The sequence below is a fragment of the Cannabis sativa genome, chromosome 1 (assembly GCF_029168945.1).
Source record: "Cannabis sativa cultivar Pink pepper isolate KNU-18-1 chromosome 1, ASM2916894v1, whole genome shotgun sequence".
NCBI classification, from domain to species: Eukaryota; Viridiplantae; Streptophyta; class Magnoliopsida; order Rosales; family Cannabaceae; genus Cannabis; species Cannabis sativa.
Genome location: NC_083601.1, coordinates 31,475,603 through 31,547,691, shown reverse-complemented (window position 1 = coordinate 31,547,691; position 72,089 = coordinate 31,475,603). Strand labels below are relative to the sequence as shown.

The 72,089-nt window shown below is 31.0% G+C and overlaps 5 protein-coding genes across 5 annotated transcripts; 2 read left to right on the top strand and 3 right to left on the bottom strand.

The window, feature by feature from the left end:
* Positions 1 to 3,012: 3,012 nt before the first annotated feature.
* Positions 3,013 to 5,024, top strand: LOC115706031 (mitochondrial pyruvate carrier 1). The gene is made up of 5 exons (XM_030633531.2): positions 3,013 to 3,231; positions 3,971 to 4,076; positions 4,193 to 4,247; positions 4,338 to 4,473; positions 4,755 to 5,024. Exons 2-5 carry the CDS (start codon positions 3,984 to 3,986, stop codon positions 4,810 to 4,812), a joined length of 342 nt encoding a protein of 113 aa, XP_030489391.1. The 5' UTR covers positions 3,013 to 3,231; positions 3,971 to 3,983; the 3' UTR covers positions 4,813 to 5,024.
* Positions 5,025 to 6,234: 1,210 nt separating this feature from the next.
* Positions 6,235 to 10,682, bottom strand: LOC115706030 (uncharacterized). Its single transcript, XM_030633530.2, has 12 exons — positions 10,519 to 10,682; positions 10,216 to 10,331; positions 10,059 to 10,088; positions 9,802 to 9,938; positions 9,397 to 9,573; positions 9,210 to 9,273; positions 9,000 to 9,107; positions 8,599 to 8,752; positions 8,173 to 8,262; positions 7,747 to 7,802; positions 7,307 to 7,364; positions 6,235 to 6,888 (listed from the first exon to the last, which is right to left on the bottom strand). The coding sequence occupies exons 1-12, from the start codon at positions 10,598 to 10,600 to the stop codon at positions 6,470 to 6,472; spliced, it is 1,491 nt and encodes a 496-aa protein (XP_030489390.2). The 5' UTR covers positions 10,601 to 10,682; the 3' UTR covers positions 6,235 to 6,469.
* A 29,741-nt stretch (positions 10,683 to 40,423) lies between these two features.
* On the top strand, positions 40,424 to 46,106 carry LOC115706033 (uncharacterized). Its single transcript, XM_030633534.2, has 7 exons — positions 40,424 to 42,376; positions 42,721 to 42,839; positions 43,846 to 44,472; positions 44,565 to 44,877; positions 45,049 to 45,214; positions 45,464 to 45,566; positions 45,683 to 46,106. Exons 1-7 carry the CDS (start codon positions 41,219 to 41,221, stop codon positions 45,798 to 45,800), a joined length of 2,604 nt encoding a protein of 867 aa, XP_030489394.2. The 5' UTR covers positions 40,424 to 41,218; the 3' UTR covers positions 45,801 to 46,106.
* Positions 46,107 to 48,592: 2,486 nt separating this feature from the next.
* Positions 48,593 to 51,760, bottom strand: LOC115706034 (probable 2-oxoglutarate-dependent dioxygenase SLC1). Its single transcript, XM_030633535.2, has 4 exons — positions 51,131 to 51,760; positions 50,453 to 50,706; positions 50,010 to 50,355; positions 48,593 to 49,020 (listed from the first exon to the last, which is right to left on the bottom strand). Exons 1-4 carry the CDS (start codon positions 51,410 to 51,412, stop codon positions 48,772 to 48,774), a joined length of 1,131 nt encoding a protein of 376 aa, XP_030489395.2. The 5' UTR covers positions 51,413 to 51,760; the 3' UTR covers positions 48,593 to 48,771.
* An 18,159-nt stretch (positions 51,761 to 69,919) lies between these two features.
* LOC115706543 (non-symbiotic hemoglobin 2) lies at positions 69,920 to 71,550 on the bottom strand. The gene is made up of 4 exons (XM_030634222.2): positions 71,347 to 71,550; positions 71,116 to 71,230; positions 70,315 to 70,431; positions 69,920 to 70,209 (listed from the first exon to the last, which is right to left on the bottom strand). The coding sequence occupies exons 1-4, from the start codon at positions 71,439 to 71,441 to the stop codon at positions 70,078 to 70,080; spliced, it is 459 nt and encodes a 152-aa protein (XP_030490082.1). The 5' UTR covers positions 71,442 to 71,550; the 3' UTR covers positions 69,920 to 70,077.
* Between the last annotated feature and the right edge of the window lie 539 nt (positions 71,551 to 72,089).

Sequence of the window (72,089 nt, the reverse complement as noted above, 5' to 3'; positions counted from 1 at the left end):
AAAGTTATGGCCTTTTTTTAGTGATTGAAGCAGAAGTTAGTCTTATGACTAATAAATAGAAGTATAACTTTTTTATTATTAGTTTTGTAGGTGAAGAAATAAATTCCGAAATGGGGTAAGTTGAGGAATACCTCTTTTTCATATCCATTAATCAAAAAATACTTTTATATTTTATTTTATTAAAATCTACCCAGAGTGAGTTAGCACATGATTTATATTTATGTAATAAATGTAAGAGGTATAATAGGGATATCATCTATAAAAGTTGGTATATCTCAAAGAATATAGAAATGAAGGTAAAAGTTAGAGTAATTTGCGGCAAAACCCCCTTAACTGTCAATTTACTTACAAAAAACCATCCAACCTCATATTTTGGTGAGAAAACCCTCCAAAGTACTATTTCGTTTACATTTTTAAGGTGCCGTTTATTGAGCCTCATTAAGTCCTAATTTTGCCCACGTGGCAATGACAAGTCACTAAAAAATTATCCTACGTGGCCATATTTTACAAAATAAAAATTGAAATAAAAACAAAAAATTTAAGAGTAATTTGCGGCAAAACTCCCCCAACTATCAATTTACTTGCAAAAAACCATCCAACCTTAAAGTTTTTTGGATGGTTTTTTGCAAGTAAATTGATAGTTAAGGGGGTTTTGCCGCAAATTACTCTTAAAGTTTTATTTTTATTTTGTAAAATATGGCCACATAGGATAATTTTTTAGTGACTTGTCATTGCCACGTGGGCAAAATTAGGACTTAACGAGGCTGGACAGACGACACCTTAAAAATGTAAACGGAACAATACTTTGGATGGTTTTCCCACCAAAATATGAGGTTGGATGGTTCATTGCAAGTAAATTGATAGTTGGGAGGGTTTTGCCGCAAATTACTCTAAAAATTAAAACAAATAAAGTAAAATGGGTATACAATGCAATTTCCTCTTCCTCCAAAATCATGATAATCATAAAATTAGGAACGGGTTATTTCATAAATACACAAAAATAACGAAAAATTATAAAAATACGATTTTACAAAAGTTTAAACATTTTTACGATTTTTTTTTTATTTACAGAAAATACAGTCTTTTTATGTTGTACTCTTGTTAATTTATTGTTGATTTTTTTGTTATTTGTATGTTATTTTTATATTATTTAGATGTTATTTTCATATTACTTTTATGTAGTTTTTTTATTATTTTCATGTTCTTTTATAAAAAAATTGTAAAAATATAAAAAAAAAAATATTTAAATGTAAATATGTATTTTTTTTATAGAAAACTAGGCAATATAGCCGCTCTTCGCGCGGCTATTTCAATTTTATTTTAGTATAATAATTAAAAAAATTACTTATGAAAATAATAAATAATAACTTAAAAATTAATCTAATATATAATAATATTAAAATTATAAGTATCAAATAATTTATTAAAAATAAAACTTGAAAAATTTTATTTTATTTATTAAGAAGTTTAAAATTTATATAAATAATATATATAAAATTTTAAATTTCTCTATTAAAAATTATTAATGTAAAATAAAATAGTATAGAGAAAAATTAGAGTATTATTATTATTTAAGTAAAACTCTTTCCCGTAATCAATAATTTATATCTCAATTATTCAAAGTTGTTGTCAATCATTATATCTCACCCATTGCCATCACCGTATCCCACCTGTAGTCGTTGCCGTTGTTATTCTCAATAGGTTTACTCGATACATAATAATACAAATAAATAATATAATGAAGTGCTAGTAGAGATAAAAAGATTAAAAGTTAAAACAAAAAAATTAAACACTGCAATATCATATCCATAGAAGCAAGATTAATAAGAGATAGTGTTAAAATTTTATAGGGAAGAAAAGATTAAAATTGAGAAATCTATAATAAAAAAAAAGCACCTAAAATAAAGAGATCTAAATAAAAGAACAAACAAAAAACTGAGAAATATGTAGAGAGCTCACCATACAACACCAAATTCAAATGGAAGAAATATGGTAAGGAATAAAAGATTAAGAATTGATAAATTTATAGTGATATTAAAAAATCTAAAAAAAATGCAATAAAAAACCTTAGATCTAGAAAAAAACAATAAATATATGAGATATGTATCTAATCAAATGTTACAAGAATGGAAAGATTAAAAAATTAAAAAAAAAATTGTAAAGAAGTCAATCTATATATATATCTATTGAAAATATACTATAAAATTTTAAAATCTAAAAGAAAGAAAAAAAAAATAAAAAAAATATAGAATTAGAGAACATTAGAAAAAAAAAAATAAAAAGAAAAAGAAAGAAAAACGTGAGAGAGTGAGAGAGATAATGTGTATATATATAATAAATTAATAAAGATTTAAATTTAACATTAGATATTTTAGTTTTTTTAAAATGTACATATTTTAGATATTTTATTAATTAATTAATTATAATATTTTTCTTAATTATTTAATTCATTAATATTTATAAATTGAATAAAAAATTAGAAAGTGAGATAATTAAAGAGAGATCATATAAGCCTATTAAGAGTGATTATAGAGTGCCACGTCACCGCCTCATACTTTTCTTATATATATATATAGATAGTGCTTCATATAATTAATAGGCTGCAAACATCTTATTTCAGTATATTTCTTATTTGTTTAAGTTGGAGAGATTTTAAGATTTTTTTTTATTGTATACATTGTAGTTATTTAAAAATATTTACATATTTAAATTTTTTTGAATAATTTATTATGTTTAAAATAAATTTTAAATATTTTATAGGTGTGATTAATTTTTCTTATAAATGTGATAAACAATTATTTAAATTTAAACCTTATTTTTTACACTACAAACCTAAAATGATAATTAAAAACCTTTCTTAAATGCTAAAGAAAATAGGAGTGTACTAGATTGACAATTTCTTTAACAAAAGTTTGGTGGACTTACTCTGAGGCATTGTTTCTCCTGAGTGCAAGACCACATATAAATCAACTTAATTAACCTTGTTGACCCTACCATTCATTTCCACGTAGCTTATATCAAACGTGGCGTGATTTTAGTGGGCAAATAGCTATTCCTCCTGGTTCTGCAGCTCAGCTAAGTTGCTCTCTCGAATAAAAGCATATAATTATTATTAATAAGGAAAGAATATTTGATTTGAGGAGTTGGTGGGTGCTGTGTTAGCTCTGTTCAATACTTCAATCCGATCAGATCATCTACTCCGGCGACCCGACCCATTTTCTCTGAACAAAGGTACGTCTTCCAAGCAAAGCTTTGCTATTATCATTTATCTTATTTATAGACAATCTGAAACTAGTGTTAGGTTTAGGGTTCCGGGTGGGCTGCTCCCATTTATTGTAAGAAATTCCCAATTCTTTTGGAGATGTTAATATGTAAGATTTTACTCTGATCTTATTGGTTAAAAAATTTGGTATGTTTAAATCATTACTGAATTAATTCTATAAACATGTAATATGTATTGTTTATTTGTTAATTTTGAAGCGGAGTTGTTTTGTTGCAGTTGTTGTCCCCTTTTAAGTTTTCACTTGTTTCGAGCTTTTGTGATTATTTTTTCTTCCCTGCTACGTAATCCCTAGAATTTACATCAAGGATGTATTTGGGGACAATTAGCTTAAGCGTTGTTGGGTTTCATGAAGCTGAAGAGCTTCGAAGTGAGTGGGATTTGTTATCTCGATAAATTTTTCTGCGTAACTTCGTTTATAAATATTCTGGTTAAAATTTATTAGGGGATGAATGGATATCTCTTTCCCATTAGTACATTTCCTGGTAGTAGATGAATTTCTTTGTTTTGTTGAAAAAATAAATAAGACCCTTTTGCATAAGTGGGTAAAATTGGAGAAAGACAAAGTTGGATGAGGTGCCTCAGTGCTTCTTTATTGTTTAAAGGTCCATCTACTTGTATCATATTTTCTTCGAAATTAAATATGTATTGGTTTCCTGGTTGACTCGTATAGAAATTTTCCTTAATCAGGTAGTAAACGGATATGGCTTCATTCCGGGCATTCTTGAACAGTCCAGTTGGTCCCAAAACAACTCATTTTTGGGGCCCTATTGCTAATTGGGGGTTTGTTGCTGCGGTATGTTTTTCTATGATGATTGTGTATGCAATCATTGATGTCATATGAATCCATTATTTGTTAATTGCTTTATGGCATTACTCTTAGCTTGTCACCATATCTTATGGATCCATCAGGGGCTAGTGGACATGCAAAAACCACCAGAAATGATTTCTGGGAACATGACCGCAGGTTCAAAACTTAATTGCCTTAATTATTTAAATTCTTTCTTTTTGGAGTTAGATGGCCAGATTCTCATGTACTTGGAATTTTGTTTTGCAGCAATGTGTGTGTATTCAGCATTGTTCATGAGATTTGCATGGATGGTACAGCCTCGTAACTATCTGCTTTTGGCTTGCCATGCTTCAAATGAAACTGTACAGCTTTATCAATTATCCCGCTGGGCAAAGGGTCAGGGGTAGGTTTCCGAGAGCTCTGTCTATTCATGTTTCTCGCTTGTACATTATTGCATACCTTTTGGTTTAGTGAAAATAGTTGAGATATGTGTCTTCTCCAGTTCCCATTAACATCTTCATTTAACTGAGCTGTTATTGAGTTGTTGTAGTCACGTTTCCAGTAGATTTCACTTATTTTGACCTTTGTTTTCTTCTTCTTTTGTCATTCAGTCTAATCTATGAAAGTTTTCTTTAATACAATTTAGAGTAAATTGTGACTTTTCTTCTTTTTCAAATCACACAGGTACTTGTCGGAGAAGAAAGTAGAGAAAGAAGAAAAAGAAAAATCTGAGTCTCAGTAACTTGATGCTTCTTCCAGTTTTATTTTCTATGTTTTGGGTGGTGATTTTCTCTGAAATCGAAACTGGTCTCTTATGTTTTGAAATGATTGCTTTCATTTTAACTGCCTGCATAAGCAAAAGAGCATCCCATTTTTTGCTGAACCTTGATTTACATCCTTGATGCATTTGTCCCATAGTGTCTCAAAGGAAGAAATAAAATTAGTGAACAAAAAGTACTTGCATTTTTTTGGTTATAGAGGATAGGACTAGAAGAACATAAGGGGAAGTTGACATGCAAATAAGGATTTCAAAAATCGTATTGATAGATGGCTAGCCATGGATCATCATGGTGGAGGGGAGACCATACAACACTCCAAACCTATGTCTTTAATATTTTAGAATTCTATTTCTATCAATTGTATATTAATGGCATTTAGAAGTAAGGTGAAACATATCATCCAGGTGAAAGAGAGGAAACCGAGTACCCTTCCCTTGTTAGTATGAAAGGAAAAGAAGATCAAATCTTATATTATTATTTGATAGTTGGGACTTAGGAGGAGAAGTGGAAGAAATTGCGAGATTTTGTTGGAGAATGATACTCTACTACATTCTTATAAGATTTTCCATTATTTGTGCAAATACATTGAGGGGAATCGAAACCCTGAATGCTCACACACATAGGCACTCACCTACTCAGCCACTTGAGCCTTTGCAATGTAAGATCAAACATAGATTTAATTGCAGATTTGAAACCCTATAGCTTAATCTCTTCCCTTCTACCAAATTCATCGAAATTCTGTTACCTCATTTGAAGGCCCCAGATAGTGCAATTCAACCAGCCCTTGCTGAGTTAGTCTATGTGGATCACGTGCTAGATTATACGAGTACTAGGTTGTTATCTTTTGAGTTAGTCCATATTGATTAGGTGCAGCTTATCTTTGAAAAGTTGGAATGGTGTTCAATTACTGATCGATCTGTTAAAAGGGGAGTGATTGAAAGAGGAGAAAAGTAAATAAATCGTATGATACTTATGGCTTCAATTTTGGCACTAATTGCGCACAAGCAAATGCAATCAGCTCAACGCCATGGAATACAAAATAAGCAATGGGTGTTTAGGATACAGGAATAGCCTCCCAAATTCCCAATAAATAAAATCTAATTGGCTCAAAATCATTTCCTACTTCCAACAGTTCCTTGAATTGCACGTTTAATATTGAAATGAGTTTGTTAACAATCTTTACAGCTTTGTTTTCAAATTTTTAACTATGTTACCTAAATATTGAAGACAAATATAACAATAAACGTTCAGAATTTTTAGGAAAAACAAATAAAACCGAACTGCCCAAAATCAAATTAAGTTCATTTAGTAAAAAGGAATCAACTCGAGCAATAAAAGAGGCAAAATGACAACAAAATTTTGACTAGCATTTTGTACTCTTGACATTACATGAAGCTTAATTATATGATATATTAATTTCCAAAAATTAATCGAGCCAGTTGTGTCACCTACATATGATGAAAAAAAAATGGTTTTTAAGTCTTTCAGAATAAATTACAACGCTCTCCTAACAAAATTTCATTGTCCTTGCACTCTCAAAATTTCATGTTTTCACACCACTTTGATGTACGGCAGGCTTGCATTTGATAACAAGAATATTTCAATCCGTTGAGTCCCAAATTAATCATCAAGTACCTCATTCTTTAACCTTTTCTTGGACTTTAGCTTCTTGCTTCCTTCATCTTCTGTAAATATCTGATTACTTCTATTTTTCTTTTTACTTAGCTTCTTGATTCCATCATCTTCTGTAGATGTTTCATTGCTTCTCTTCTTCTTTTTACAAAGCTTTTTGCTTCCTTCATCTTCTGTTGACATTTCAATGCTTCTATTTTTCTTCTTTTTACTTACCTTTTTGCTTTCTTCATCCTCTGTAGATGTTTCATTGCTTCTATTTTTTTGTTTACTTCCCTTCTTTGCTTTATTCTCTTTTGAAGGTTTCTTCCTTTCCACATCTTGTTCACTTTGCTCATCTCCATCTTTATTATCATTGGCAGTTGGTGCTTCTTCAACTGCAGGATCTCTTCTAGAGTAGGCAACATCTGCTAAGATAAGATATTAGGTGTTATGGTGCAGAGATGGAAACTGGGAACATATAGCTTTGTTTACAAGCATAATTGGTGAACAGACTAAAATGGACTCGTTCGTTCACACTTTAAGCTACAAAGTCGGTAAATAAACCCTTTAACATTTAGATAATATGCGGGTGAAGAACATCCCACATTTCGTGAAATGAAATGTTAAGGCGGGAAGTGGATTAGAGTAGTCTCATGCTCATTAGACAAATATTGCCTAGCCAAAACTATACCTTCAACCTCTCTCCAAACAACTCTTCCTCCCTGCTAAGTACTGCCCTCATACAACTTCATAATAACATAACATTCATAAATAATCCTTTCCTTGTCATCATTGCAGGCCTGAGTGTTTAAGGGAAGAATAACACAAAGGAGGAAATTGTACCTTCTTCACTGAAATTGGAATCAATAATAACACTGACAAGATGCTGCTTCAGAAAAACCTGCATGGTTATAAGATTAGTCATAAACAATAAGCTTAATGGGGGCATGATCTAATAAATATTTATCATGAACGATACACTTCAATCATGAGGAACTCTTTAACACTAGTACACCACCATTTTTATAATAAGAAACACAGTTATTGCAATGAAAAAAAAATATATTACGAGGTAAATTTCTACTCCAATCGTTGTTTTTATAAATTTTATTAACTTTGTTGTTTTTAATATTGAGATTTACACCTAGCAAAGCTAAGGCAAAATTCCTGGACCAGCCAAGTAACTTTTTAATACCTTCTGCAGCTACTAACTAACAAAAAACATTTTCCCCCAAGATTTCATCTCTTCATAGAAAGAAAGCTATAGAAATTAAATGACATACCGCAGCAAGCAATTGCCGTGTCCTTATATCCCACAGACGTAGATAGCTATCCAATCCTGGAAAAAAAAGAGGGGTAGGGGGGTTAAAAAACTAATTGCCTGAGAAAACTTTTAATGTAGAAGTCCTAAAGCAAAACCTGAACCATTTCAGTGATGCAAAAAGTGCTAATTGGTTACCTTGTTTACAACTATTTACCATCCTTTTATCCCCTAGATAGTCAAAATTACAATGCCGCCCAGTAGCCCAGTAGTAACCAAACTTTCAACCCATTCAATTATCTAGCAGAGCAATAATTATCATTCTTTTCTCTCCTGGGAAATCAAATTACAATCCAACCCACTTTATACAAACCTTTCAATCTATTCCAACCTATTTTCAAGTAGAGTACTATAAATTTCTCAATAAGGATAATATAATACTACTCACCACATGACGCTATCACTGGAAGCTCTGGGTGCCTGGCTATCGATCTAATGCTTCCAGAACATTTGCCCAAGAAGGATCCTAACAATTTGCCTGAAGAGAACACATCATCATTAACATTATAAAGGAAGTAATTGATTTTTCAAACAAAAAATTAAAGACACAACATGGAAGAATCAAGTAGAAAATTGGATTATTCAATATCTACAGTAAGGTAAAAGTTACTGAAAAATTACTCAAACCCTGGGGTAAAAGATGTAAGAGGTCACAATTCAAAAAAGAAATTCAAACACTAAAAAATATTGCAGAAACGAACGACCAAAATATACATTCTAGACATGAAAGCAATCATGCATTCAGAATAAATCAACTCCATGACTTTCAGAACATAAGATAAACAGTTTACATATACGATGAAACTCCATTTACCAGTCCGCATGTCAACAGAGGCAAGGTCACCAGATCCATTCCCTATATATATAGTGTGACCATCTAAATCTTCAGCAACAGATTTAATAGGGGTCTCCCGGAAATCAAAGGATATAACAGGCCTTCTCTGAGCAGAAATATCATAGAGGCGAACCTGATTGCACAAACGCACAGTGAATAAAATTACCAGAAAAAATGAAGTTAAAATAAATAAAAAAAAAAGAATGAAAATCAAGAACCTTTTATGACTTCTACATGTAAATATTTAAACCACAATCTCATTCCTTTAACAGTGAGGAAGAAAGTAAGAGAAATAGAGTGCATAATGAGATGAAAATGTGTTCATTTCCACAGTATCATGAATGTAGTATTCTCGAAACAAAACTTCTGATAGAGGATACCTGATGACTGTTGGTACCAGCCACAAATTTACGATGATCATCTTTACTAAGGAAAGTAGCAGATGTGAACCAAGTTGGGGTGAAAATGCCAAGACTGTCCTTACGAGGCTACATAAATGAAAATGATTAAATCAATGTGAGGCCATACACTAGAAAACCAGAGCAGATGACACTATAATTTGAAAGTGATTGATGAGATAAAGATCTCACAGATTTTGCTGTCCAAAACTTTGAGCACTCGTTTAAATCCCATACATTCATCTCCACTCCCTTCCTGTGGTTGAGATTGAAAAAAATCTAATCAGTCTTTGAAAGCCAATGTATCAGGTATTTTTCTTAGTGAATGATGAGAAGATTCCAAGTAGTTTTTTCACAAATTAGATACAAAAGCGCTCACCCTCCGAATAATGCATAATTTTCACTTCCATCCACTTTGAAACATTGAATATTACCAGATGAGCAGACATCCCACAATCTTGAAGATCCCATCGTGGCAGAATCTGCAGATGTGATATCTTCAAAGGACCTCATTATTGCTTTCCCATTTGCCGTACAAGTAAGAAAAGTGCAAGACCTAATAGCATAAAAGAAATTTAACTGAGATCAAAGTTCTATATTCCCAAACAAAGCCACCAATGGGATTGAACAATTGGAAGCTTGGGAAAGGAAGTTTATACGATGATCTAACTATAGTACAAAAATATAGGTCCATATATAATACTATGAACTCAATGAATTAACGAGACAAGTTGTATTCCCAACTTATATTATAGAAAGATTCTGAAAAATCAATGAACATTACCTAGACTCGGATTCCAATCTATTTTTTGCAAACAAATGCAATCCAGCAATAGGATCAACTACAGGTCCACCATCAGTATCACCAACATCAGAAATTGCAAAGCGAAGATTCCCATTAAGAGGATTGAGAATCTCAATCTGTAAGACCATTAGGCAGATTTAAAATAAATAAAGGCTTCGAACAAACCCAGTGGCAAGCAACAAACAGAAACCAATATGCTGCTCCTGGAATATTCAAAGTACAATGAAGCAACTCACAGTGCCATTCTTTCTTGCAACAGCTAACAACTGCCACAATTAAACGAAAACAAAATACTTGTCAATACTTGGGTTTTATGGAGCCAAAATTGCGGCATTATCCCAAAGAAGAAAATAATAAAATTCATAATACAATAAACGTAATGAACACACATACAGGGTCGTGTTTGGCGTCCACCATTGAAGCGGTAATCACGGATTTCGAGGCGTCCGGCTCGCCCCATCTCTCTACGATCTTTGGATGCCCTCCTTGCTTACTCCGAGCTTCAATAACTATAAATCAAACAATAAATTTCTTTGAAGAGTACAGATATAAATTGCTGATGTAATATTCATATTCGTTTTCTCAGCCTTCTTCTGCCAAAAACATCATTGAGTAAAGTCGTGGTAGAAGCCATGGACGGAATCCATCATCTTGCTCATCTAGAGTCCAATAGTAAAAATTAAGAGTAAAACTGACCTTTGATGAGACCAAGTGCGTCGAAGGTGAGAGCTCTAAGCGGAGGGCAACCGGGGCATTCCAACGTCGTCGTGCGAGGCATCTCTGAAGCTCTAAAACCCTAACTCTCCTTCTTTCTCTTTCTCTCTGCAGACACGCACCAAAACATAAACCCTTGGTGTTGGAGGAATATCTATTTAGTCCTTGCAACTTTAAGTTTTGCAATTAGGTCCACAGTTATTTTTATAGTCTATACTCTATAGTATATGCCCTTTCATTATAAAAGTTAGTAATTTCATTGGTAACTAGTTTGAGTTACTTTCTTACAATTTACTTTTTTTCTTGTCATGAAACAACAATTCCTTTTTATTGTATTTAATTATGAAAATGAAAATAGAGGATGACCAATCCGAATCAGCATATTTTTTTATTTTACGTCCCGTAATTCTTCCTCAGTCGGTGATAAAAGAGAGAATATAGTCTTGACGAGCCTTACTTTTTTTTTTTCCGGAAGTATATATATTTTTATATTATAATACCTATTTACACATAGAAAGTAAATAAAAAGTGAGTTGCAAAGCCTACCATGCACAAGTACTCACACATCATATTACAAATACATACATCAACCATGCAATAAATCTCATCACATTTTAAAAGAAGAAGGCAGCCACACAAATATAACAATATCACACATACACTCCAACATCCATACAAGTCCAGAGTAACTTACATTCTTAACTCGAACGCAGTATCAATGGCTAGTGCACCCTTATATACTCTGTTCCACTTACCACATTACCATGCATGTGTGGTTACTAACCACGTCCAAGTACCTAGAACATAGTTAAACAACTATATACAATCTATCAATAAATACTATTTCACTAAAACTATCACATTCTCTAATTTCAGTACATTCAACAAGTACTCAAACTATACAAAAGAAAGTACAAGAATTAGTAATAATTACTTTTTCTTATCTCAACTCCACTTTAATAAAATTATGCAACACCTTTTAAGCCCTGTCATTAATTAGCAAACACTTAGACCAATATAATAAACTTAGGTGGCGTTTGGTTGGAGGTAATGAAATGGAATGGAATGGAAAGGAAATAATTTTCATTCCATTCCTTTGTTTGGTTGCATTTTAAAGTATTGGAATGGCATTCCAATGGAATGCTCTTTCCACCATTTTGGTGGAATGGCTATTCCATTTTAAAAAGGAAGGAATGACCATTCCAATGTAACAAGAAAAAAAAATTAATTATTTTTTTATCAATTTTTTTTTATCCATTTTAAATTTTATTCCATTCCATTCCTATTCCTATTCCCATTCCCATTCCTATTCTTATATTTTCATTCCTCCCAACCAAACGCCTTAGTGTGTTTGTTATCCTTCCTATACAGAAACTTTAATCCCAAATTTGAATTATAGAACGTCTAAATTAGAAAGATTACTATTCACAAAGTTTTTATATAATTAAAAAACCTTTCCAATGATACAAAGATTATTAAAATCAGAGTTATATTGGAAGAGATATACTATTTTACTGAAATAATTTTTTTGAAAAAAGATAAAATGAGATTTCGAGATACAGGATGAAAACTCTACTTTTAAGGCAAAAATATTTTGAATTAATGAAATATTTCTTCATAAATATTATAGACAACGTAATAATCTTTCAAACAGTATATCAATATTCAAAAACGGATGAAAAATAGAAGAGTTATTGCAAATATACTGAAGATGCTTTTACCAAGAACTGGCAAAAGACGACTTATCTACGACAGTATAATACTATAATGAAGCTACTTTTTGACATAGAATAAATCAGAATTAGCTGACTGTTTCTTCAAAGAAAATGTACATCATCAAATTATCTTTTCAGCGGTACTAAATATCACTCAAAACAAAATAAGCATAGAGAAAAATATCATATTTTTACTAGGACAATATCTAAAGGTAATTTGGAAAAAAAATAATTTCAACAACGTATCATACAAATATAAATTTTAAAAAATTTCAAACATAATTTTTAGATCATTAATTTATTTTTAAAATTGGGAGAGTTATCATAATTTTAGTATTTCTTTTGAAGATGAATAATATTCAGCGCAGCTGGTTAGCCAAAAGCCGAGAAAAATCATTTTCTTTTATGACCCTCTTATAACTCTCACCCAATTACATAGGACAATGTGGGACTAAAGTAGTTTACTAATGATGATAAATACGTCCTCTCCTGAGTATTAATAAAAAGCTATAATATATTTCTTTTTTGTATTTTTTTTAATTATAACCATTTAAAAGCAGTACTAGTTATCAGAAAACCCCTGTCTACTTCAAAAAGATAAAAAGAAAAAAAATCATTCGTAGACCAATATTCTGTTAAATTTTTATTCTCATTTTACAATAAGTTTTTTTTTTTTCTTTTTTCTAGTAAAGATAAATTTTTGTATTATTGATCTTGCTGTGAAAATGATTAAGAAGAATTCATGTTTTTGTTTAGAGATCAAATGGTAAGATTTTATTTTTAATTGAGATAGAAAAATTATAAGGCACTACAAGTTTGATCATAAATCGTAAGTAATATAATCTAGTTAGGCTGATAATAGGCTCAAGGAATACAATATGAAGATTAATATTGCACAAAATATCCCCATCTCAAATCTTATAATTCATTCATTTCCTTGTTTATTTTGTTTTTCTTATCTAATGTTGTATTTTATAAACATGATAAATTAAGTCAAATTAATTTGAAAAAGAGCCATAATAATACAATTTCTGGGTTTTTAAATTCATTCAACTACTTATATTTATTTTCAAACTCAAATGAAGTATAAAGAAAAGTGATTTGATGACTATTGACTATAGTGCTATATGCCTTTTTTTGGTCATCCTGGTAATGAGGATTGAAGCTCTTTCCCTATCAAAAATGTCACCAACCAAACTTTTCAAGATTAGGTTTGGCCCATTAACAAATAATAAGTTAATTAATTTGCTTAAGCATAAAAATCAAGATATCATTCATATATTGGACTATCTTTTTAGGCCTCACTTTGTTTGAAGTGCTATAACAATATATAGAAAGATCCCCTTGATTGGACAACACCATTAAACACTTTTTATGACTCCCCACCACCATAAACCACTTCTACCTTGTATTTATTTGACCATTAACAAGGAAAAAGCCCTTTCATAAAAAATTATAGAGCTGTTTTCAATTATTATTATTGTTTTTCTTACTTTGTTAATCATCACAGGTCCATTTCATGTGATTGTATATATAAATATAAATAATTAAATCTTCTAGTTTGAGTGTAATTTTTTTTAATAAGATTACATGGTGTAAATCTTTTCCCCACTCATTCAATTTTTTTTGACAATTTAAGAGACCACGTGCAAATTATAAGAATCTTATATCTCAACCTGCTTTAATTGAGTCATCAATAAACTACTTCAAGGATCCACATCAAACAAGATGACACCACTTACATGATTAAACTAGCCTTGAGATAAACCATGCATGATTCATTTAAAAAAAGATTGTGATGAGTTTCGAACCCTTAATCCAAATAAAAAGAATATCTATAAAAATAGTTTTTACCATCATACCACACTAACACAACGTGGTTACTTTAAGTGTAGTGTAATCTTGTGGCCATAAACTCATGAAGTGTACAAAGTTAAGTGATCTCAAAGACATGAAAATTTTGGTTGCTAACTTATGCTGCAAATAATTTGGAAACTATAAATAAAAACTTAAAAAGGTAGTAACACATAATTAATTAAGTTCTGTATGAATCATGTATATAGATGCTTTTTTTCAGCCAATTTAGGTCGATCTTATTGTCTTTGCTCTATTTTCTTTTGGCATTTACTGATGAAAAGGGAACACAAAGAGATTTATTGAGATAGCTATGGCCTACTTATTGGATCAATTAATCAAATCACTTGTTATATGTTTATCACTATACACTATTAATGTCAGTATATGTGTCATTCTGTGTGACTTTATGGGGACTAATTCATGTATTTATTTATTACTTTTTTTCTTTCTTTTAAGGTTTTTGAACTATCCTCACGTACGTACACTTTTATTTTTGGAATTTTATGTTTGGTTATATATTATATTCTCTTGTTAAGAGGTAGGATATGCTATTATTTTGAGATAACTGTGTATTACTTTATATTTAATTTTATTGGGCATTTCTTATATTTTTTTTTTACGCGTTGAATATAGTCACACATGATTATTAATGCAGCAAACTATAATCGGCGGTAAAAATCTTCTCGAATCAGGATAACTCATCATTTAATCAAAGAACATGTAATTTTACCAAACCATAAACTGCAAAACTTTTATAACTACCTCACTTTTTCTCTATTTTACATTTCACACCATACAATAGTTCTTTTTAATTAATATATCATCAAAACTTCATTTTTTTTTAAATTTTAATATATTTATTCATCTCAAGTATATAATATTAATAACACATAAATTATAAATCTAAAACAATTAAAAAAAAATATACTTAATATTTTATAAATATAGATCATGATAGTAGTTTTTTAAAAAATATATATTAAAATTCGCTGACACCCTTTTTTTCTAAAAAAAAATGAAGATAAATTTAGAATTTTTAGTTCAATTTTTTTAAATATTTTTAAGAAATTATATTTTTAGAGAATATAAGTGCTTTAACTTAAAATTTTCCAACACACCTAAAATACTATTATAGAAGTGTCCCATCTCAATATACTATTTATAGCTTTGTTATTGGTGTTCTCAAAAAAATCACATTTGAAACCAATGACCGAATTAAAATATAACTAGTAAGCTTAAGTTAGATTACCAAAATAATAAATAAGTTATTTATGTATAGAGATCAGAGATTAGAGATTGCAGATTGGGTGTGGTACGAGAGAAGAAGCTTCTACCAAAACACATGACCAGAAAGAAATAGAATCCACCAAAAAGTAATTAACTTGCTTAATTACAGCAACTCCAATGGAAACCATTTAATAAGCTTGAACATATTTTTGGTACTTTTTAAATGTTAAAAGGTTCTATTAGTGTCTAACATCTTCTTTAGAGTCATATTATTCTATTAGTGTTACTAAGTATCGGGTTTTATATAATTTAAAAAATAACTTTTAGAACATATTGTTAATTAACCCTATGACACCACCTATAAATAATGCTAAACACTTGTAGTGTCCAATAATAATACTCTTTTTTAATTTGACATCTTTTAACGATACTGACATCTTCCCTTGTTTTTCTTTTTTTTTTCTTTTTTGTTATTATTTTCTTATAATGTAAGAAAACTTAATCATTTCATATATATTAAATAATAATATAATAGTGTTTTAATAAATTTTTAGAGGTGTTTACAATTGAAATATTTTAGAACAAAAAAAGATAAAAATAATATGAAGGAGTAAAAATAATATATTTTTAAATGATGTGAATTTTTTTTTTTAACAAGTATCACCATTAGAGATACTCTTAACATGGTAAAGATAATTCCCAAAAAATTGTTAGCTCTCCATGCTTAAAGAATGCTTAAAATATTGTTACCATTGCTAGCTCATAGAGCAACTTCTAATAGGAAATACTTTAAACAATATTTGATGAGTTTGATGTATTTTTAACTTTTTTTTACAGCAGATGTTTATTTTTAGAGTGAAAATAAATGTTAATTAGTAAAAATGCCTAAAAGTGACATCTTTGCTGTTTTCTCTCTCTTTCTTTTCTTATAATTTTTTTTGTAAAGTAAGAAAATTTAATATTATTATAATAGTTTCTAGAAGTGTTTATCAATGAAATATTATTAAAATAAAGTGCCAAAAATAATATAAAAAAAAATAATGTAGAGAATTTTAACACTTTTAAAAAATATCACCATTAGAAATTTTTAACTTTATTACTATAGAAGGTGACAAGAAAGAAATTATAAAAAGTGTTTAAACTATGAAAAAATTACTTTAACAAAATGTAAGATAGAAAACTATATATATTTACATATTTACATATTTACATATTTATTATTTAATAGATATGAATATATATATTTTTGGAGAGCTAGGTTATTAATTAGTTATTAAGTGGTTATATATTAAATTAAAATATATAAAATTTCATTAATATTTAAATACAGTAAAATGTGAGTGGAGTCGTGTAAAGTATTAGAATATTTTATTTATGGAAATTATTTTCTAATTAAGGAAATGATTTTCTATTTAAGGAAATAAATAAATAATTGATTTTCTGTTAAATGAATATTTTATATTCATTGAATCTGGACAAAATCAATTATGTAATATTCTATATATGGTTAGATTTCTATATTCATTACCTGATTTGATTTCCTGAATTAATTGTCAAAATATTCTGACAATTAATGTGGCACGTATATGCGATGGAGTATCTCACCTATAAATATAGGGTATCGGTCCCCGAGCTCCTCACTCATTCGTTCATAACAAAGAAATCCATCTAAAGAGAGTTGAGAGAGCGAGGAAGCCCGATTACCCACACCAACCAGTTTCCTTTGCAGATCAAAGCTTATGTGGGTTTGAAGCTCTAGAATCAATGGCTGGAGGTATTTCGATCCTTATTCATAATATATATATGTTTGATTTAATTCCGCATTTTATACATAAACATATATATTTCAGTTTATACATATAAATGTCTAACAGTTGGTATCAGAGCGGATTATATATCTCTGCCTTGATTTATTTTGAATTTCATATATATATATATATACATGGGGTTTTCCATTTATAATATAAATTATGTTTATTTTTATATATATACCTTCATATTATATAATCCCGATTATATATATTTATACTCAATTTATTTTTATATATACATATACATATTCATATTCATGTTTATTCGTATATATATATTTATAGATGTACGGTGTATATACGTGTATATATGTTTATATATAATACTCAATTAATTCTTGATTTTATTGCATAACATTGATTAGAATATGCTATTCTATCTATTTATCATGTTTTTAAGCAATATAATCACTATATTCGAGTATATATATATGCACATTTTTTGGTTTTTCGTCCGTGACATAAAAAAAAAAAAAAAAAAAAAAAGATTTTGTTTGGTTTTGAATCCTTCATGTATTTTTCGATCTTTATGCATTACTGCATTCTTAATATTTGAAAGTAATTTGTGCATGAAGGTGATTTGAAAAACCATAAAAATCTGTGATTTTTCATTAAATTCACGTTGGGACCCGATTTGTTTTTGTAAAATAAAAGTTTCATTTTCATGGGTTTTCGATGCATAAAATCAATATGAATCTCTTAATTTTGGCTTTTTGATTCATTTAAAATCGATTTCATGCATTTTGGACGTCGGAAATAATTTTTCCGATCGGGTGGATAATCGGGTCCGGTTGACCCACGCACAGATATTCGGGTCAAATTGACCCGGTTTGTTGGAGAAGATGACGCAAAACGACTCGTCGTTTTTCCTTTGTTCTGCCGAAACGACTTGTCGTTTTAAGGAAGTGTCATTTTTTTTTTGGTAAAACGACATGTCGTTTTCTTCATATAACCAAAAACGACATGTAGTTTTTCAGGGCAGATTTTTCCAAAAAAAAAAAAGAGAAAATTAAGAAACATTTAAGAAAATTCCGAAATTTTATTATTTTGATTTATTTTTTGGAATTTTATTTTATTTCCTTATTTTTTTTGATTTAGTCAATTAAATTACATTTGTTTAAACTTTCCATTCTTATTTAACATATATCTTCATATATTATATGTTATTTAGTAATCAATTATTATGGAAAGTTTTTAATTTGGTAAATCAATTACATGCTTTATTTTTACATGTAATTACAATAATTGTGATATTTTAAGAATGTGAATATTTAATTATTCTACAATTAAGTGCGCAATTATTATATTTATTTACCAATTAAGTAATTTATTGATTAAATTAATTGATAATATGCCATTAAGTATATTTTTTAATTTTGCATTTAATTCATTTCATATAATTAATTGTACTAATTTGTATATTTACCTTATTTATACAAATTAATTATTAGTGCAAATATTTAAGATATTATATGGTCATAAATGCATAATTAATTATATATTATGGAATTAAGCATTTAATTTATTATCATACAATAATTGTATTAATTTGTATTTATTTGGCAAATTTATTTTTAATACAATTAATTTTGATTTGTATGATTTAAATGTTATACATAAATTCCTTTTATAGTGCTAGATATATTTAGAAATATTCAAACATTAAGATAGGTTGAATATTTTATATAGCACATTAAGTTTTATAAAACTTCATAAAATTATTCATAAAATATTCATAAAACTTCCTAAAATGAATAAAATATGAATAAAATGTAAGTAATTTTGTGGTTTGACATAAGAAAACATGAATTTGGGACAAATGCTCATATCTAGAACGGTTTTTAATGATCTTCGGACGACCACACTAGGAGCATTAATCTCAGTGATTGTCTACTATGTTAATAACGAAATTACTTTTAGGTAGAGCCCAATACCTAATGTCAAAGTGAAAATATAATTTTATATAATTAGGGAGTAGCCACAGCATCTTTATTTGTATAAAATTATATATTAATTAAAATTCACCTTAATGGACATAACTTGTAATTAATTATATAGGTATAATAATTTTACCCCACAGGGATTTTATTATATTTGTATAATTAATTAGGATAATATGTTAAATTAAGTTCTCTTAATTTACCCCACAGGGAGTTATGGGGATTTAATTTAATAGTGTTATCACAAATTTAATTAAAGATAGATAATAAACCTTCATTTTCCAAAACTAATTGTTTAATTAAATCTATCATAAAGTTCATCTAATTTTATTAAATTTAAAATTTAGCCCACGGGCAATTTTGGATTTAGTAAAATTTTAATCTTCAGTTTATACTTTGGTGTCTAGTGAACCACATAATTTTAAATAATTAGGGAGTAGCCACAACATCCTTAATTATATAAAATTATATATATTAAGTGGATTAAGATCACATAATGGACATGAATTATGTGAACATAATAATCTTACCCTACAGGGATTTTATTATATTCACATGATTACTATGTTAAATTAAATTCTCTTAATTTATCCCACAGGAAATTATGTGGATTTAATTTAATAATTTTATCATAAAGTATAAATTTTGAAACATTTATAAATAATTAAGTGTTTCATACCTTTCATTGAGATAGAAATATTAAACTTTAAGTTTTTCATAAATTGTGTAAATCTATCATAATCTACATCTAAATCTAATCTTATTAAATTAAAAATTTAGCCCACAGGCAATTTTTGTTTAATAAGATTTCATATTTAAGCATGTTTATTCATTGGTAAAAACATGATTCATTTAAACCTCAAAACTATATGTAATTTTATTACATCACTATTCATAAATTTCTTCCATACTAGTAGAAAATTTCTTCCATAACAGTAGAAAATTTCAAAATTTATTCTGATAACTTCATCTAGCATATACAGTTTTTACTGTATAATTAAGAAAAATAAATCACACTTTATTATCACCAATAAATTTTAATTTATTGTGTATGAATTCATTCTAATATAGTTAATGTGATTATTAACACATAGTGGATTATTTTAGATTGTTATTCCACATTCATAATTTCTTGCAAGGTTTACAAATAAACCTAAGAAAGTCAGTAACTGTGAGCAAATCTTATCCACAGACAAGATAAGTTCTCACATTTAGAAGTTTAAGGAACAAGCAATATAGTAGTGGCTTTGTTTTAAAATTGGCAAAGATCTTTATGTTCCAAGATTCTATTGAAACTTGATTTAGACACATTTAGAGGTCTTTACTACAAATGATGTCACTCATAAAGATATGCAAGTTCAATCTGACAATAAGAAATGTGTTATTAATAAGAATTCTTCTACATTATAGCACCAAAAATTATGGAACATATCTCCATAAATAGAATAAATGTTAGTAAATGGTGGGGATCTTCATTACACTTGATTTTACTAACTTTATTTAGAACTTGTGTGAATTTCATTAAGAATATGTATTCCAACAAGTCAAAATCGGTGCATACTAGAATTCTATCATATTAGAAATCATACAAGTCAATTAATTTTGAAGACATGGACTCAAATTTTGCATCTCCATTTTAACGATTACTCACATAAATAATTTTTCTACAAAAGTATAGATTTATATGTTTCAAAGACATTTAAATCTTAAGTAGAGAAATGGCGCATTTTGCATATTAAGATAGTGAGATCAAATATAAAATGGAGAATATTACATTAAAATTCATGAGTATGGATAAACTCCCAGTCTATTTGTAAAGTTTCTTTAAAAGCACGGGTTCATTGCCCGATACATATGCTTGGTACACCCAAATTATAGTGTGTAACAGATTTAAGAAACTAAGCATTTTTTGGACATGGGGTGGAGCCTACATAGCAAACTCCAATCTTTCCTAAATCTTTGTCTATTGATACTCAACAATGGGGTGTACATATCGAATCGTGTTCTAACCAAAGTTGTTTCTCAAACATATTTTGAGTTGTGATAAGGTTGAAAACCGACTTGATGACATGTACACATTTTATAAATACCCATATATAGTTAGAGTACAATTGTCAAAGAAAAGATTTGGGCCCTAAACCATAAATGAGCATATTTCATTTGAAAAGCTATAAGGTTTAAGGGTTACATATTTTATTATCCATCTCACAACACTAGAATTGTGGAATTAAGAATTGACTTGATCAGTGGGAGTGATCAATCTAGGAACCTAGTTTCCGAGAAAGATCATTCATATTTTCTCAAACTTCCACCTCAAGTGTTAGATTAATTATGATTCACAACAACCCTTAAGATTAATGGTTATTGAGAATTCATAACTAATCATTAATAATATACAAGTCATTGGTAAAATTCTAATAAGTTATGTTATTTAGTAATTGCTTACAATTTCTAAAATAACATGTTATTGAACCATTTGCTCTTTTAAGAGTTTGTTGGTCCATCCTTAAGATGACTTATTAGAACAGTAAGATCAATGTTTTCTAGTGATTACATTTTGTACAATAAGAGTTCAACTACAATATTAATTTGAGACACAAATTAAATTATAGAATGATAAAGAATTGAAGTTGTAGTACAACATGCCATGAATGAAGAAATGAATATCTTAAAGAGCAATAAAGTTTATCTTTAGTAAAGTTGCCTAATGGGGTGGAGAACATTAATTAAGCATAAGTTTTTTCACCAATAATATTCATTAGGCAACATTGAGAAACATAAAGATATAAAAGAATATTCATTGCTAAGAAGTTCATTTTGAACTAAGAATCAATAACAAAAGAGATTTACATTCTCACTTGTTTTTATAAATGATTCTATTATAGACCTTGACATTTGTTGCTCGTTTCAATTCATTAATCAGTTCCAAACAGTGAACTAGAGGAGAATATACAGATTGCCATAAAGATTTTCCTCTAATAGTGGTGAACATATGCAAGCTTAAGGTGTCTACCTATAGATTAAAACAAACATCTCACAAATTGGTATTATATCATCTTTTCCTTTAGGTTTGAAAAGAGAATTATGGAAATAATTATATACCAGAAGGTTAGTGGGAGTAATATTTATTTTATACGTAGACAATATGTTACTTGCAAATGATGATAAAAGTTTTCTATATAAGTTGAAATCATTCATATCTTAAATTATTATTTTGAGATAAGGAATATAAATAATATATATAATTTTAATTAATTAGAGAGTAGCCACAGCATCTCTGATTAAATAAAATTATGTATTATTCATTTGATATAACTTTTATCTTTAAGTGTGATAAATTCAACTCAAACCAACATCTGAAAAATGATTTGGAATGAGAATAAATTAAGAACATTCATTTGCTTCTATTTTAGAAGCCTAATGTATGCCTAAGAGTCTGAATAAGACTTTGCATTACATTTGTTTCAGGATCGTTAAGTAGTATCAGAATAACTAAAGTTAAGACCACTTTATTTTTCATATAAAGTGATGAGGTATCTTTAAGATACTAAAAAATTATATTCATACATATTTTAAGATGAATTGACCATCTGGAAATATAGTTAACCAATTAGATTCTAATATACTTCACTGGTTGTATTGATTCACATAAATCAATATTTTATTACGTCCTTAAGATTACCAGTAAGTTATATTGTAGAGAATCTTGATTGTTATTTCCACTATAGAAGTCAGATTCATTTATTGTTTTGAGGATACATCTCGTATGATGTATTATAGAGTTTCATAGTAGGCCTAGAGTTCAGAATTACAGTTTCATTAGGCCATTAAGAAAATTTTGCGATAAATTCAGCTACAATATTTATGGCTAATAACTCTAAGAGTACTGGTCGAAGCTAGCATATCGACATTAAGTATTTAGCCATAAAAAGGCGTGATAAGTGGTCATTAATCACGCAAACTGAATTGGGTGATCGCATAGATCCTTGACTAAAGGCATGCCGCAACACAAATTCAAGGATCATAAAGTAAATATGGGATTCAGTTAACCCATATGCAGTTTTTTTATTTGTACAACCAAAAATTATTTAATGAAACTCTAATTTCGATATTTTCTCATATTTATGTGCACCTTAATTTCATCTGAGAAAATTATCGTAAGAGGACCTGAATAAACATAAGGGTTAGGGTTTATTCGCTTAAGTACATTGCCACATAAAGTACATTGTTATATAATAAATATATTGTAATACATGGAAGATAATACTCGATTCATAATGAGGACATGTCGCTATGATTCGTATGTTTATTATATAATGAGGAACGTTGGGTTTGAATATTTTAGTTTAAATGCTCACCAAGTGGGAGAATATTAGAATATTTTATTTATGGAAATTATTTTCTAATTAAGGAAATGATTTTCTATTTAAGGAAATAAATAAATAATTGATTTTCTGTTAAATGAATATTTTATATTCATTGAATCTGGACAAAATCAATTATGTAATATTCTATATATGGTCAGATTTCTATATTCATTACCTGATTTGATTTCCTGAATTAATTGTCAAAATATTCTGACAATTAATGTGGCACAGATACTGATGGAGTATCTCACCTATAAATATAGGGTATCGGTCCCCGAGCTCCTCACTCATTCTGTTCATAACAGCAAAATCCATCTAAAGAGAGTTGAGAGAGCGAGGAAGCCCGATTACCCACACCAACCAGTTTCCTTTGCAGATCAAAGCTTATGTGGGTTTGAAGCTCTAGAATCAATGGCTGGAGGTATTTCGATCCTTATTCATAATATATATATGTTTGATTTAATTCCGCATTTTATACATAAACATATATATTTCAGTTTATACATATAAATGTCTAACATGAAGTATATGACCCAGACCCAAATTTTAGTAAATTATATTTTTATATAAAAATATTTAAATAATTTTAATTTTCCCCATAAAATTAGTTTTTAGTATTTTTGTCCCTAATAAAAATTATACTTTTTATTTTTGTATATTCTTACATATTTTTCATATTTATTCTCATAAAATTTATATTTTCATCTATAACCCTATAGAATTTATAATTTTTTAGTATCTTTTGTTAATATCCTTTTTAAAAAATAATAAAAGAAAAAATAATTTATGGCATAAATACTTAAATTTAATTTTTAGTTGCAAATAAATACATAAGTTTAATTTTTAACAGTAATAATATCTATAAGTTATATTTCTAGAACTCCGCAAGTACCTAACCGTTAAATATTAAGTCATTGAATGCACGTATCATTTTCTTATTAATATATTTGAAGTAATTTTTTTAAAAATAATAAAAATTTAATGATTTTGGACTAATCAATAATTGCTACATGACAATTTATTTAACCGGATACTATTATAGAAGTTTCAAAATTATAACTTAAGTAATATTACCGCTAATAAAAGAAATTGCTCTAAAGATAATGAAACACATTATTAATATCTTTGTCCCCATAAATTTAATTTTTAATATTTTTGTCCAAATTAACAAGAAGTACTAGACAAGTAGGAAAATTCTAATTAAATCCATTAATTTTTTTTTTCTCTCCCGTTTCCCCACGTCCCAAAGGCTATATATAAATCTATCAAAAACTTAGGATTCTCATTGTATTAGTAGTTATTAGTACACTACACACTACACATGATCACCACCTCATGATCATGAACATGAATCCTTGGATTTCGATATATCGAGAGCCCCCTAATGAAAAGTTGAAAACCATAGAGATATAGACACATATTACTACAATATGCATGTGACTTGTTTTGTTTTCCAATAAGAGAGCATGCACACAAATTTCACACCCCTATTATATATAATCTATGGAAGGGAATTATGGCTTTCTCTTATGGCTTCTTGGGGTTGGAATTTTGCTCAAAAAAAAAAATGAACCCTATAAATAGTATTGATCATATAATTGTGAGGTAGGGGACAAGTCGTATAAAGACATGGAAGAAACTTCGACACATTACCTAACATAATAACTTATGTACACATGTTTGGCTTTATTTATCCCAACGTCTTTGTCTATTTGCTAATGGACACATTGCTAAATAATTGGCCTTCTATTGCGGCTCTTCCGCTTAAATATTATACCCAATACCCATGTGATCATAAAATATATACATGGATATATACTACTCTCTACTCATCCTACTCTCAAGTAAAAATAATATAATGGATCCAAAATATTACTATATATAGTATATAGTTTTATCTTCGTTTGTCTAGCTTAATTTTGTCATACATATGATAGAGTATCATTAATTATTTATGTGGTGTTGTTAATTATATTATAATCAACTATAAACTAGGGCTAGCGATTATAATAATAAGTTTTTTTTTTAAAGTGAACAATTTCATTAAACAGATCAGAAGGGACGTACAAATGGAGAGACAAGTGCAATGTACAGCAATAAGTTATTTATATATTATTCATATGTTAGTTATCAATGTAGTATCCAAGTAAATTATTAGACTATTAATCAATTAAAAAGTTATCAAAATTCGTTTCAATTTCTTCTTCTTTTTTTCACTAACACAATTTTATCTGTCATTTTTCTAAGGTCGGTTAAGGGTTTTTTGGTAAGACCTTTGTTTTAATAAAGATTATAAAATTACTTTTTTCTATAAAAAGAATAAGAAAAAGATACATATAAAATTTATGACATGGAAATTAGTTAAACTAATATAAAAATTAACTATTGAGAAATTTCCTTATAATCAAGCTCTCAAGCAATGGCCTATATATCACATCCCACTTTTTTTCTTAAAATTTTTTTAAAGTTAAAATAAATTAGTATATTCACAGAAAATATTATAATAGGAAATAAATAATTTATTGGAAAAAGTTGTGCTCATGTTTTTTCGTGGTGAAAAAAGTAGAAAAATAATATTCTGTATTTTTATAAAAAAAAATTGCAAAAATATATATAAAAAAATTATTCTAAGTATTTTGTGTATTCTCTTAATATTTTTTAAGTCATACTTAATTTTAAGTCTTTCCAAAAAATAAATTAAGATTAAAGAAGTATACTTTATATATGTATAAATTTTATGAGTAGCTTCATAATTAGGAGTGAGCATAGTTACGTAAAATTAATGATCGATCACTATTCTAATCAAATAATAATAAGTATTTATATAGAAAAATTCTCCAACCTAGTGTGTTCGTACGTATAGTGGACTAGTGGTACTGGTAGTGTAATCATTTTGGGTACAATGATGAACATTAACTTTCTATGCATTTTCTTTTTACTGTTATGACCTTATTGTTATATTGACTTTGTACTATAGACTATATATTCTACTCACAAAAAAAAAAGACAGAAAAGAATTTGTACTATAGACTATCAAATCTCTCTGGACAATCCAACCTGATCTAGAAAAGCAATTTATACAGATAGCTAGATATGGAGAGGGAAAATTAATAAAGAATTTAGATGCATGGGAGAAATAGATATGCTTTTTATATTATCACTTTTTGAAATGTTAGAATTTGAGAATAAAATGAATGGAGTTTTATTTTAAAATTAATTGGTAATGGATTTTCGATAGCTCTTTTTTTCGGCTCTACTTGATTGGTTTATTTTTTTTTGTTGTTGGATAGTCGTTAGAGATTTTTTGTTTGTTTGGTTTGTTTTGCTCTAATACCATGTTAAAGTTTTGGAATAAAATGAATGAGGTTTTATCTCAAAACTAATTGGCAATGAGAGGTAGCTCATTTCTCTTATATATTCTATTATCTTTCCACACATTAACAATGTGAGACTCTCTAACATGACATTTTAAAAGTGTGAATGTTCAACCAAGTTTCAAATATGTTACAAAACTTGTTACTTTTATAAATTTTCCGTAACTTGAAATTACAAAGTTATTGAGAAATAGTCGATAAAAAACACATTTAACTATAAAATTATGAGATAAAAATATGTGATTAAATAATATCATATATATTGATGTATTAAAAGGGATGAGCTAGATTTTCAGATGAGGGGGCCAGTATTAATGAGCCCAAAATTTTTACTTTACAGGAGTATATATTTTTTTTTTGAAAAAGACTAGTCAATAGATAAATAAATTTAGACCTAACCGTCATTACAAATAATGTTCATCGGTATAGTAGAGGTCTTTACCATACTATTTAGCTTGTGAGCAAATATCCATTTAGCGACTTTGTAAGTCGTAAAATTATAAAATTTTTAATTTGAGAAATTACATATTTAATTATACCTATATTAAACAAGAATTATAATAACCTTTATTAAATTTATTTAATTTTATAAGAACTTAATTATTATAAAATTGTAACGTCCCCGCTTCAAGCCTCCATTGGGCCCTTACGCCCACGGAATGTATGACTCTTATACACGAGTACGTCACTTTGGCTGCTTCATGGATTGACGACTGACCCTACAGACCAACACGAGTGTTTCCAGCGTGCTTTGTCCTCACTCACACGCTTCCTGGGAAAACTTCCCAGGAGGTCACCCATCCTTGAAATTGCTCCCAAGCCAAGCACGCTTAACTGTGGAGTTCTTTCGTGATGGGCTACCGAAAAACAAGATGCACCTTCACGACATAGTAAGACCAATCAATCCATTTAAACCTCTTCAACCGTGTAGTCCCATACCTACAAGCCTCGAATCATCCCACTCGACCTTCCCTGTGCGATGGGATTGCACAGCCTACTCCAAGATTTCCTCTTATGGATCACGGACTACTCATCGTCACAATCACCCCCTTACGGGTCCACGTCTCGTCGACCACACTTCCTACGGCAAGGCTCGATAACATTTGTAACGTCCGCTCAGCCCTCCACGCCCTTACGCCCACGGAATGTAATTTATTTTATACACGAGACGCGACTGTGGGCGCCCATGGATTGACGACGACCCCGCGGCACAACACGAGCTGTTTCTGCCGGCAGCTATTCTCACTCACACGCTTCCGGAAAACTTCCCCAGAAAGCACCATCCTCGAAATTGCTCAAGCTGCTAATCGACCGTGGAGCTCTTTTCGTGATGGGCTACCGAAAAATAAGATGCACCTGTTGACATAGGTAGCCAATCAATCCATTTAAACCCTCTTCAATCGTGTGTTCCCATACCTACACGTCATCATCCCACTTCCACTCTCAGCGATGTGGGATTGCATACGCATTCGGTGATTTCTTACGGGATCACGGACCGTCGATCGCAATACCACCTTACGGGTTCGATTCGCCGACTACACTTCGGCCGGGTCAAGGCTCGATACCATTTCAGAACGTCCTGCTCCATCGGTTCTTCCACCCACCTTAATAATGGCTTCTATACACGAGCAGCACGCCACCCATGGACCGAGATCGCCCTGCTGCACAACACGAGCTATTCCCCCACTCACACATTTCGGAAAACTTCCCTGCGAGGTCACCCATCCTTAAATTACCCAGCTAAAGACGCTTAATCGTGGAGCTCTTTCGTGACGGCCACCGAAAATAAGATGCACCTTGTCGGACACAGTAAGTACAATCCGGTCCATTTAGTTTCCCGTGTATCCACCCCGTATTTACCAGTCTGACCACTGGCCCAAGGCGGGGACAGATAGTTTGGCTTCCATGGATCACGGATCACTACCGTAATATATCGGTGATATGAGTCCCGTGATCCGCGGAAACACCGTGTTTGCAATCCCACACCGCCTTGGGAAGTGGATGATTCCCGAGATCGCTGTAGCCGTGGACTACACAACAAGAGAGCTTAAATGGATTGATCGGGTACTACCTATGCCACAAGGTGCATCTGTTTTTCTGAGAAATTATCACGAAAGAACTCCACAGCTGTGCCGTGCTGGGCTGAAAGAATTTCAAGGATGGGTGACCTCCGGGAAGCTTTTCCTGCGAAGCTGCGAGCCGAGGACAAAGCACGCCGGAAACACTCATTGGTCGTCCGTAGTGGTCGCCGTCGATCCATGAAGAAATGCAAAGGACGACTCGTGTATAAGAAGCCATATTCCGTGGGCGTAAGTGGCCCACGAGGCTTGAAGCGGACGTTACAAATGGTATCGCAGCCCGACCCAGCCGGAAGGTGGTCGACGAGACGCTCTGACTTGAAGTGGGTGATCAGGATGGGCTCGCAGTCCGTGATCCGTAAAGGGAAACACCGGTAGCTCGTGCAATCCCACACCGCCCTGGGGAAGCGCGGGGATGATTCCGAGACCGTGTGTGGCCGGGACTACACAAATAAGAGTAGCTTAAAATGGATCGATTGGTACTACCTATGTCAACAAGGTGCATCTGTTTTTCTGCGTAGCCCATCACGAAAGAACTCCACGCTTAAGCGTGCTCGTTGGCTTCGGAAGTAATTTCAAGGATGGGTGACCTCCCGGGAAGCCCTGTGAAGCGTGCGGGCTGAGGACAAAGCACGCCGGAAACACTCGGTGTCGGGTCTCCAGTGGGTCAGTCGTCGATCCATGAAGCAGCCAAAGTGACGTACTCGTGTATAAGAGTCATACATTCCGTGGGCGTAAGGGCCCAATGGAGGCTTGAAGCGGGGACGTTACAAATATATATTTTTTTTGGCCTTTAATTATTAAATAAAATAAAATAAAACTAATTTTTTTAAGTATAAGTTTTTGTTGATCAATGGCAGCTATATAAACCCATTGTGATATAAGTGGGTGAGTCTGTTTTTGGAGGTGCTCTTTGTGTTTTTAAACTTTAGAGAGGATAAATTATAATGCTTCTATACTTGATAACTCGGTACGTGATGTCCAAAATTATCAACCCTTTACACCACCTAATCTCTACAAAAAAAAGAAAAAAAGAAAAAAAAAAGTGTTAATGAGTGGAAATAAGGTCATATAATATATAATAAATTTAAAATTATATAAATATCTTGAATTCTACCAAAATAATAATGGTAATTAAAGGAAAATTCTCAAGCTCTTTAATTTATGGTCCCCACTATACAACAATATAATCTTGTTTCACTTTAACATTATAGGCATGCTTGAGAACTTAAGTACGCCATAAGCTATATTATATTTAAGTTCATAGGAAAAAATAAAACATAGCAGTTTAATCACTTTAGGGACTTTTAATTGCAATTAATTATTACAATTTAAACTTTCTTGACTTTTAGAGAAAGCAAGTTTTGAGAATATAATCTTATTCTCCAATTAAAAATAAAAGTTACAATAATGTGCAGGCATATACATATTAATTAATTAGCTTGGTCCTATTACATTTCTTTTTTCTTCCTTTATTTTTTTTGTATATAAATAATAAAAATATGATATATATATATAATTTTTTTTAATGGTATATATAGCTTATTTAACATTTTATTCTTAGTATATAGAGATAAATAAAAAGAATATATGAATAATGATTAATCACGAGTGCGCATTTATAATTTTATTTTTTTTATAGGATCACTATTGACATTGTGTAAGAAGAAAAAAGATTGATAAAATATTAATGTTTATTAAAATTGTCTTCATATTTTCATCTTGATTTATCTGTTTATTTAAAATACATTTTTGGAATGCATATATCACCATTCATAATTAACTTATAACTCAATTTAATTAAAAAAAACTTTTAAAAATATTTTTAGGAAAAACATATGAAAACAGAAAATCCTATAATATATAATTATATATACAGATTAACAGATATTACAAAAATATTTCTAGCTGGCCAAATAAACAAATATACAGTTCAAATAAAAAAAATTACATAAATACCACTTCCACACACTTTAACCCAGAATTCATGCTTTCTAGGCAACTATCACGCAACCATCGCGCAACCAACCCAATACAACTGAAATAAAAATTCAACTAGAAAAAGAACCACCATTAATTTCGGCAACTTCACCTGAAAAGACAACCAGAATCAATCAAAACATGGACTGTTTCGAAGTCATAAAAAAAGTGTAGAAAAACTACTACGAAACTAAACTTCAACCGAAAATCCAGTTTAATTTGCATAGAACTAATGTCGTGACTTCAATTTTCAAATCCATGAAAAGCATATCTCAAAAAGTTGATATGGAGTTCCCAAACGATCCAACTCAAGTATAATCCAAAAAAAATTACATCAACACTATATAGTAAAATATTTATCCTGGTGTATTTTTGTTGTTTTCTAAATTTCTAATAGTAAATTTGTTCATATTAAATCATAAAGAGACATGTAGATAGAGTTACGTACGTGGAAACACAGTTTTGATTTTTAATGTTTCACAACAGTTGCATAAATATTTTGTTAATAGTTATTTCGTCTGATTGAAACTTCCGTCTGATGCAACCTTCGGCCAACCACCCAGAAATTTTCGTCTGATTGAAACCTTCGGCCAATCACCCTGCAACCATCGTCTGATTGAAACCTTCATCTGATGCAACCACCGCGCAACCAACCTGTAACGATTGTTTGATTGTGTAAGTGATAGTGTAAGTGGTATTTTGGTAATTAAAATCATATAAAAGGTAGAAATGTTGCCTATACCTTATAAATATATTTTTATAAATAAAATGTCAATTTATATTTTCTATGTAATAATTCTAATTTATAAACCTGCTAGATATTTGTAAATAAATTTATAAAAATTAAATATATAATTAATTATATTTACCATTCAAGTAACCGTATTCAAATGTAATTTTTTCTTTAAATATTAATTAATAGGCTCTTTGACATGTAACAAATCATATTTCCTGAATTTTTTTTAGTCGTTAATTTTTTTATTAAGATTGTTAAATTTAAGGACTTTTGTCCAATTTTATTTAATTTTACTAATTCTGTAATTATCCATATACTAAATCATACTCCCTAGACTTTGATATCTACCAAACTTTGCCCCTCGAACTTTTACATGTACCAAATCAAGCCCCTTGAACTTTCATCTATGTTAGACTTTCCTACTAAAATTGGAAAAAAAAAATCCTTAAATTCAACAATCTCAATAGTTTTTTAACGGCTAAAAAAATTTAAGGGACATGATTTGTTACATGTCAAAATTCAGAGTAAAAATTCTAATTAGCCTAATTAATAATTCTCATTGATGTAGTACATTGTTGACGCTTTATATATATCCCATATAGGAAAAAAGGAATAAATAAAGAAAAATTTAGCTTACTATGCTTAAATGTAAAACATGTTGTTTTGATATACCACCCAATTAGAAATAGTATATATATACTTTTAATATCTTTTCCTCCCAAAAATATCCTTATATTTCAAAAAAAAAAACTTCTCTCTAACTCTCTCATTTTCCGACGTTAATCCCGCGCGACTCAGCACCCCTATCGTCGAACACACAGACCCAAAACCCCAGTCTTAAGGTCTCGTCGTCATCGTCTTCTCTCACGCTCTCTCTCGTTTTTTACATTTATTTCTTCTAGTTTTCTAGTTTTTTACAATATTTAGCGATGTATTTGTGATGATAGAACAAATTTGAGGTTAGGGATGAAGTTTAGCAATGATTTGTGATATTTAGCAAAATATATTTAGCAATGTTTAGCGATGATATTAGTGATATATTTATGATATGAGACTAAAAAATGCACAACACATTGCTAATCATCGTGAAAACTTGAGTAAGATTTCGCGACATTTAGCGATGTGTTTCGCAATGTTGTGAATTAGAGACATTCAGTGATGTTTTGCGATATGTCGACATTAAGCGATGTTTTGCGACATTGTTAAAAACTAGAAAAAAAATATAGAAAACAAGTGAATCGAGAACTCTAACGATGGGTAGGGTTTCAGGAGTTTTGGGGGTTTCGGGGTGGTTGAGCTCATAGATTTAAAGGTTTGGGTTTCACGATTTCTCTGTGGTTTTGCGATATCCTCTTCGATTTTGTCCTACGTTTTGTTTTTAGAGTGGGTTTTGTCAGAGGTGGTGCGGTGGTCGTGGGTTTGGTCAGGGTCCAGTTCGGTCTGGTCGTGGTCGTGGGTATCTGTTGGGTTTGGTGAGAGTTAGAGAGAAAGGGGGAGAGGGCTGAAAGAAAGAGAAAAGGAATGAGGAGAGTATTTTGAGATTTAATTAATTTTAAAGTATTAAATTTTTATGTATTTTAATGTGGCATACTAAAAGATTATGCACAATTTTTAAGCAAATTATCAAATTTCTCTAAATAAATCACAATTATAAAATCAAGTCCAATCATAAGATGCAAATCTTCTTAAACACACACTAATGTAATGTTCATTCCATTATTTATTTTGGCTCAAACAATGTGCATATAATAATCAACATACTAAATAATGAACAAGAAGAATGAAAAAAGGAGTGCCGTACGTCATAATTATATAAATAAATAGAAAGAAAACAAATAACTAAACATATATCATGATATAGCTACATTTATAAAGTTACAGGTGTGAGGATTAAATTGGTTATTTATATTTATATTTTAATTATTTGTGCCGATAAAGAAAAAGAAATGGACCAAACAATTTGAGTAAGAAAAGGTAGATTGTTGTGTGTAACATTCATTTTTAGAGGGAGAGAGGGAGAGAGAGAGTTCAAAGTTCAACATCATAACTTATAGAAACATTGAAAAAGGCAGGCCAACATATTTGAATGAAATCCTACACACACTCAATCTCCAATAAGAGTAAGACAAGGCCCTTATTTCCCTCTCCTCCCAACTCCAAGGTAAACTACCCTTAACCAATATTTAGGAAATGTGTAGAAAAATATATTTTATTAAATTACTAGATAATTTAATATTAAAAAATAACTGAATTAAAATAACCGACCTAATTTAGTTAATATTTATACTAGCTCAAGTGGTCATAAAAGATATTGAAAGTGCGTATGGGGAAGGGAGGTGGGGATTTATGGGATCGAATTAGGAATGTAAACGGGGCGGGACGGGTACGGGGATTACTCCCCTACCTCCATACCCACTTCCTAAATTCACTTCATACCTGCTCCAATACCCGTTCAAATTACAGCGGGAACGAGGCGTGAATTACCCGACAGGGGATGATTCCCATCAAGTACCCATTACAAATATATATTTTTAAAAAATAATGTCTCAAAGAGAATTTAAAAAAAAAACAATCATGAAAACTTAGTATAAAAATAAACATAAGTGGAATAGTGTGTATAGTAAATGAAGTTAGTAAATACAAAATTGGTAATCGAAAATAAATAGTTAAGTGTCATTTTTTTAAAGCAGTTAAGTGTGATTATTAATATGCATCACCGTAGGCATTTTTATGAAAACTAAAATTTCTCATATTATAATCAATAAAAAACCTAAATCATGAAGTTATTTTAATTGTAGTATTTAAGATTTTAAAGCTTAAATATATATAGAATATATATCATATCAGAGCAAGTATCTATTCCCCCACATTGTTATTGATTCGGGTATGAATATTTAAATCTATACCCATCCCCGCTAAGTCAACCCCCACCCTTGTCCCATTAAGGGCGGGTACCTGAACGCCCGCGCATATCCTATGTAACTCAAAACAATGTATATAGAAAGATTTTTTTTGAGAGGCAATATATATAAAGACTTATTATTTTATTATAAAACATAATATTCTTGTAAATTATTTATTTATTTTTAGAGAAAAAATAAAGTTGGTAATTTATTTTTATTGTTCTAAATGATAATAGTACTAAATAAATAAGAAAAATTTACATAATAGACAAAAAAAAAAATTGAAAAAATTACAAAAATATGTCAACATGATTTTTTTTTTCATTTTGACGCATTGAATTTTTTTATTTACAAAAAACTTCTTCAGCAAAAATAATAAACTGTTTTTTTAGTTGTTTTTAATTTATTTATAGTTGTATTATAGTTGTCACGAAGTTGTATTTCTAATTCGTTTGATTGTTTTATAGTTTATTTATAATTATATCGTGAGATTGGTTTCTCGTTATTTTTAATTGTTTTCTTACTTTTTACTGAAAAAATATATTTTTGTAATTTTAAAACGTTATAAGCATATTAAAACTTTTAGGTTGTAAACTTTACTCCTTTACTACCTAAATAATTTTAAAAAACTTAAAAATATATTTTAACGTATAAAATCACTAAAATTGTAGGAAAATATATACAATAGCTATTATAGCGCTAAATTAACCATAAAATTAAACCATAGTCTTAATATTATATATAACTATTAAGTGAATATCTTTTTATTGTATGAACATATTTTAATATATCTTTTTTCTTTGAATAGTATTTTAGCCTATTCAATTTTCTTTTAACGTTTTTTAGTAAAAAAAATATATTTTAATTTAATAAAAGATTTCTATGATTTTTTTTTAACGGAAGGAGAGTTCTATTTAAAAGCAAAAAATCCAAAAATAAAAACTTACTACAAAATAGCCTAGGATTAGAGGCAATGAGGCAAACCAAGCCACCAAACTCGAGAAGAGTCAATGCATAAAGCCAAACGTGTAAGAGAATGAATCTAACATTTTGAGTCCTTTTACAATGAATAAAAGAAATAAAAGAGAAAGAAGACCAAACATGTAAAATATCATGAACAGTAATATGAAATTCAATTTGATATTTATTCTTGTTATTAATAGTTTGGACAAGACAAAGACTAATAAAACAATAATGGAGTTGTACCCCCAAACGACGACACAATAGCAATACCCATTTAAGAGAGTGTTGCCTCCGCCACATGAGGATGAAAGGAGGCTGCCATTGAATCACTCGAAGAACACAAAACCACCCTGTCACGGTCTATCACCACCGCCCCAAGACCCATACAATCGTGATCCTCATTGATACCAACATCCACAAATAGATTAAAATCACATAACCTCAAAGTCTCAGTGGAATCACTAGAGAGCCTAACCACAGTCTCCCTTGGCTTCACATGACTAGCCAGAGCCAAATTAGATTGAACATCTTGATAATGCCAAAGAAAACTCAAAACCCATTGATTAACAAACTCATCGGATAATAACTTATTGTCATGAACAAAAGTGTTGCGATAATACTAAATTCTCCAACATAACACAAGAAATTCTTCCATATCCAGCTTTGAAAGAACATCCAGACAATCCACAAGCAATTCATATAGAAACATGAAACCTCTCTCAAAGTATCCAACCCTTTAATAACTTAGCATTTTCGAATATTTTTAAGTGATTTTTTTTTGAATTAGTTTAGGTGATTTTATTATATTTTTCTATATTTTTTTTAATTATTTTTTATAAATGTTCATTAAAATTTTAAAAATTATTTGGTTGCATGTGAATGCAATATTTTGAAATTTTAGGTATTTTTGCTACTAGAAAAAATATTAGATAGTTTTACCGCAAACTACCTTAATTAAAAATAAAAAACAAAGATTTAGTGAAAACATAAACACTATAGACAATGTTTTAGTAGCTCTTCGATATCATCACAACAAAAAAAAAAATAATAACTAAATTGTGGGATGCTCATAACTAAAATTATCTTGATTAATGAAGGAACGCTCAAAACTCTCAAATAGAGTCTTCATGGTTTGATTTACATATGAGTAATGGAGAATAGTATTGAATTTTACAACAAGCAAATAATATTAAAGTTAATGTAGATGCGATTTTGTTTTAAGAAGATATGAGATATGGTTTGGGAATTATTGCCCGAGATTCACATGACTTATTAGTAGAAGGGTGTACCAAACTTTTTACGCATATATAGTGAAAGTGGGCTTAGCTAAAGCCATGTGAGTTCAAGAAGTGTTGAGTTTGCTGAAAAGTCAACAGACAAGACCCTGGTGTAGATCGATTGTTTAACAATGGTGCAGTGATATCTTTGTTTGGTATTGTAATTCAAGAATGTAAATCGATGCTTGTTGATTTGAGATATATGTCATTTTGTTTTGTAAAGTCGTGGTTGGTTGCTCATGAATTCGTTAAAGTTCCATTTTATATCATGATCATAAGTTTAATTTGGGGGATGCCCCAATTAATTTACTTCATTAGTTGGTGGCTGAATTTGGAAGTTAAATCAAGATTGATTTTCCTTTAAAATAATAATAATAATAAAGAAATTGTAGGGAAATTTCTAGTACTTTCCTTTTAAATTATCAAACAAATTTAAATATATTATATATTTATTTATTTATATCAAAAGTTGTTGTTTAATTACCTTTGGCATGTTTTTTCATGAAAACATCAGGCATAAATATATTCATAAGTTGGAGGTTTGCTTTTCAACTAGAATAATAACTACGATTTTGACACATTAATTCATTTTTTCTTTGCAAGTGTTAAATATAGAACTTCTAGGAAGTGTTTTTAATTAAATTAAAATACAATGGATTAATGTCAAAAATAGCCTCGGCAAACACAAATTAGAGATTTTGCATAATGCTTTGAAAAAACATAAAAGGTATATATTGTCATAAGTAAATATATTACCAATAAATTATAGTTTATTTTTAAAATGATTAATTAAAATATTATCTTAATTATAGCATTAATGGATTAGAAAATTTAGCTTAATTAGACGACAACATGTTTAAGTGTTTTGATACAAGATTGATCACCATGATTCTACTAGCTATAGCTGCCTAATAAGAAAGAAGTAAAAAAGTCATTTTCCATTGTGAGTTGTTAATTGTTATTTTATTATAGATGGCTTTGACTAATTAAGATACTTTCCTTAAAAAATGTTCTTTGAACAAATGACCAATCATTACTCTCAACATTCAACTCATAAGATTATATCATCTTATTTTTCACCTATTTAATCCACATTAATAAAAATAAATAATTTAATTCAAATAAATTTTTTAAACATGTATATAATATACATTCATTTTTTCCAATGTGTGAACTCTAAATTAAAACACTTTGTAACACGTGTATTTTCAATACCTAAAATTAGCTAAGACGAGTCCATTCTCAGGTCCAATCAAGTTAATAAACAAACCAACAGCAAAATTGAACTACTTTTCTGAATCCAAATGCAAGCCCAACTTATAGACACTATAAAGTCGGACCACTTTAGTCTGGAAAAAACAGTTTTTTCCCAAAAGATGAAAGATCCATCAGGGCGTATATACGGATACCCTCATGAGGTAATTTAGAAAGGATAGATGAAGAGGTGCCAAGAGACATCCAGAAAGCATCCTACGTGGCATCTCTCTGACGCATGAGCCCACCAAATCATGGACTTTGTCCCTTACGTTAGGGGTGTTCATAAAAACCGAAAAACCGAAACCGACCATCAAACCGACCAGACCGTAACCGAATTTTCGGTTCCACGTCATCACCGAATTTGGCGGTCGGTTTCGGTTTTTGCTGACACGTCGGCTTTCGGTTCTTGAAATAAAAAAATAGTTTAACCAAAAAACCGTCAAAACCGCCAAAAACCGCCCAAAACCGCCAAAAACCGCCTAAAACCGCCCAAAACCGCCCAAAACCGCCAAAAACCGCCTAAAACCGCCAAACCGAAAACCGCCAAAAACCGTACGGTCGGTTTTATACGGTTATAATTTCTAAACGGTCGGTTACGGTTTTCGTAAAATAAAAACCGTAACCGTCCGGTCGGTTATAAAATTTTAAAAACCGACCATAACCGACCGATTTTCACCCCTACCTTACGTTAGACCTGAAGAGTGCATGCACCGCCAAAGAAAACTATTTTTTTTGTTCAACTCCATATATTTTTCCAACATTTACTGTACCAACATGATGGGGAACGATACCTATTACAATCACACTGTCCCCACATGTACGAATGAGCGTTTTCTCGTAAAATAGGCCTTACCTAATCGGTAAAAAGTTAATATAAATTGTATTTCACCTCATCAGTAGGCTTAGTTGTTACCTTTAAACCCTAGCAAGTTTGAATTCACCCAACTCATACCTATAAATAAAACATTATTCCTTTATGCAAAAGGTTAGAAAAATATTTCTCAAATCAAGGGCTAAAGATTAGAGTTTTTGAAAAACTTTGGCAAGATAACTCGTGTAAAAATACTTCAAAGCTTTTCTAGGTAAACAATATTAACTTGTATTAATGTCCAACGACGTAAAAATCTTTGTTTCTTTAATTTTTAATTTATTCATCTCTAAGCTTAATCTATTTATTAATCGGTTTCCAAAAATTTCGGTAAACATTACCAAATATCAAAATATATGATTTGAAAATTATATATTATTTTCAATTTTAATTTTGAACTCAGTTAATTTTATGCTAATATATTCATGGATTATTTATTAATGTAGACTTAATTGTGTTTATGTAAACACTATAGATTCAGGGGACTGCGGATCAACCTAATTTTTACTTGAAATGTAAGCATGCCTAAGGTTTAACATAGTATGACTCATATTATTGCCACTCTTACTCATAGCTAATCTAAAATATAGTGCAACTAAAATTCCAACCATAAGATAAATTTACCAATAATAATCATCTACAACCAAAAAAAAATGAAGAATAAAAAATACATTTCTAAAGCAAAACTAACTTTTATTTTTTTTTAAAAAAATAGAAACAAGTTGTTTTGTTTGTTCCATCTAAAATATGTCATTAGAAAATATTTGTCAAACCTTATTTGTGATATGAAAAAAAAAGAACATTTCTGGGTTTTTGTTCTCATCTCTAAACACATGAAAAAAAGGGGCCAAATAATAGTTCTTATTATACCCGTTTTTTCTTATACCAATTTTCAGTTTTAAAGCAAAATAAATTTAAAGACAAGACGTTTAACAAATGTACAAATTGTTCTTAATGAAGGGAAAAAAAAAACAAATGTACAGTATATTCTTAATTATAATAAATCATTTTACATTTTTTTTTTGTCAAAATAAAATCTCACATTAGAGTGATCTATTATATATTCTTCTTCATACACTATTTTCTGTCCATACACTATCTTGTTTTGATTTTTTTCTTTATATATATAAAGATTAATTTAAATTCCAACCAATATAGTCATTAATGAATTTTCATTCAATATTTTGTAGAAAAAATCACATTACAAGGTTTACACAATTAACTATATGAAAGACCTATAAAACTCTAATATATATACCACACAAAAGAATAATGAAACAAAAATAGGAAAAAAAAGAAAAAGGTCCACAAAAAACTATAATTAAAACAAGCTTTTTGGATATTAAACAATTAGTGAAGTGAAGAACATACGTGGCATTGTTTGATTGCGTGAATAAAAAACTCAATATTTTTTTAATTTCTGAAAATAGTTAATTATACGTGGCATACCTAATAGATTGCCGCTCTCTCTCTACATCGTCTATCCAATTTATTTATTTATTTATTTTATAATTTTCTTACACAAAAGAAAAATAAAATAATAATAATAATAATAATAATAATAATAGGGTGGTCTTCTCTTTCTCTCTTCTTCTCTACGAGAATGTTAATTTATAAATTCTGAGAAAATCATTCTCTTCTCTCTGATCTTTCTTCAACCATTATTATTTTCTCTCCCTTTTCACTCACATTTGTTTAGCTTTCCAAGAAACTAGGGTTTCTATACGCAGAAATTCATATGACTGAGTCATAGACAAACGTACACACACATAAACATATATTAATTTATATGTGTATATGTATATTTTTGTGTATATACACAGATAGAGAGAGACTGTAGGGAAAAGAAAGAACAGAAGCTTCTGAGGTACGTTATTACCTTTTTGCACCAATCCGAAACCTAATTTCCGCTGTACAATTCAAGCATTTTCTATCGTTTTCGTCTCTACACATGATCTCAGGCCGATCTAATATCCATTTGAATTGCCCTTTCCGAATTATTTTTAGAATTGTCAATGTAATTGCTTTAGATGGTGTTCCTTGGAGTTTAAATGGAATTTTAATCTGAGTAGGGCTTTTAATTTTATTTTTTCCGTATTCTTCTTCTTCTTCTTCATTTTTTCTTTTTTAATTTTTTTTCTTTTTACTAGGGTTGCGTGTTTGTTGTTAAAGATTGTAAAATAGTGGTTTAGACGAATTTAGTTATTATTTTCTTAATATTATGTGGGTTGGGGATGGAGGTGTAGCTGTAACTTGGGAATTGAATTTTAGGGGTTGAAAAACTGGGTTTGGGCGTGAGGTTTTGTAGGAGTTGATTGGGTTAAAGGGAATGGCGGATTTTGAACCGCTACAACAGAAGCCGGAATCTACTGATGCCTGCTCTGACTTTGAGCGTGGATTTGAAGAATTGATGATGCGTGGGCATTTGGATGATTGTATGTCATTCGCGTCTTGTAGTTCAACTCGCAATCCTGACGATGAGGATGATGAAGGTGATCAGCTTGTGCGTAGGAGACGAAGGTCTGATTTGGAGGGTGATGATTTGGCTGAGTCATCAGCTGCACGGCGTCGCCACTCTCGGATTTTGAGCAGGTGGGCTGCTAGGCAGGCACAAGAGATGATTACAACTATTGAGAGGAGAAATCGAGAGACAGAATTGATGGCACTTGCCGGTCTGCACACAGTTTCGATGCTTGATTCTTCTTTTTTGAGTGAATCACAGTCACCAACTTCGGGGCGGCAGGGGGCTGTAGAGAGGCCAAGCACTCAGGCCTCCACAATTTTGCAAATGTGGAGGGAGTTGGAAGATGAACATGTGCTGAGCCGCCGGGCACGGGAAAGGCTGAGGCAGCAGAGGAGTGTCGAGTCTACTACTACCAATGACTCTAGCACAAACATGTCAGATATCAGGGAGAGTGTTAATCAGGGGAGTTTAGAGGACGCAAGTGAGAGTGAGAATGATTATGGCCCTTGGCCACACGAACAGATGGGTTCACAGAATCAACGTGGGGACAACAATGGGTCAAGTCGGGAGCAATCTCCTGATCTTGGTGATGTTGAGAGGGAGAGAGTGAGGCAGATTGTGCGAGGGTGGATGGAAAGTGGCATTAGTGAGCATTCTGCAAGTGTTGGTCAAAGAAACAATAGTCACAGAGCTGAGTGGCTTGGTGAAACTGAGCGTGAAAGGGTGAGAATTGTTAGGGAGTGGGTGCAAATGACAAGTCAGCAAAGAGGATCACGTGGTAGCCGGAGAGAAAATCAAGTTCAAGTCAGTGGGTCTGGTGCTCAAGTTGGTCAAGCCCGTGGCTTGGCTTCCGAACAAGATGAAGGCCAGCCTGAGCATGTTCGGAGAGACATGCTGAGGCTGCGAGGAAGACAAGCTCTGATTGATTTGCTTGTTAGGATTGAGAGGGAAAGGCAGAGGGAGCTTCAGGGTCTATTGGAGCATCGCGCTGTCTCTGATTTTGCTCATCGAAATCGAATTCAGGTCAGTATAATATTGTGCTGCCAATACCTTATAACATCTTTCTTTTTCTTCTTACTAATGACCTTATTCTTGTATTATGCTTTCATCCAAGGAGCTTGGTATAAATGCATGAAAGTGGATTCCAAGCATTTAGAAATGTTTCTGGGATTAGTTTCTGTCATTCTATATACATGGCTCATAATATAAGGATCTGAGTGTGTTATGATTTTTATTGTTTTTGTTTGTTAAGGTAGTTTCTTAAACATTGTTTCTTTGATTAGGAGTGTATACATAAACACACATATATATATATGTATATATCTTCCATAAATGATTGGTTCCTAATTCGAAACTGTTTCTTTCAGTCATTATTAAGAGGTAGATTTTTGAGAAATGAAAGACCTGTTGAAGAAGAAAGACCTCCTTCAATGGCAGCGAGTGAGTTAGTTCAATTGAGACAGCGGCACACTGTTTCTGGTTTAAGGTATGCTAGCATTTGTTTTTTCTTGACTTGCTTCAGTGATTGGTAAACTCAACAGTTTTAAATTGTGTAAATAACTGTATTTCCCACCTTTTATCGTTGTTTTCATGCATTGGAGACTACACTTTGCAATGATTAATTACTTTTGGGAAATAGTTAGTGTTCCTGGAGCAGTCTTGTAATTTCACTTGTTGGTTTGCCCATTGTTGAAGGCTCATGCAGCATCTTTCATCTTTAGGAGAATAATTTATGTAAAGTCTTTGTTTTATTTTTGGGAACAAGTGTGCTAATCTTTTTTGTTAAAGTGGTTTTGTTATTCATTTATAATTTTCTTCTATTCTCCTCTTCCTCAAGTGAAAGATGATCTTGTTGCTATGTTAGTGTCGATAAATTTATATTATGATACATGTCGTTTCTTTTACCGTGTTTATTAATAAAATTTAAATAATCGACTGTAATGAATGCTCATGTGTTAGCCATTTAGACACTAGTTTTCTTTTCATATTCCTCATAGTTAGTAAATTGAGAAAGGATGACTTAATTTTTGAATTCCTAATCGTTCCTCTTCATTTTTATGATTCTTTTTTGTTAGGGATTAGTAACCATGCACATAATTTGTTAGGAGATTTTGATGCTTGTGAAAGGAGTTTAGGTTGGCTGAGATTATAGAGATGAACTCTTTCTATTATAGAGGTTGATCACTATTGTGGAGGTCTTTACCTTGCATAAACCTGGTAGGGTGTACATTTATTTTGTCGATGTCTGTTGGAATATTATTCTAGGATTATTTGAGTTTGGACTCCTATACTACAAATTTCTATTGTTTTTCCAATGGTGGTACATAGGGTATACAATTGATGACCTTTTGCTATGTAGGTTTGATATACATTGTTTCCTGTATTTTGCTTGATATCTCTGATTCTTGACATTAGCAGAATTAAGTTAAACCGTATTTATTGAAAGAAAATTGACTCAGTTGCCCTGATGACAAATCTCTTTATCTGGCTAGGGAAGGGTTTCGTTCAAGATTAGAAACTATAGTTCGTGGACAAGCTGGCAACCAGTCTGAATCCACAGCTAATAGTGATATTGATGATTCTGGAGATGATCAAAATCAAACAAATGCTCCACAGGATGTCCAACATGAAAATCATGAACAGTTACAGTCTACGAGTCAAGAAGTTGATATCAGCCGTTTGTCTGATCGTATGGGAAATTCAGAGAGCAACACAGCTGCTGAGCGTATTAATGTGCAGGAAACTTCAAGTCAAGCAACCAATTCGCAAGCGCCAATCCCAGAAGATGGGAGAGCAAATTGGCCACAGACATCCTTTGGCCAGTTTAATGAATGGAGAGATGGAAACACGGAGGACATGGATGGGAATTGGCATGACAGTTCAGTCAATAATTGGCCTGAGGAGACTCCTAGGAATCCTGATAGAGAAGATAGCCTTGCACGGCAGCCCCAAGGGGTTTGGCAAAGGGATGGCACCCGGGATGGTGCTGGAAGCTGGTCAGTAGGGCCTTCTGGTTCTTTGAGAAATCGCCGCACTGTTCCAATTAGAAGATTTAATAGATTTCATCCACCTGATGATGACAATGTGTACAGTATGGAGCTCAGGGAACTTTTGAGCAGGTAGTTTATCTACTAAAGAAGGTTTAATTTCTATTTAATATTATACATCATTAGCATGTTTAATTCTTGTGCTCCTTAACTTCTTTTTGCAGGAGGAGCGTTTCTAATCTTCTTCGCAGTGGTTTCCGGGAAAGTCTTGACCAGTTGATACAATCATATGTGGAAAGGCAAAGTCGTTCACCCATTGACTGGGATTTGCATAGAAATTTGCCAATATCAACTCCTACTTCACCAGAACGGGATCAGGAGCAACAAAGGGATGAGCAAAATGAAGCTCAGCTTGATGCCATTAACAGACCTGCTCTTGTGTTACCTTCTCCGCCAGTACCCCCACCACAGCCACTTTGGCATCAGGACTTACATCACACTGGCTGGAATCGACATAACATGCACCGCTCAGAAATTGTGAGTAATTGTACTTGTGTGACAAACAAGGAACTAAGTCTAAATTTCAGTATGAATGAAAGGTGTTTTTCCTTCTGTATGGAGACTCCTGTCACATGTTCACTGTCCACTTTTTTTTACACAATAATTGCTTTTTTAAGTTTTGAATGAATGTTACCCTGGACCGAGCAGGAATGGGAGATGATTAATGATCTGAGAGCCGACATGGCTAGACTTCAACAAGGCATGAGCCACATGCAAAGGATGTTGGAGGCTTGCATGGATATGCAGCTGGAGTTGCAGCGTTCAGTCAGACAGGAAGTTTCCGCAGCACTGAATCGATCAGCTGGTGAAAAAGGTTTGTGTGCACACTTTTATGTGGAAAATTAGCACTGTTGTCATTGGTTTTCGAAAAATAATATACACAGGTTGTAATTATAATTAGGGGTTGTAATTATAATTAGGGTAGCATACAATTGTCACATTTGAATGGAGCTTCTCATTATGGAATTTCTTTATTTTGTTTTGTAATTATATTCATGAATTAGTCTAATCACCTTTATGAATTTCTGATAGCATAGAATTCACATTTGCAATTTCATTTCAGGGTTGGTTCCCGAGACATCAGAAGATGGCATTAGATGGGGTCATGTCAGGAAAGGAACTTGCTGTGTTTGTTGCGACAGCCAAATTGATTCTCTTTTGTATAGGTATGATTGTATTCTTTTAGTGACATTTTATTCCCCCCTTTTTATTATTATACTGTATTGATGTTTAGTGACAATTTTTTTTGGTTTTGATTATTTGTTTTCTTTACACTTTGCAGATGCGGGCACATGTGCACTTGCTCAAAATGTGCAAATGAGTTGGTTCGTGGTGGAGGAAAGTGTCCATTGTGTCGAGCGCCGATCATTGAGGTGATCCGAGCTTATTCCATACTGTAAAAATAACAGCTAAATGAAGAGAAAGGAGGAGACAAAAAGAAAAAGAAAAAGAAAGCAAATAATAAGTGAAATAGAATTGAGTGTTAACCGTTAAGAGAGCGCCAGTGCTTGTTCCTTTCATTCAAGGGAAGCCTCTGTGTGATTCTCACTTGTAGAGTGTTGAGTAGTTGCTTCTGTTTTTCTGATTATATAATATATATATGACCACATCGATGCATTGTATAATTGGAATAACAAATGGCATTGTTGATTCATCATTCTTGCGTAAATAAAATGTCTGAAAAAAGAAAATTCTTTTGTTACTTATATACTCTGGTCCAATTGATTTTTTTAGTGTTTCTATTGGGTGATAGTTTGATACTCTGTTACAAGCAACGAAACTCTTCCACAAGGAACTGGTACGAGAGTTCTATTTAGATGTGTCGGTGGATATCATAAACAATAATTATTACAGTGTAAATAATTGGTTCTCCCTATTTTCTATTACTTAATTTGTTGTGTTAGTTTTTCTCGAGTCTTGATTCTTAAGCTGTTGATGGGTAGTAATCAAATATTTTTGTTGACTATGACTAGATAGATTGTAGCCTCTTTTTCTTCATTTTCTTTTACGAGCAACTTTTTCTTCAAATATTAAACAGGAATGATTTCTTTCTTTCTTTTTTTTTTTGAGAAAGGAGGAATGGTTTCTTAATGAATCATTTTCCGATGGTGGTTATAGATTTAGGTTGTCTTTGTTCATATAAAGTATAAAATAAAATAATGATGCTGTAGTGTTCTATGGAACAAACATGACTTTCGTTGTTGGAAACATGAACTATGACCATCAAAGTATGATGGCATTTAAAGTTGGAAAACATCATGCTATTTTTGTATATTATATCTGGAATTTTCTTTTATGGCTGAAACTCTCACATTTGGATGTTTGATTTAAGCTTTTATTACAAAGTTGTCCAGACTGAGTTTATTGTTAATTTTGTGTCCTGTGGCCAAAGTTTGCTATTTATATTCATCTTTTTCGATCCATATTCTGAAACGATTTCAGTCTTCTCCCCATCCTAAAACTAAAACAAAGAAAAAGAATCTAATGATTTGAATTCTCATCATTTCCTCAACAGTTCAAAGAGACTACTTTTTCTGATTTTACTTAGGAGTAGTAGGTTCTGTTCTGCAGTTGTCTATTTGACAAATAGATGAAACCCAGTTTGTTAATATAAAAATAAAAACTTTTAGTCACTAGAGGATTAACTGCTAAATGCCAAGTTTAACCAGATATTATTATTATATTTTTAAGAAAAGGCAATAGATACGTGCAAATGTTGAATCTTATATGAGAGAATCTCTATTGCACTGCTATTGTAGTATGGCAATATGTTAGAGGAAACGACCATGCACTTTTGGGATGCAAGCAGATTAAGAGCATTTACAACGAATTTCCTTTTCTGGTCACCTAGTTCATTAGAGAATCTAAGGAATGGAAACAGTCATAGAGCTGATTTTCAAAATATAAAAAATAAACGAGAGAGAGAGAGAGAGAGAGAGAGAGAGAGAGAGAGAGAGAGAGAGAGAGAGAGAGAGAGAGAGAGAGAGATTTATGAGTTCATTTGATTTGAGTCACTTTCCAAAACTTTAAACTTGGAAGAAACAAAACATACAATTTTTTTGTGTCTTTCTGCTTGTAAGACATAAAATTTTCACATATAAAAACTTCAAATTAACTAAGAAAAAGAAAACATTGAAATAAATTTTCACGGCTTCGTTTAGTTGAAGTCACTTATTATTTTCGTGGAAAAAATAGGTGGTGTTTGATCATGATGAGGTTCCCTTAAAAGACCGCAACTAGTTAAAATCATTCGCATTCCACTATTTCAGGTCATATCAAGAAAGATGATGATGAAGACGTATTTAATCATTATTTACAATACTTTATTATCATTTTCATATAATAAATTATTACGTATAGGAGTACGTAGGAGCTAGCGCGCGCTACTGTGGTCATGTTCATATTCATAATAGATAGATAGTGTTGTCCATATATACGTGTCTCTCTCAATCTCTTTGTATTAAGAGTCCAACAAAAAATAACACGGTCGAGTTTTAAATGGCATCATAGTATTAATTAATTAATAAATACATATATATTTAGGAGAAAGTCAATAATCTTAATAAATTATTAAGACCATCCAATGAATTGAAAAGAAAAGTAATGTATATTGTATTGTTGTGTTTTTACATATATTTTAAAAACATTATTATTTTAACAGTGTTTTAAAAAGTGTGTTAAATTTAATACATGTTAAAAGTTGTACTAAATTTAGTACATAGTAAATGTTATTTTTTATTTACTATAATACCACGGGTTATTATGATAAATTAATTTTATTAAACTTTATATTTTTATTTGAAAAACTTACATAATAAATCAAAAAAATTTTAAAAATTATAAAATTACATCAACACGGAAAATTATTTATTTTTACTTTTTTATTTATAAAAATACTTTTTCTTTTAGTTATTTTATGGTTTATTTATAGTTATTATGAGTTTATATTTCTGGTTATTTTTTGTTTGTATAGTTTATTTATAATTTTATTATAGTTATCGTAAGGTTGATTACTGGTTGTTTTTTAATTGTCTTTTTTAGTTTTTGCCGAACAAAATGTATTTTTGTAATTTTATAACTTTACAAACGTATTTTTATAATTAAAAATTTTAAACAATAAAATTGTAAATAAAACATAAAAGGAGTATGTTTATTTACCATATTACTATAATTTAAATAATAAAAAATAAATAGTAATAATTTTTCATATTCTTAATAAAATTTTATTAAATAATGACTATTAATATAACCAATATTTTTTTTCTTAATTGATATTGTCTATGAGCACAATTATAAATAGTAGGGTAAATATATATAAGACAAAGGGATTGATAATGTGGTGTGTAATATTAATATTAATATTAATAATAATTAAAATAGTTTTCTAGAATCCAAAAAAGTCTTGTTGTTGTTGTGTTGACGAGAAGCTAAGTGGTGGAGGAAGGAGGAGAAGTCAGTGTCCATATAGCGTTTTGGGTTGGTTTCATCGATGAGTTTAGGTGATGCCTCAATCATGCAGTTCAAACCCACGCTGTGAAGTGAAGCAATGGACATTCTTGACTTTGAACTGTTCACAACCACTCTGTGTAACACGCTCTTGTATCTTCCATTACTCAATATCTGAACACAGAACACACACACATAAAAGTCTTATATTAATATTTGAATTGTTTCTGTTCACATAATTTCTTTATATAAAAGTCAATACATATATATATGATAGTAACCAACCAGTGCATGAAGATTCGGTTAATGGCGATGTCTCATGCTTTAAATATATATGTATTCTTTGAAATTATTATTAAAAAAAAACCCCGATTAATTTAACATCCAATACATATTTAATTATCTAGTTTTAGGGAATAATTTTATCTATTTTGGTGCATTGTTAAGGCCGATTAAATGTTGGAATGTGTTAGTTATAATTAATTAGATTCTCTCCTAATAATAAACTCTCATAAAAAACTTGGGGCCACTAGGATTTTTCTGGTCGACACCTATAGTACTATCACGATTATCAAATTTCAAAAATATACATATATATATAAAAAAATTAAATACATTATTATATAGATGATAATTTAGTGTAATCGATCGATAAACTATAGCAAAAAAACTATTTAGATAAGCATGCATGACAAACACGAATTGGCTTAACAGTAACACCTTTTGTTATGGTTCCAATCATTATATTTTGCAGGAGGGACAAGATGAGTAAGACATGATAATTATATTACCACTACTCCAAATAGATTGGATTTTGATTTTTTTTCTTTTTTAAATAAAGGGGTTTAAGTATCATTATATATGGGGTTGACACGTTAATCCATTTATTATATTAGATTAGTTTTGCCTTATAATTCAAAAATGACACTTAAAAGTGTGTATACTTTTCTATTTTAAAAGAGTCATCTTTGGTTTACATATATAAATTAGTTGAATAAGTTATAAACATATATATTCCTATCAAGTGACCTTAACCTTAGTATGATATTTAAAATCTAGGATTTCGATTAGTAAATGTGTCAGGAATTAAATTTAGTATTTACTTATAATATATTGTGATACATTTTAGTTTTGAATATATATAGTAATTAACAGCTACTAACCTCAAGATGATCACCGACGTTAACAACAAAAGAATTAGGAATGGGTTTGAGATTAAGCCATGTTCCTTGATGTTGAATCTGAAGTCCTTCAACTTGTTCATCTTGAAGAAGAAGAGTGAGCAATCCATAGTCAGAGTGAGGTGGCATTCCTAGGGTTAACTCAGGCTCAGGGCATGCTGGGTACCAGTTCATCACAACTATTTGACTCCCCTCTTCACTAATATCTTTATTAATCTCATCATTATCATCATCATCTTGGTTAATTAGCCCTAAGCTCTCAAGAATAGCCTCCATCACCATCATATACACGGATTTAATTCCCAATGAGAACTCAACAGCTGCTTCCCTATATATATAAATACATATATATGATCATAATTATGTACTCATTTTTATTACAATCTCATGCAATAATATATACATATAAGTGCTTAATTAATTACCTTAGATCAAGGGGAGAAGAAGGCCAATGGTGAGGAAAATTTTGAGACAAAGCAGGATGGCAACTAAGCTTTAAGAAATCTCTCCAACAATACACTTTATCATTATTTTGATTGAAGCTAGTTCCATAACGAACTGGGGAACACATGTCATTACTCATGTACTTGGATCTTTCACTCGAAGGCAGCTCAAAAAATCTTTTACTTGCATCTTTCATTCTATCAATAACATCTCCCTTAATACCATGGTTCACTAACTGCATCCACATACATATATAATCTTAATTTATTAGTACTTTATATATTAGTATAGAAAAATAAATAATTAGTTGCCAATTTTTTACATGCAATTAATTCTCTGATTATTTTTTTAGGAATACTCCGACATTAACTTTATTTTGTAAATTTAAAACATTAGTTAAATTTAACTATTAAATGTCAAATAAAAGGGTTTGTACACTGCTGTGACATAAAAACAAGCCATGTATATGGATGTGTAACTAATGTTTCAAATTTGCAAACAGAATTAAAATTAAAGAAATATTAATCAAAAATTAAGTGTATAAAAATTAAAACATAAAAAATTTATCCGCAAATTATACTAAAAAAAAATCATATGAAATTATATATAAGACCGTGCCTAAAAGTAATTGAGAGGGAGAGAATAACAATTAACAGCACCTGAAAAAATCCATAATCTTGGCAAGCTTTTGCAAGGGAATTGATCACTAGGGATCTATTGGAGGCTTGAAGCTGAGCAAAATCGATGACAGGTAAGTTGATGAGGTTAGTATTATTAATTTCCAAATTGTAATTTGGTCTCTCTGCCTCGCTCAGTATGTACTTGTTTGGAACTTTTTTTATATTTTCTTTCTCCATTAAGCTTCTCACTCCCATTTGGTAATACTCATCATATGCACCCACCAACGACGTCGTTTCATCACCTTCATTCGCCAAATCCATTATTGCCTTGCCTCGTCACCTGATTATATCTTGCTTTCTTATTCTGATCAAGTTTTCCAAAAAGATATAATATTAAGTCTAAACTCGACTAATTATAATATACCAATTAAAACTAAAGATGATTCGCTATAAAAAATATATAATAAAGAGAGAAAAAGGGAGCTATAGGAAACTATATAGAAACGAGAAGAAGTGAAGAAATGGTGCAACCTTGAACCTTATAAAATATAAGGATACCATCTACACTTATACATATATATATATATAAAATATCGAAATTAGAAATGAAAAATATATTTATGTATGTGTAATAAATAATGGAATTATTTCTTAAATTCACAAAAATAATAAAATAATTATAACAAGAAATATTTTGATGTTATACTCTTTTTATTATTTATTTATTATTTTTATATTGTTTGTGTAACGTCCCCGCTTCAAGCCTCCATTGGGTCCTTACACCCACGGAATGAATGGCTCTTATACACGAGTACGCCACTCCGGCTGCTTCCTGGATTGATGACTGGCCCTACAGACCAACACGAGTGTTTCCAGCGTGCTTTGTCCTCACTCGCACGCTTCCTGGGAAAACTTCCCAGGAGGTCACCCATCCTTAAATTACTCCAGGCTAAGCACGCTTAACTGTGGAGTTCTTTCGTGATGGGCTACCGAAAAACAAGATGCACCTTGTTGACATAGGTAGTACCAATCAATTCATTTAAGCCCTCTTCAACTGTGTAGTCCCATACCTACGCAGTCTCAGAATCATCCCACTTGACCTTCCCCAGGCGGTGTGGGATTGCACAGCTTACCTGGTTTTTCCCCTTACGGATCACGGGACTACTGACTGTCACAATCACCCCCCTTACGGGGTCCGACGTCCTCGTCGACCACACTTCCGGCTGGGTCAAGGCTCTGATACCATTTGTAACGAGATAACAATAGTATTTCTCTATACACAACTTATACACAGTGGGTTTTACAATAAATATGCAAAAAGGTGAATGATCATTCATATTAAAAACAAAATAAGTAGTTGAGTGCAAAAAAATAAATAAATAAATTTGTAACACCCCACTGAGCTGAGATTACTTTACTATATAAAAAAACAAAACCAAGGCTCCACCGGCGTTCTAGACCGTTTGCTCGTCCATAGCCCCTCGCAGTATACATACCAGAACTGACCCAACTCATCAAACTTACATTCAATGTTCCCTGTCTATTGCCTGTAGGGGGAAAGTAAGGGGGGTGAGCTAAAAGCCCAGTAAGGAAATGCTTAACATACAATAGCATTCAATACACTAAATATATCTTAAAATTCACAATAATACGATTCTTTATAATATTAACGTATCCAGTCTTAACAATATTATATACCTTAGCTCATAATTGTAACTTAAATAACTCCAGATATGGAAAGCTATATCATATACCATATATTTGTACTAAACGAAACCATTACATATATGTAGGGATCACAACCCTGACATCATACTCATAGCAATAACATATAGTAATTATTTCAATCATATCATGTCTTTACCATAATGTGGCGTATCATAGCCACTCCATACACAACCTGAGCTTAACTGGCCCTACAATAACATGAGCACATTTAGTCCTACCATTGCTATGGAATAAGGTATCTCTATATTCAACAGCATTGTCGCTGTATCATACCTTACCATAATAATGTCATACACAAATCGGACAAATGTAGGGTAGGGTATCTCTACATTCAACGGCCTTATCCCGTATCATACCCCACCACAATAATTTCATACACGACTCAGAAAAATGCAGGGTAGGGTATCTCTACATTCAACGGCCTTACCCCGTATCATACCCCACCATGGTCCCTCACTTTACCTGAGACGTTAGCATACAACTTGCAGCATACAACACACAATATATGAATGCAACATACAACATATACAAGTCAAAACAACCCTAATCAATATATCAATTCATAAACTCATATTGTGTCCATACCACACATTCTCAGTACCACATACATATTCATAATAACAAAGCATAAACCATATTTCAATACATAAAGAATTTAAATTTATGCAAATAAACACAAACAAAACTATCTAATTTCCTTACCTCAAATCCCGCTGCTTAAACTTGTTATCTCGTCACTACTACCTATAATAACACATGGGTCAAGGCCCTAACATTAAAATTCGCACTCTTACAGTACAGCAGAAAGAATACTATTTTTGACAAATAACTACACGAATTCAGTGGAAGTTTCCTTCATAAAAATTATAGGAAATTCAATTATCTTTCCAATGATATAAAGATCACTAAAAATGGATTAAAATTGAGAGAGTTACGATAGTTTTACTGAAACTAAATCTGAGAAGGAATATGGAGTAACGAATCACAGTAGACATCGGAAATCCAAAGTTTTGATACTGAAATATTCTAATTCAGAGAATACTCTCTTCATAAAAGTTTTAGAAAATCGAATTCCCTTTCAAATGACACTAAAATCTTTAAAATCGGAGTTATAACGTAAGAGATATAGATATTATACCGAAACAGTTTTCTAGAAATCCTGAAACAAATGGATTTTGAACTACAGCAATAAAATAATAATTTTGACTTAGAATAATCAATAATTAGTGAATGGTTTCTTCATAAAAAATTTAGAAAATTGAATTATCTTTTCAACGGTACCAAGATCGCTAGAATCAGATCATTATTCAGAGAGATATTTGAATTTTACTGAGACAACTTATATAGAAAATATAAAAAAACGATTTACAACAAACAGCGTAGAAATACTAATTTTTGACATAGATAAATTTCGATTCAGTAAAACCTTTCTTCATAAGAATTATGGGAAATTCAATAAGCTTTCTATAGGCACCAAGATTGCGAGAATCGGATGAGTATTTAAAGAGATATGACAGTTTTACTGAGACATGTTTCATTCTGAAAAATAAGAAAAGGAGACCTACGAATATTCTCCTATTGTGATCAATAAATAAGTAAATGTAGAGTTTCTTACCTCGAATACATCGAGTTGCTTGGATCGATAGACATAAGATGATGGTGATCAAATATGAGAGTGAAGATTGGTATAGATTTAGCTAAGGATGTAATGGAAAGATGATTTGAAAGTTTTAGGGTTAGTCTTGCTCAGATAGGTGGGAAGAATAGAACGATATAATTTTAGGGTTAATGAAACCTATACTATTCTGAATCTTATTAGGTTTAGTTTTATGAATAATAATAATATTAACATAATAGCAATAACAATATGATAAATTATTAAATAAACAAATATCTTACTTTTAAATTTAAATTATAACCTCTAAATCTCGTAACTTTAGGGCTTAGTTTTCACCTAAAAAAATTACGAATTATGATATGGTTATTTCTACAAAATTTATAGATCTTTGAATTATCTTTCCAACGCCACTGGAATCACCTCAATCGGAGTTATAAAACTCCAGATATGGTCATTTTCGTAAAACAGTTTCTAAACCTGCGAATTTCTCAAATTTTTCTAACATTAATCAAATAATAATATTATTTAATACCACTTATACAATTAATTAAATCTAATAAATATATTATAAAAACCTAATGGACTTTCATATCGGGCTTTAATTAAACGATTACCTACTTATGAAAATATCATAATATTTTACTTTCGTAGTTAATACAACTTTAACTTTCTTTAAAAAATGGTACAACTACTCTAAGCAATAATATCAACTCACTAACAACACAAATAAATGAATTAATTATCCTCGCACAATTAATATCCAAACGAAAAATTAAATACTATTTTAAACTGGATATTACATTCTACCCTCCTTAAAAGAAATTTCGTCCTCGAAATTTAACTTACCAACACTCGGGGTGTTGAGTCTTCATGTCTTTCACCACTTACCGCATTACCTCCTTATCTACTATATGGAGCCAACAAATATGCATTTAACCTATATCTTGTCGATCAATCCATAACACATATAATACAAATAACTTATTAATTAAGCATTATTATTTCTCTATACATTACTTAAATATCAAAACGTACTCTATCATAATAAATTACATATACATGCTTTAAATACATAAGTTTTGCAATAGCATGCTCGTAATATTATAAAAAAAAAAATCTTCTCTTATGACCATCCTTACATGACATTAAGAGTGAAACTATTTATTCTTCTATGAGCATCCTTACATGCCATTAAGAGTAAAACTATTTATTCTCTAAATGAACATCCTTACATGTCACTTGAGAACACATTATACAATACAAAATAATAAACACAAGGAGTAGGGTAGAAGACCTTATGCAAACTTCTCTTTAATCATTCCCACTCTTTAGTTAAATGTTATTACGTATAAAAATCTTACTTCTCTACTTGATTTTCTACTGTAAGGCTACAGTGTCATTCTTTCAATTTCATAGATGTTACTCACTCATCGATAGACACTTGTTCCATGACACTTGGAAATAAACATGTAAGCTCTTAAAAAAAAAAGTCTTCTATATATAAATATTTTAATGATCCATTTCGACCACCTTTTTGTCTAACATTCACTTCTTGATATCCTTTATCCATGTATTCATTGCACTTGTCACGCCTTCCCATTTTCCTAGGTAACTGCTGTTGGTTTCTTTTGTAGTCACTTTCTTGTATCACTCTATTGTATTTTCTTCGCTAATCTCTCCTATGGTGCTTGGTCCTCCATTACTCCTTTCAATCAAGTTGACTTGATTATGAGATTATCTAGTTTACCCCATTAACTTTTGTCTGCTAGGCGAACATGAGATAACAAATTCAGTCTTTCACTAAGATTTCAAATAGCTATGTCGAACTCAAGTTGATTATGTTTCGCCTCTTCCTCAGAGAAAGACGATCAAACAATTCCCAATCATAGTCCTCGCGGATCAGATCATCCATATAATATTCAAAAAGAAACTCCAGATATTTGGTATCCTTCTCTTTGAATGAGATCTCAATTCCAGCGACAGTTTCATTAGATATCGCCCATAAGCATCTAAATTTCATTTTATCATTTATTAACTAAATATTAACTAAGAGATGAACCTAATCCAGAATATGAACCATAAAAGAAAATACCAAGTAAACCGATCACCAAAACACCAGTTACAGTACCTATTATCCAAAGAGGAATCCTTCCAGTAGTATCGGCCATTTGTCCTACTTTCCTCCACATTTCATCAGGTGGTGTTACATTGCTATACTGATGAAGTCTAAATCTGCAATGCTGATAGATTTGTGTAATTGTGTTCAATGATTGTTTCTTCTATTATACTAACCTTCTGGGTATCACATCACTTTCATATTTATACTACCATATATTTTTCTAACCATATTTATATCTTACATATTGTAGACCTCTATAGTTCACAAAATAAATCCCAACTTCTTAATTGCACTGTTAAGACCTCCAAAATCTAAAACCAGCTTACATTCGAGTACAGACCATCTACTTTTAGTTAAGTAAGATCATATATGCTAAAATATCGTGAGTGCATTAGTAACCCTTTAAAACGAGTTCAACCTTAACATAGGTTAGGTAGCCCAATTATTTATTTTTCATTTACTATTTAACCATCGGTTAATCATGTAATCTCATAATATATCAATCAACCAAGTTGTCGGGGTAAGGATACTATATACATAATTGGAAAATCATGCTGAACAAATCTTACTCTGTTCATCGTTACCATACCTCCTACACCCCACTTGCATCTGATTCGCTACTAGGGACTCACTTTTTATAATTATTTAGCCAGGGCTCTTTGACTCGTACTTCCTAAACTACCTTTAAAAATAAGTCCATACCTCACTTAAGTATCTTCATTCCATATCTGAATGCAATCATGTTATCAATATATATATATCCTTTTCTCTTTCCTTATAAGTTCCTCACTTCCAATTAGATAAACTTTAGTCATTTTCCAAACAATAGCTATTGTCTTATTCCATCTTAGTATGTTCCTCTAGGATATTGCTCCATTACTAGCCCTCTGGGTCGAGAAAGTTTCAAATATTTGTCTGAATTCTTAGCTCTTGACAACTTTAACTTTTGGCAGATCTGATGTCATTCTTTCCTCTAACACTATATCGCATAGAAATGCCACCTCTCTTGACCAAAATTAACACTTTTGTAAGTTTTTTTTTCTTCTTATTTGCTTCTATTCACTTAAACATACTCATACTATTGTCCACAAAGCAAATCATGAGTGGATTGTAGTATCATTTGCATACTCTGTGCCTTTTATGTTGCTTGATCATTTTATAATCCCAATATTTCACAAAAACTCGTATGGTCCTTGTTGTTCCATGAAATTCTTCTAGATGTATCACTCATGATCTCCAAATTTTTTTTTCATCATTTACGAAGCTATATCTATGATCTCCAAGTTGTCCAATTTGAATTGTTCTGTATAGTTGTCCTCTGTGTTGCCTCTCATTCATGTTGTACCCAAATTGTTAGCCGTGTCTAAATCTTCTTTTTCTTCCTCCTTTGAAATTGTCTTTATTGAAACCATGCGCATTTTACTTTATTGTCTCCTCACAAAGTAGCTGACCTTGAGTTTGAAGCTTACAATTTCCTTCAGTAATCTAATATTTGTTGATGCTCTACTTATCTCTTGGTGTTCAAGATACCTTCATAAGTCATTACTTTTTAAAAAAAAAATTATATCAGGTTTCTTTCTAACTTCTTATTCTAGATTCTGTTCAGTACGCTACACTCCTTTCTACGTGATGGCATAGTCCTCTTTGGACTAATTTGTATAATGGACTTTTCTCTAAAGTCTTCATATACAATATTCATACTTCTTACCATCTAACTTAGGGGTGTGTATCCATAGAATATCCATCAAGACAGTACTTGCTCCTTATAGGTCTATTCTTTCATCTTTCTTAATAAGTGAGTTTCATAAAATACCCTATCTAGTCTAGTATAGCATTCACTATCTTAAATCATTCCCTACTCCCTATAGGTTGGGCTTCCTTTCATAACTAGGTGTAGAGACTTCATCTTTAACCATTTGTAGACAGGTGCAATTCTATGCATCGATACTTAGTTGGCTATTGGTACATTTCATTATGTGCTTCAAGTTCCACTACTAGTGTTGGTGATCTATTGCGCTGAGCCTGTGAAAACTCTTCAACAAATCGTCTTAGTCATGCTCACATTCCTTCCAATGCCTCTATTAGATCGTTAGCCTTAACTACTATTGGGTTCGATCTGGAACATCAACCATTTGTGGGTCAGCGGAACACACATCCTTAGCCCCCACCTCTATTGGTCGTTCCTTTCAAATTGATTCTAACTGATCTTCTACTTGCATGTGTGAGCTCTTACAAGAAATGTTGATTTAATAGAAACAAAAGAGTTCAATTATAGGGAGAGAAGATTCCATGAACATATCTAAACTTAATGTTGTCAAGCTTAACTAGTAATATTCTATTTATCAAACAAAGTCTTATGAATTCCTAATATAATTTATTCTAAATTTTCAAGAAAGGAACACTGTCCTTCCTAGTTTCAATTCAAGGCAATAAAGAAATATAAAACCTATTCATCTTCTTCGTAAAATGTGTAATCAATCATAAGAGGTAATATACTCTTAATTTCTCTAAGCACCTACTACAGATGAGACTCTAATTCTAGGAAACATATTTTAACAAAAATCTATGTATCACATATAAAACTATTAATAGCAATACTAAGCATATTAAAACTAACACTTACGTTATAGTGAGAGGGATCTTTTCAGTCTTCTGTATGTATACTGTGAGTATCCTTCGGGCTAAGGAACGATCGGCTCTGATACCATTTTGTAACGTCCCCGCTTCAAGCCTCCATTGGGCCCTTACACCCACGGAATAATGGCTCTTATACACGAGTTCATCACTCTGGCTGCTTCATGGACTAATGACTGACCCTACAAACCAACACGAGTGTTTTCAGTGTGCTTTGTCCTCACTCACACACATCCTGGGAAAACTTCCCAGGAGGTCACCCATCCTTGAAATTACTCCAGGCCAAGCACGCTTAACTATGGAGTTCTTTCGAGATGGGCTACCGAAAAACAAGATGCACCTTGTTGATATAGGTAGTACCAATCAATCCATTTAAGCCCTTTTCAACTATGTAGTCACATACCTACACAGTCTTAGAATCATCCCACTTGACCTTCCCCAGGCGGTGTGGGATTGCACAGCTTACCCGGTGTTTCCCCTTACGGATCACGGGACTACTGACTGTCACAATCACCCCCCCTTACGGGGTCCGACGTCCTCGTCGACCACACTTCCGGCTGGGTCAAGGCTCTGATACCATTTTGTAGTCCCTACCTATAAAGTAATGTATAGAGAAATAATAATACTTAATTAAGTTGTGTATATTTTATGTGTTATGGATTGACCGATAAGACATAGGTTAAATGCATGTTTATTGGGTCCATATATATATGGTAGAAAATGAGGTAATGCAGTAAGTGGTGAAAGACATGACGACTCAACACCCCGAGTGTTGGTAAGTTAAATTTCGAGGACGAAATTTCTTTTAAGGAGGGTAGAATGTAATATCCAGATTAAAATAGTATTTAATTTTTTTTTCTCTCCTTGGGATATTAATTGTGTGAGGATAATTATCTTATATATTTGTGTTGTTAGTGAGTTGAGATTGTTGCTTAGAGTAGTTGTACCAATTTTATAGAGAGAGTTAAAGTTGTATTAACTACGAAAGTAAAATATTATGGTATTTTTACAGAGTAAGTAATCGTTTAATTAAAGCCCAATATGAAGGTCCATGTTTTATAATATATTTAGTGAGTTTAATTAATTAATGTTAAAAATTCGTAGGTTTGGATAAATTCGCAGGATTAAAAACTGTTTTACTAAAATGATCATATCTGGAGTTCTAGAGCTCGGATTGAGGTGATTTCAGTGGCGTTGGAAAGATAATTCAAAGATCTATCAATTATGTAGAAATAGATTTATCGTAATTTTAACTTTATTGGGGTCAAAATTAAGGTACAAAGTGACGACCTGTTAAGTTTAGTATAGAAACCCTAAGTTTTAAAATTCAAATTTAAAACTTATATCTAACAAATATCTAACAAATAAGATTTTTATTTAATTATTCTATTTAGAGTTAAATTAGTATTAGATTACAGGGGTTATTTTATTATTTTCTTTTATGGGTTTAATTAGATTATAAAACCTAAATCTATCACATTTGATACGTAATATGCAGAGCCTCTAACCCGAGAAAAATAAAACTCAATCTCAATCTCTTTCTTTCAGCCTGAATACAATTCTTAGAGAAGACACTCATAAAATCCTATACCCTACAACTTATCCATCTCGCTATCTATCAAAGATTTATAATTTTCCTTCTTGTTTCATTCTCTTCGCTAAACAACTCATGATTTTCATCAACATAACATTGAGATCATCATCACCATTCTAATAATTTGAGATTTCAAGATCTAGCACTGATTAAGAAGAGTCATCAAGAGGTAAGAGAGTTCTTCCACTTATTGTTGTGAACTTTTAGGTTAAACTATGAAATCTCGTTTTTTATTTTTTTTCTGAAAATTATTGTCTTAGTAAAATAGTCATATCTCTCTCAATATTGATCCGTTTCCAGCGATTTTTGTATCGTTAGAAAGCTTATTCGATGATCTAAAATTTTTATGAAGAAACTATTCACCATTTCGGTGATATTCTATGTCGAAAATTATCATCTTTCTGATAATGTTGTAAATCGTTTTTTTTCATATTCCCGGAAAAAGTACTTTCACTTAAAATACCATAACTCTCTCAATTCTTGTCCATTTTTAATGATCTATATATGATTTCAAAGCTTATTCAATTTTCCATAAGTTTCATGAAGAAACATTTCGTGAATTCGGAGTTATACTATGTTGAAAAGTTAGTTTTCTTCTGTATCATGTAATTCGTTTCTTGAATCTTGTTCTTCCAAAACTGTTTTGGTAAAATTATAATATCTCTTTGAATATAATTCCAATTTCAGAGATTTTGGTATCATTGGAAAGGGAATTTAATTTCCTAAAACTTTCATGAAGATGTTATCTTCTAGTTCTGAACCTTTCAATGCAAAAAGTTTGTATTTTTGCTAAGTCGTATAATTCGTTACTCCATATTTCTTCTCAGAAATAGTTTCAGTAAAACAATCATAACTCTCTCAGTTTTAATCCATTTTTTAATGATCTTTATATCATTGGAAAGATAATGAAATTTTCTATAATTTTTATGAAGACAACTTTTACTGAATTAGTGTAGTTGTTAGTCAAAAATAGTAATCTTTCTGCTGTACTGTAAGAGTACGAATTTTAATATTAGGGCCTTGACCCATGTCTTATTATAGGTAGTAGTGACGAGATAACAACTCTTAAGCAGCGGGATTTGAGGTAAGGAAATTAGATAGTTTTGTATGTGTTTATCTGCATAAATTTAAATTCTTTATGTATTGAAATATGACTTATGATTTGTTTTTATGAATATGTATATGGTACTGAGAATGTGTGGTATGGACACAATATGACTTTGTGAATTGATACATAGATTATGGTTGTATGACTTGTATATGTTGTATGTTGTATTTGTATGTTTCAGGATGTGTGTTGTATGATGTATTTGTATGTTGCATGTTATATGTTGTATGTTGTATGCTAACGTCTCAGGTAAAGTGGGGGACCATGGTGGGGTATGATACGGGATAAGGTCGTTGAATGTAGAGATACCCTACCCTGCATTTTACTGAGTCGTGTATGAGATTGTTATGGTGGGTATGATACAGTGATGTTACTGTTGAATATAGAGATACCCTATCCTATAACAATGGTAGGGCTGCATAGGCCCATGTTATTATATGGGCAGATTAGGCCCAGGATATTGTAGGGTCAGACTAGGCCCGGGTTATGTAAGTAATGGCTATGATATGCCGATGTTGTGATAATGACATTATTATTTATAGTATTGATATGATTATGTTATGAGTATGATATTGGAGTTATGATCTCTGTATATGTGTACGGTGTGAACAAATAGTATAGACTTGTATGATAAAGGTTTCCATATGTACAGTTATTTGGTTATAGTTATAAAAGAGCATGTATGATATTGCTAAAACTTAATAAATACATTAATGGTATGTGTGATATTATGTGGTATTGTTTGATAAGCATTTCCTTACTGAGCTTTTAGCTCACCCCCCTTACTTTCCCCCTACAGGTATTAGACAGGGAAGTATGTATAGTGAGCAAGGTCGGTTCAGTACGTATACTGTGAGCGGCTACGGGCGGACAAACGATCTAGAACGCCGGTGGTGCCTTAGTTTTATTTTAAGCAGTTGATAAATCTAACACAGTGGAAATGCATTATTTAAAATTATTTACTTACTGTATCTTGTTTTACAAATGAAGGATCCTTCTCTGTTGCATTTTGATTTTTTTTAAAATCCACTGTTGTATTTAAATTATTTTTTTTATCTTTTCAAATTATGCATGAAAATAGTATTTTTGTAAAATAAGGTAAAATATCGGGGCGTTACAGTTGGTATCAGAGCCTTGACCCAGCCGGAAGTGTGGTCGACGAGGACGTCGGACCCCGTAAGGGGGGTGATTGTGACAGTCAGTAGTCCCTTGATCTGTAAGGGGAAATACTGGGTAAGCTGTGCAATCCCACATTGCCTGGGGAAGGTCAAGTGGGATTATTCTGAGACAGTGTAGGTATGGGACTATACAGTTGAAGAGAGCTTAAATGGATTGATTGGTACTACCTATGTCAACAAGGTGCATCTTGTTTTTCGGTAGCCTATCTCGAAAGAACTCCACAGTTAAGCGTGCTTGGTGTAACGTCCCCGCTTCAAGCCTCCATTGGGTCCTTACACCCACGGAATGAATGGCTCTTATACACGAGTACGCCACTCCGGCTGCTTCCTGGATTGATGACTGGCCCTACAGACCAACACGAGTGTTTCCAGCGTGCTTTGTCCTCACTCGCACGCTTCCTTAAAAAACTTCCCAGGAGGTCACCCATCCTTAAATTACTCCAGGCTAAGCACGCTTAACTGTGGAGTTCTTTCGTGATGGGCTACCGAAAAACAAGATGCACCTTGTTGACATAGGTAGTACCAATCAATCCATTTAAGCTCTCTTCAACTGTATAGTCCCATACCTACACTGTCTCAGAATAATCCCACTTGACCTTCCCCAGGCAATGTGGGATTGCACAGCTTACCCAGTATTTCCCCTTACAGATCAAGGGACTACTGACTGTCACAATCACCCCCCCTTACAGGGTCCGACGTCCTCGTCGACCACACTTCCGGCTGGGTCAAGGCTCTGATACCATTTGTAACGTCCCCGCTTCAAGCCTCCATTGGGTCCTTACACCCACGGAATGAATGGCTCTTATACACGAGTACGCCACTCCGGCTGCTTCCTGGATTGATGACTGGCCCTACAGACCAACACGAGTGTTTCCAGCGTGCTTTGTCCTCACTCGCACGCTTCCTGGGAAAACTTCCCAGGAGGTCACCCATCCTTAAATTACTCCAGGCTAAGCACGCTTAACTGTGGAGTTCTTTCGTGATGGGCTACCGAAAAACAAGATGCACCTTGTTGACATAGGTAGTACCAATCAATCCATTTAAGCTCTCTTCAACTGTATAGTCCCATACCTACACTGTCTCAGAATAATCCCACTTGACCTTCCCCAGGCAATGTGGGATTGCACAGCTTACCCAGTATTTCCCCTTACAGATCAAGGGACTACTGACTGTCACAAATAAGAGCCAGTCAGTATCGGTCAATCCATAACACATAAAATATACACATTCTCTATACATTACTTCCGGCTGGGTCAAGGCTTAAGTATTAATTAAGTATTATAGGTAGTAGTGACGAGATAACAAGTTTAAGCAGTGGGATTTGAGGTAAGGAAATTAGATAGTTTTGTTTGTGTTTATTTGCATAAATTTAAATTCTTTATGTATTGAAATATGGTTTATGCTTTGTTATTATGAATATGTATGTGGTACTGAGAATGTGTGGTATGGACACAATATGAGTTTATGAATTGATATATTGATTAGGGTTGTTTTGACTTGTATATGTTGTATGTTGCATTCATATATTGTGTGTTGTATGCTGCAAGTTGTATGCTAACGTCTCAGGTAAAGTGAGGGACCATGGTGGGGTATGATACGGGGTAAGGCCGTTGAATGTAGAGATACCCTACCCTGCATTTTTCTGAGTCGTGTATGAAATTATTGTGGTGGGGTATGATACGGGATAAGGCCGTTGAATGTAGAGATACCCTACCCTACATTTGTCCGATTTGTGTATGACATTATTATGGTAAGGTATGATACAGCGACAATGCTGTTGAATATAGAGATACCTTATTCCATAGCAATGGTAGGACTAAATGTGCTCATGTTATTGTAGGGCCAGTTAAGCTCAGGTTGTGTATGGAGTGGCTATGATACGCCACATTATGGTAAAGACATGATATGATTGAAATAATTACTATATGTTATTGCTATGAGTATGATGTCAGGGTTGTGATCCCTACATATATGTAATGGTTTCGTTTAGTACAAATATATGGTATATGATATAGCTTTCCATATCTGGAGTTATTTAAGTTACAATTATGAGCTAAGGTATATAATATTGTTAAGACTGGATACGTTAATATTATAAAGAATCGTATTATTGTGAATTTTAAGATATATTTAGTGTATTGAATGCTATTGTATGTTAAGCATTTCCTTACTGGGCTTTTAGCTCACCCCCCTTACTTTCCCCCTACAGGCAATAGACAGGGAACATTGAATGTAAGTTTGATGAGTTGGGTCAGTTCTGGTATGTATACTGCGAGGGGCTATGGACGAGCAAACGGTCTAGAACGCCGGTGGAGCCTTGGTTTTGTTTTTTATATAGTAAAGTAATATCAGCTCAGTGGGGTGTTACAATTTTTTTTTTTTGCACTCAACTACTTATTTTGTTTTTAATATGAATGATCATTCAGCTTTTTGCATATTTATTGTAAAACCCACTGTGTATTTCCAAACAGCTTTAAATCTTTTTAAATAATGCATCAAAATTAGTATTTTGTAAAATAAGGCAAAATATTGGGGCGTTACAGTTTGTATGTTATTTTATGTAATTTATTTTGTTATTTTCGTATTATTTTTATATATTATAATAAAAATATAAAATATGTATAAATGTAAAGATATAAATTTCTTTCTGTCAAAAATAATATTTTGTGTAAATTTGTTATGAATAATCTCACAGTATATGCATGTGGCGATCAAGTTTGAAAAATATGTGTTCTATATTTGCATAATTGCATATATGTAGATGCGAATATTAATGGAGTCCTTCTAGTTAATTCCAATGCATGCAAAAATTCAATCACCGTAGAACTTGGTTTAGTCAAATGAAAACAACAAAAACATTGACCAATTCTTCTTCAGTGTGGCCCCATTTGTAAGCTACATCAAAATATCTTCCTGCTTATTTGTTCAAATTTAGTAGTGTTAATTAAATTATCAATAAATAATAAAAGTTAGATTATTCTAAAACAACTAAAAGATATAATTATTATATAGTTTAAATAATGTGTCAGAACAATATGAATTTACATAGAAAACTAGACAAACACTCTTGAATCTTGATTATAAATTAAAATATATATGGCTGATTAAATATTTTTATTTCTTTTTCTTAAAAAAAACTTAATTAATTTATGCATGTCGGTACTAAAATTGGATAAATTGATTTGATTTGGAAAGGTAAGTTGACTTCAACTAAAAGGGTTTTGTATGTGTGCGTAGAAACATGTATGTACAATGAAGATTCACATTTTGGACGTTTTAGTCTAATAACTTTTGGGCTTTCACAGTGGGCCTCAAATCGTCTATATTGGACATTCAAATTTTAGAAAAATGGGCCGAACTTTTCTGACATTGCAATATATAGCTGACTAATTTAAACTATTCGAATATTACCATATATTTAAGACATTAGGAAAAGTACTGTATTGTTGTAAGGGTAAATATGTCAGAAAAATACTATTTTATGATAATTTTCTTTTTAAAAGTATTATCCAAATTCAATGAAGTTTCAAGGAAACTAAACTTTTTTTTCGGGTGAAAAGAGTAATAATCAAGTTTAAATTTTTCAAAAGAAATTTAATAATAATAGAAAAAAATAGCTGTAATATCCAAAGATGTCATTTTGTTTCTGAAATAAGAAGTACTAGTGGTGTCTAACATCACCATGAAGTGAAAGCTTTACAAATAGATTGTAATATTTTACAAAAAATTATTACATTAAATTGTAAGAGATCTAATAATTAATTACAACAATAATATTTAAGTGATGTCTAGTATTTCTCTTAATATATATGGTTGTGATTCAATTGTAAAGGGTAATATTACATAGTAATATATAATGTAGGGCCGCTATATTCTTCCTCTGAAGAACTTATTTAGACCAATTAAAAGTAAAAAAATTAAAATGCACATAAATTATTTTGTTATCTATAATAGCTGATTCTTTTATCAAAAAATAGAGTGGGAAGTTAGTGGTCCTACACTAACAGTAAACACAAGGCCCAAGTGTAAGTGTATAGCAGTATATATATTTTAACAAAAATAAATAAATATATTAAATTATTAAATATATATAATAATATTTAATATATCGTATCATTGAAAAATTAATACACCGCAAAAATAAAATTATTTACCACAAAAAAAATTATAACAATACTAAATTAATACTCAAAAAATATATATCATGCTAACAAAATTAAATAAACTACTATTAATATATATATATATACCAAAAAATTTATATACTACTATTATACATAACAAAATAAAAAATAAATATTATCAAAGAATAATAATATACCATACAATAAAATCGAAATATACTTTACAACAAAATCTATATACCAATAACCCACAACAACTCATAAAAAATTAAAAAAAACACATAACTTTCAAATAAAAAAGATTTTAATAAAACTAATATAGATATACCATAATCTTTAGGTAATTTACTTCTAATTCTAAAAAAAATATGAATAGTAAAAGATAATATAAATAATAAATAGTCTAAGGATCATTTTTCTACAATTTTGAAATAAGAATACTTAGTAAAATAGTCTTATAATTCAAATAAACTTCATAAAAAAATAAATATCATTAAATATTATTATAATATGTACAAAGTTTTAATTGTATACAAGCACATGATCTAAAATCAATGTAAAAAAAAGTTCCCTACCAGTAGAGAACTTTTGTTAAGTCATACCATAATCTTGCCTTATATATATATATATAGGATTTGACATTTCTTTATAAATAAATATAATTGGTTAAAAGATTTGTTAAGTTACTATATATATATACTAGATAAGAGTTACGTGACGAGCTACGTAAATATTAGTTTTATATAACTTCGAGTAGTTTTTATTTAAGAATTCAGTAACTAATTCAAATAATACTTCATAAAACGTTAGAGATAGGATGATAAGAAGTGAAGGATATATGCAAAGAGACATCGAAGCACTGTTTCCACCATACATTATACCAAAACTTGGTCTGAGATTGGAAAAATAAATCATAAATGGACCATCAATCTAACCCAGCCCACTTATGCATTGTCATATCATGAATGATACTCTACTGTATCAACATCATTTCACACCACAAAAACCAGTTGACTTGTTTTAACACTTTGAATGCAAAGGGGGATGCAAAGTTCTTAACCAAATTAACCAATCGTGTTCAATTCTTTCATTTGATCATGCCTGCAAATTGAACTAATTTCATTATCAGCAGTATTATATGAAGTAGTATTATAAGTTTATGATATGTGCATCCAGATATTACACAGTAACATGGTATAATTTTTTATAAGTTTCATTTTAGAAAAGTTGTAATTTGTTAAAGACTGTCAAATAACTTGTCTGTTAAATTTGTGTGCATATTTTAGGTGCACATATTTTCATAACCATATATCCTTAGCAAGCAGACCAGTTTCCTATAAGAAACATCTAGATACTTTAAAATAGATTTATAACAAATTTTAGATCAATGTAAATTCAAGATTCTATCACAATGTTCGCACAACAGAGCCCAAATATCTAAACTAACTCTTGACTAATCGCAACACCATCCCCCTGCTAGACATCATCTGAACATTCACACTTTAATTTATATGGTTACACTAATCACAACCTTTTAGAACCTTACAATCAACTCTCTGATCTAGGCTCTAGCTCATTAAAAGCAGATTCGTGAATAAGATATAGTAATAAGTCATCAACCAAAATGATGAACCAAGAAATTGAAGACTACTTGTTCTTCAACCTTCATATGCTTTGAGAATAGCTTCACTGCATGGCATTATTTAGTAAGTAATCGAAGACCCCTACAGAAACACAATAAATACTTAGTCAAAAGCAATACTACTCTGATTGGCTGCTAAGAAAGATTAAGAAAACTTGAGAAGTAAAGTTAGATTTTAGAACCGATGGAGAAAGCTTTGGCAGATGAGATTAGAATCAAGTCGAAATTCCTTCATTTGAACAGCAAAAGAAAACTTTTTAGGAAGAGTCGATTGTTGTGGCCGCCATGTATCTTCTTTATAACCACGCCTCCAAATGGTTCGACAATGTTTCTACACTTACAAGAATTCAATCAATTTCAGAAACAAAAATCAAAATGACAAAGAAACCGATAAGAGTGATATTTAAAGTTAGAATGGACAGACCTGAAAGGAGTAAGGAAGCCTTGACATAAACATCGATGATGGCTTAATTCCATAAGCAAAAAGATTTTTCCCTTTTTCTACATCGTAGCCGAAAGCCTCAAATGCATTGACTCTTTTTTGGATGGATTGGATCTGGAAAAATAATGGTCGAAATACATTAGACGGGAGGAAAGGAAAGAGATGAGAAGCAATTGCAGTTTTTTTCCTTTTTTTCTTCTTGGTAAATTTTTATTGCGATCAAAATTTATCAGCTACATATATTGTATACTATTGGAATGGCCACGTATGAGTTTGTGATTTTTTTTTTTATTATTATTAAAAAGTCACCCAATATCGTAAACCAAAGCGAGAGAATTGGATTTGATAATTTGGGGATATATGGTTTGTTAGAGAGATATGTGGGTAAGATGATTTTTTTTAATTTAAAAAAAGATTGTTTAATTTTTTGGGTTTAATTATTGGGTTTATTTGTTAACGGGAGATCAAACTTAGCATGGTTAAATTTAACAGAATATTCTTTTATTGTTAAGGTATATTCTGTTAAACCAAGAAATGCCGTTAAATAGAGACTTTTAATATATAAAGATATATGTAAACATTAATAAAAATTAATGCATTGTTACAGATCCAACAAATATAATTGTTCAAAAAAACATGTGTAAATGTAATAGACTCACTCAGAGTCATATTAATTATAAATGATGATATTATTATTTGATTTTGATGAAATTGAAATTCATGAGCTTGCCCATAATGAGATGAAGCATTTTACTTGTACAAGTTCAATTATTTAATAAAAAACAGAGTTTGAAATGAATCATTGCTTCATCTCATTTTTGATAGCTGCAGCCAATTGATCATAGGCTTCTCCCCAAGAAGAACCAATCTCCTCGTTCCATTTTTCTCCAAGTCCTTCCTTGATTGTTCTCAACAGGGCCTCTTTCACCACCTAATAACAATATTAATTAATTAAGTTATTAATTTATTATGTACTTATTTTTTAATAGATCATTATTTCAAATATTAATAATAACAACAATAATTACATATATACCTCGAAATGTGGAGGGATGACTCCATTCTTGAGATGAACAGACCCCAAATGCTTTAAACTTGAATCAGGGACTACTACCTCTCCCTTCTCCCTAAGCTGAATGGCTGCTTCACATGTCTAATATGTAACATAATTTTAAATATAATTCATTAATTTCATAAAAATGAAGTGAATGCATGCTCAAAGAATAAACAATTTCATGTCTACTCAAGTACTTTTTTCAACTCAACTCGGCCCATTTGTACCAAATTATTATTTTTAGAGATTTTACACATACTGAAATTGTTTTACTTTTTTATTGTGGGTGAATTTTTTTTTAGAAATATTGTATTTTTTTTTCAAGAATATGTTAGTGTTAAATTTTTACTGTTGTTTCATGGTTACTTTTTAGATGTTACACTTTTATTTTAATTATTTTATTTTGTTATTTTACAGTTGTTTTATAAAAAAAAATTGTAAAAAATGGCAATAAAAATCTCTTATTTTTACATTAATTAAGTAAAATTATTCGGGAATTGATATTAAGGGGGTTCAAAATTTGTTTATTAACTGAAAAACAGCAAATACAAATTAAATAAAGGGATTGATTTAGTTTTGATTGAAAATAGTTCTTATACCAACTTATTTCATTCTATCACACTCTTGCCACACACAAATTTTTGAGGCCACACGTTCCCCATATTATGTAATCATCCTCTATCTATACACATTACATATAATATCCAAATAAGTAAAAGATAATGTCCATGTATAATATTATACACATAAATAATTAAAGGAATAAAAAAAATTGTTAGTTACCATTTTAAAAACCTTAACAGCATGAGCCTTGAGCTTAGGATTATTTTGTGGTACTTCATCCGAATCTTTTAGAAATGAAAACATGTTCTTGGCAGCCGGTGCAATCTCAAGTATCCTATAAATTATTATAAACAAGATATATGTACAAAGATTATGAATTAATATGTTTATAAACATATATATATATATATAATATACTTATTATTTAACTTAGGTAATTAATGTTCTTACAAAGTGAAAAATCGAAGACTGTGGTGAGGAATGTCGAGCTTCATAACCTCCCATGACTCCTTCACTAAGCTCTCTTGCTTCTCGCTGAAACCCATAATTTGGATTTTAGTTTGAAATGAAAAATATCCCAAAAGAGAGAAAGAGAGAGTGTGTTGTTTCTTAATCTTTGGATTCTTATCAACTTATTTAGATGAAATAATAGACAATACAAGCTACAAAAAGGCTATAAATATATATATACATGTAAGACGTGTTACCCATCTGGACCGTACATTCAATCAATGTGCATGGCTATATAACAAAATCTCTAAGATATCATGTATGTATAATTGAAATTGAATATAATTTGCTTCAAAAAGCGCATGTACAGTCGTGTTGGCCACATTTCATAATTATATTATTCATGTGATATTGTTCCAGATGTGACAAATAATTTCATTCAACCAAAGAGTTTATTGTGTATATAAATAGTTATTTATAATGTTTCAAAAAAAAAAATAGTTATTTATACACCCATTTCAAAAACAAAAAAGTTTTATACACGCACTCCATGACATCACATAATTAATATTCAATGTCTACTTTAGTATTTGCAAACTCTGCCAGACACAGCTTGCTTCTGACAAAAATAAAAGTTATTACAAATTGATTTTAATAACATGTATACTTTTTAATAATTTTGTTATAACTAGGAGAAATGGAGAATCATTGGGTTCTTGAGGAACAAAAATTAATGGGTAGGT

Excerpts from the sequence above, each read along its gene's own strand:
- LOC115706543 (XM_030634222.2), bottom strand. The coding sequence starts at position 71,441 with ATGGGTTTCAGCGAGAAGCAAGAGAGCTTAGTGAAGGAGTCATGGGAG. Across the intron at positions 71,231-71,346 it reads AGTCTTCGATTTTTCACTTT|GATACTTGAGATTGCACCGG; the intron begins GTAAGAACATTA and ends AATAATTTATAG. Across the intron at positions 70,432-71,115 it reads CTGTTAAGGTTTTTAAAATG|ACATGTGAAGCAGCCATTCA; the intron begins GTAACTAACAAT and ends GTTACATATTAG.
- LOC115706030 (XM_030633530.2), bottom strand. The coding sequence starts at position 10,600 with ATGCCTCGCACGACGACGTTGGAATGCCCCGGTTGCCCTCCGCTTAGA. Across the intron at positions 8,753-8,999 it reads CTGGTACCAACAGTCATCAG|GTTCGCCTCTATGATATTTC; the intron begins GTATCCTCTATC and ends TTGTGCAATCAG. Across the intron at positions 7,803-8,172 it reads TCCAGTGATAGCGTCATGTG|GATTGGATAGCTATCTACGT; the intron begins GTGAGTAGTATT and ends TTTTTTTTCCAG.
- LOC115706033 (XM_030633534.2), top strand. The coding sequence starts at position 41,219 with ATGGCGGATTTTGAACCGCTACAACAGAAGCCGGAATCTACTGATGCC. Across the intron at positions 42,840-43,845 it reads CACACTGTTTCTGGTTTAAG|GGAAGGGTTTCGTTCAAGAT; the intron begins GTATGCTAGCAT and ends TTATCTGGCTAG. Across the intron at positions 45,215-45,463 it reads TCGATCAGCTGGTGAAAAAG|GGTTGGTTCCCGAGACATCA; the intron begins GTTTGTGTGCAC and ends ATTTCATTTCAG.
- LOC115706031 (XM_030633531.2), top strand. The coding sequence starts at position 3,984 with ATGGCTTCATTCCGGGCATTCTTGAACAGTCCAGTTGGTCCCAAAACA. Across the intron at positions 4,077-4,192 it reads ATTGGGGGTTTGTTGCTGCG|GGGCTAGTGGACATGCAAAA; the intron begins GTATGTTTTTCT and ends TGGATCCATCAG. Across the intron at positions 4,248-4,337 it reads TTCTGGGAACATGACCGCAG|CAATGTGTGTGTATTCAGCA; the intron begins GTTCAAAACTTA and ends TTTGTTTTGCAG.
- LOC115706034 (XM_030633535.2), bottom strand. The coding sequence starts at position 51,412 with ATGGATTTGGCGAATGAAGGTGATGAAACGACGTCGTTGGTGGGTGCA. Across the intron at positions 50,707-51,130 it reads AAGATTATGGATTTTTTCAG|TTAGTGAACCATGGTATTAA; the intron begins GTGCTGTTAATT and ends ATGTGGATGCAG. Across the intron at positions 49,021-50,009 it reads ACGTCGGTGATCATCTTGAG|ATATTGAGTAATGGAAGATA; the intron begins GTTAGTAGCTGT and ends TTCTGTGTTCAG.